General features: G+C 41.1%; 5 protein-coding genes and 1 long non-coding RNA gene across 7 annotated transcripts; 3 read left to right on the top strand and 3 right to left on the bottom strand.

Moving 5' to 3' along the window:
- The first annotated feature begins 388 nt into the window (after positions 1-388).
- LOC134804417 (uncharacterized) lies at positions 389-18,897 on the top strand. 2 transcript variants are annotated; one of them, XM_063777454.1, is made up of 9 exons: positions 389-794; positions 2,158-2,304; positions 2,762-2,857; positions 3,428-3,544; positions 6,909-6,984; positions 7,352-7,415; positions 8,076-8,186; positions 14,232-14,290; positions 15,468-18,897. In XM_063777454.1, exons 1-9 carry the CDS (start codon positions 511-513, stop codon positions 18,636-18,638), a joined length of 4,125 nt encoding a protein of 1,374 aa, XP_063633524.1. In that variant the 5' UTR covers positions 389-510; the 3' UTR covers positions 18,639-18,897. The 2 variants fall into 2 exon arrangements, with proteins under 2 accessions (XP_063633524.1, XP_063633523.1); XM_063777453.1 differs by lacking the exons at positions 389-794; positions 2,158-2,304; positions 2,762-2,857; ... (2 more) ...; positions 7,352-7,415; positions 8,076-8,186 and adding an exon at positions 13,756-13,857 and having other exon boundaries at positions 14,226-14,290.
- A 15-nt stretch (positions 18,898-18,912) lies between these two features.
- LOC134804438 (uncharacterized) lies at positions 18,913-26,122 on the top strand. The gene is made up of 2 exons (XR_010146126.1): positions 18,913-19,442; positions 19,913-26,122. It is a non-coding gene; the product is annotated as an uncharacterized LOC134804438 (long non-coding RNA).
- On the bottom strand, positions 25,875-29,065 carry LOC134804429 (decapping and exoribonuclease protein-like). Its single transcript, XM_063777469.1, has 4 exons — positions 28,342-29,065; positions 27,952-28,216; positions 27,530-27,668; positions 25,875-26,550 (listed from the first exon to the last, which is right to left on the bottom strand). The coding sequence occupies exons 1-4, from the start codon at positions 28,829-28,831 to the stop codon at positions 26,287-26,289; spliced, it is 1,158 nt and encodes a 385-aa protein (XP_063633539.1). The 5' UTR covers positions 28,832-29,065; the 3' UTR covers positions 25,875-26,286.
- A 1,323-nt stretch (positions 29,066-30,388) lies between these two features.
- Positions 30,389-35,049, top strand: LOC134804421 (uncharacterized). Its single transcript, XM_063777462.1, has 8 exons — positions 30,389-30,544; positions 30,754-30,874; positions 31,197-31,929; positions 32,454-32,656; positions 32,740-32,849; positions 33,393-33,599; positions 34,300-34,526; positions 34,801-35,049. Exons 1-8 carry the CDS (start codon positions 30,425-30,427, stop codon positions 35,030-35,032), a joined length of 1,953 nt encoding a protein of 650 aa, XP_063633532.1. The 5' UTR covers positions 30,389-30,424; the 3' UTR covers positions 35,033-35,049.
- An 11,051-nt stretch (positions 35,050-46,100) lies between these two features.
- LOC134804676 (zinc finger CCHC domain-containing protein 24-like) lies at positions 46,101-48,257 on the bottom strand. Its single transcript, XM_063777794.1, has 3 exons — positions 47,945-48,257; positions 47,243-47,482; positions 46,101-46,239 (listed from the first exon to the last, which is right to left on the bottom strand). Exons 1-3 carry the CDS (start codon positions 47,963-47,965, stop codon positions 46,111-46,113), a joined length of 390 nt encoding a protein of 129 aa, XP_063633864.1. The 5' UTR covers positions 47,966-48,257; the 3' UTR covers positions 46,101-46,110.
- Positions 48,258-48,888: 631 nt separating this feature from the next.
- Positions 48,889-55,468, bottom strand: LOC134804320 (protein O-mannosyl-transferase TMTC4). The gene is made up of 11 exons (XM_063777328.1): positions 55,065-55,468; positions 54,588-54,969; positions 54,258-54,506; positions 53,769-53,971; positions 53,397-53,574; positions 52,835-53,052; positions 51,859-51,966; positions 51,188-51,329; positions 50,183-50,297; positions 49,505-49,693; positions 48,889-49,069 (listed from the first exon to the last, which is right to left on the bottom strand). Exons 1-11 carry the CDS (start codon positions 55,334-55,336, stop codon positions 48,936-48,938), a joined length of 2,190 nt encoding a protein of 729 aa, XP_063633398.1. The 5' UTR covers positions 55,337-55,468; the 3' UTR covers positions 48,889-48,935.
- Between the last annotated feature and the right edge of the window lie 15,788 nt (positions 55,469-71,256).

Raw genomic sequence — 71,256 nt, forward strand, 5'->3', positions numbered from 1 at the left:
TGTCCAGACGGGGTCAATTTTTCGCCAATGTGATTAAATTGTCCGATTAAATCAGGCCGTGCGGCAATTTTGGTGGTAACTACTGGGAAAAAAAATCCCACCTTTTACCAGTGGTAACTATTGGGAACAAAAATTCCCAGTTGTTACCACCAAACCGAGTTGGTGGTAACTACTGGGAATTATTTTTACCAGTAGTTACCAATGGCAAAGGGTGGGAAAAAATTCCCAGTAGTTACCACTGGTAAGAACTTGATGGTAACTAGTGGGAATAAGCCATAAAAACGAACCAAAAATACGTTCCGGGCAATATGGTTATCAGTCAAAATTTTTGACTGATAACCATATTGCCTTTGTTACCAAATATTTAAAAAAATCTATAGTCCCCCTTCGCTCCACCTCACCGCACAGCTGATCAAATGTCAAGATGGAGTTTTGTTACGCATTTATCAGATAAGAAAATGTACAATATGAAAACTAGTAATATTATTTTTATATCCTACGTGGGTTAAAATGGATAGCTCAGCTCCATTTCAACCTTGGGCTAAAGATGGTGTGAAAAATGTTAAATCCGAAAGAGAACTAGTGGATGACGCGAAACTTCATCAAGAAAATGTCAATCATCCAAAACATACGCAAACTGCGTCTTACGATAAAGCTAGTATTTCCGCTTCAAACGAAGATACGGGACCATCGATTGCCACGGATCCTACTGCCGGGCCCTCCAGGAGCAAAGAGCCTAGAATGGACTCTGAAAAAATAGCTTCCATGCAACAATTTATCGAGAACACCCTCAGGTGATCTAACTTTACCATAACATCATTCTTCGTTCTTAGGCGTTGGGCTCAACTGTCTAGTGGCCAATGTTTCATTATCTCACAATGCAAACCATTATTTTTAACACAATAACATAATAATTGCTATCAGTTTTGGAAGAACAATGTTTTCTTTAAATTCTGTCAGATATGTATATTCATAAAATAAATAGTGGTGTTAGTAATTTAGTAATTTATGATAAAAACCACAACAACTCAAGGAATTGAAGAGAAATTATGTTTTTAAACTTGATTTTAATATTAAACCGGAGTTTTATATGGTTCTAGCCTAAACATGCCATATTGCTATCATTTACTTTCAGGATTATATATGAAAATCTTTTATGAAATAGTTTATTGTCTTTAATTATGGTTTTAAAATGTTGCCACGCCCTAGTAGGGTCCATGTCTGTACTGACTAAAATAAAAGAACATCTTGTAATACTATGGTTGCAGCAAATAAATGGTACTTCTTCTTTGTCGTTATCCTCACAGCTGACGGTCGTGACCATCATAAGTAGCTCTATCTATAAGAAGTCTCCAGGCTGCTCTGTTTTGAGCCTGATGAAGTGCGGACTGTGTGCCACTATTAATTGCCTCAAAGAGCGGATCCGTCCAGCGAGTTGGAGCTCTGCCTCTACTTCTTGTTCGCTCGACACGGCCAATCATTATGATTTTCTCGAGGTTGTGTGATTCTCGTCTCGCCACGTGTCCAAAGAAAGAAAGAGCTCTCCGCAAGCAGACTACAGCGAGAGGAGTGAGGACTTTTAGTTGGCTTCGGAATGAAGCATTGGTGCGGCGTTCAGTCCACGACACTCCCAGCATTTTACGCCAGCACCACATCTCGAATGCGTCAAACCTATCCCTTAGCCTAGCTTTCAACGTCCATGTTTCGGAGGCGTATAGGAAGATAGAGAATATGAGTGTACGCATTAGTTTAACTTTTGTACTGCGTAAATAAATGGTTATGATGCGTGAACTTGAGATGCCTTGAAGATTTTGTAATTATGGGATATGAAAGAATGAAAAAAGTTGCATACTATTTTGTTACAAAAATTATTTTCTTTGTTGTGTACCCATGTTTCACTTTCACAACCTTACTTTTACAAAATTTCTGTAATATATATTGTTTTACTGTGCTTGATTAAGTTGATAACTTTAACACATTCAACACCAAGAACCCGACTGTCGGGTACACTGTTCGTAGCGACTACGCGCTACATACGACGAAACCGTGGCTACGCGCTACGAGCGTAACCCGTAGCACTTAGTGGTATTGAATGTGTTAATTACTTTATATGTTTTTGATGTTAGAGCATTTACAAATGTAATGTTTGTTTTGCAGCCATGAAGGAAGACAGCGAGTAGCCCAGCTGTTAGAGGAAGTGGAATCTCTGAGTGGTGCAGAGAGGCTCCTCTTGTACTTGCGGCTGCCCACTGGTATACCGCCACATGATCCACTAAAGCAGCCAATAAACCCGTTAGGCTCCAGGTGATTCTGCTCACTGTTTCATTTATTTGTAAATAGAGTGATTTCTTATTCATATTTTAATATGCTTTAATAAATTCATAGTAGTCAATGCCAAACCAACAATGTAGTCTCATTAGTCTAACACCTCCTTGAACTGGTGTGGTTTTTAGAAAACATGGGCCTTTATATAGACAAAGCTAAAGAAGACCCCTACAAGAAGGGCTGAAGATCCTGTTAAAATTGCAGGAACTTATTGGATGAGGGTAGCTCACATGAGTATAGGCAGGTAGGAGGAGCTCAAATTTGACATAAAATGTATGCCCCTCTGCAACCTCTGCCCCCCTCCGGCAAACTCAACTGCCCCCCTCCCCCTTCCCCAGTGCACAGGCTGGCAACGCCCTTGGTCAGGCCAGCTCATATCCAGTCCCCAGTCAATAATTTATTTTGTTTATTATTCATTTAATCAATGATTTGACAGGGCCGAACTCCAGCAGACTGTAACATGGATACAAACGCATTTGGAAGTTGATCCCGATGTTTCATTGCCCAAGCAGGATGTGTATGATGAATACATGTAAGTATCTTCCACAACCACTAACACCGTAACACTGCTTTTTAAGGGTCTGCTTTTATTAATAGTACCAAAGAAATTTGAAATAGAGGGATATTGTCAAAGTAAATTATGTAGTCAGTACATTTACTGCCATCTTTCGACACAAACGATTAACACTTTTAGAACGCCATTTGACTTTGATCCTTATGTTTTCACTCATGTCTGGTAAATTTGTTAAATGTCAAAAAGTATCACCATCTATATTATCAAACTACACAACGGGACTTAATCGCGTATTTAAGTTTTAAGATTTACCTCTGACGTTTCGGGGTTGTGTAGTTTGATAATGTTTAATAATCGTGAAAGTTTAAATCAGTGTATCTCCATCTAGTCGAGGATAGGCCAGACCAGAGGAAAGTCAGACCAAGATGACAAAGTATGGCTATGTCATCATTAATGTCAAATATCTCTATACTAACAAAAAGTTGTTAGTAAAACAAAATATTAAAAGAAGGTATATAAAATTATCTTTTATTTAGAATTGCTAATGTAGGTATTGTCAATAAACACGTTTTTATTTTATTTTTACAGAGCGCATTGCATGAGCAGCAACATGAAGCCACTATCTACAGCTGATTTTGGTAAAGTGATGAAGCAAGTGTATCCCAGCGTGCGCCCCAGACGACTAGGAACGCGCGGAAATTCAAGGTAATGAAAAAATAACATAGATTTATAAAACAATTTTATTGCTGAATGTACGTCCTGTCTTTTGCACGACTATTATCGCCTCATTCGCCTCCTTAAGACCTTTCTAATGAGCTAAATCACCGTTTATTTCGTTGAGGAGTTAATTTGACCATACTCCGACTATCATCAGATCAGCTCCACGCTTTCTTTATTTGCATTGCCATTGAATTTGCGGAATAATAACAAATTTCGGCTAGTCCAACATCGGAAAGTAGTTTTAGTTTACAAATGTTTGTAGAAATGAAAGGTATGCAAGTGTACACTTGTATGTTGTGTACGTAACTCACAAGTCCGTTAACATGACCCTGCCTGTTCTTAGCAGCAAATACTATTATTTTCTATGAATTTGTTAAATATTTATGTTTTAAGTACTTAAAATAAACTCTTACTAATCCAAGAATTCCCTTAATTTGACTAAATAACCAGACAAATATTAAAAGTAATTGAAACACTTGAAGAATCTAACTAATTTATTTATATACTTACATTATTTTTTATTTTAAAAGTTCGTTAGTAATCAGGGATATATGTATATCATCAGATTCGATGATAATAATATTTTATTCGATTGACAGTTTATTCATAATTTTCACCAAAATAGACTCAGTAGCTTCGACGCTAGTAGTAGTAGGACACAACATAACATAGGTACCCACCCACATACAGAAGACTGCTAAATTCATAACATAACCTTTTCTATTGGCTTTTCCGTAATCGGCTGAAAATGTATTACCTATATCGTCGTGTATCGTTCTGACGTCGTTTGTTTTTTTAGCCATTGCACTGTTATTTATTAATGCGACGGATGAGGTACTTATTGATTGCTTTTTATTTAGTAGAATTATTTGTATTAAAATGATTTTATATAGTATGATTTATTGTGACAAAAGTAATAACAGGGCTATAACCGCGAAAATCGAAGTTCGCAAATTGCGGGCATCTCACTCTGTCACTCTAATTATGCCTTCATTGGAGTAAAAGAGAAAGATCCCCGCAATTTGCGAGTTTCGGTTTACGCGGTAGCCTCCCCGAGCACAGCGAGCCGGTCGATTGCAGGTCAAGGAGTATAACAATAAACTCTGGACTGGAAACTAAAATAAAAAAAAAAACGGGTTGCACTAATGGGAGTGCCGACAGAAGTGAAAACTCAATGACTAGTCCAAAATGTCTGCAGCACTATGTATAATTGACCCATCCTCCTTTCTATTGAAAAACTTTAGTTCCGAAATTGCTGGCCAGCAGTGAGCTTAAATTTGTAGCGTAAGGGTCTCCCCAGATATATCGACGCGCAATCGGCAAAAACTGATAGGAAAGAGCTTTATGTCTGCGCAATAAGAGCGAAAAAGTCGTCGTTCGGCTCGGCTCGCATCGGCCGGCGCCTGCCGACGCGTCGACGGATTTTTCGCTCTTATTGCGCGGACATAAAGCTTTTTCCTATCGGCTTTTAACGATTGCGCGACGACATATCTGGGGAGACCCTTAATTGTTTAAAATTCGAATAGAAATTGTAAAGTTACCTCGCATCTAAATATATTTGGTCATGATATTTTGAGTTTTATTGACCAGTACTAGAGTTCACTTTTATTAGCGATTTCATCAAGATGTAGCTTTATTGAATTATATTTGAGTGATATAAAGTTAGAATGTAACTGTGAGATCCTCGTATTTCAGCCCGTACAAGATTAGAACATTGAGCTTTATTGCTTAATATAAAAGTCCAGTTTTAAATAATTGACCTGATTATGCTACGTTATGACTAAAGTTCTTTGATGAATAACATTGTCCGTGACACATGACGTCAGCGTTACGTTACGTTACGTTACGCGTATCGTAACGGAGTTTATCATTTTTTCCCCACCTCAAAAAGTGCTCAGCGCCGCTAAAGAAGTTTTCACTTCAATAAAACGTCCCAAACGCGAATACTAGCGTCACAAATTGGTACCTATTCTTGCGTCCACCCCTCCATTTTATCGATAATATCATAATAGGAGGTCGAAATCGGCGAACCAAGTTGGCGTTTGCGTCTACACCACATGATTTGATCAGACAATTTAATCAGATTGACGTAAATTTTGTTCCCGCTTGGACTGGCCTTAAACTGGCATTGAACTCTAGCTCTTGCGAACTGATTCATCATTATACCGTATACATATAATTTGGTACCAACTGATTGATGCTGCATGCAGCAAAGCGAATAAAATAATGTATTATAGTAAAATTGTCCGTAAACTTACATTACTGCGAGCAATGCATTCTCATGTTTATGTTATAAGGTTTTATCATCTCAACAACTTGCTCAGCGATTTCTTAGTTAGTTCATGAGTTGCATGAGTCATTAATTATATTTGCATATTATTGTCAAGTATTGTAAACGCTTACGCTGTGTCATCATCTATTATTTATACTAGAATATGCATTTATGTGCATTTTAAGAGCGAGATTTTAATTTTATGTTATTTATAAACACAAACGTCCTCCAAATTTTCAACGAATAGTTAAATTACCATATTTTGTCTTTGGTCTTTATGTGTAACATTAAATTAAACGTTATGTTTCTTAGATAGAGACAAGGCTTATTTTAACTGAAAGAGGCGAGTATGCTAAGTTTTATGAATGGTCACTAGAAAGTAACTGAAGTGTTTTGATTTGTTCATTCAGTTGAATAACATTATGCATTCTGAGCCAGAATGCATAAATGAGTCTGGCTGCACTGTATTGATAGGTTGGTAGTACATATAATTATAACAATACATCATCATCTTTCCGATGTCCTGAATAATGTACTGTATAATAAACAGACTTTTGACAGAGTCACATTCGTAACCCTACTCAGTTATAGGTGCCATAAATACTTCATGGTTCGTTACGGGTTTCACTCTCGGAATATTAAACCCATAGATAAATACATATATGTGTTATGCTGTAACATACCTATGTTTAATACAAACAAAGACGTTATGCGAATACCATGGTAAAATAAAAATACGTACTTTACTTTACCCAAAAACGAAATCCAAATGCGCCACGCAGAAAGTGTTATGCTGTTTGCTGCATTGTTTTCATTGTTTCATTTTTTTGACGGGAATTAATAATAGTAACATTTTTGTCGATAAAATATTTTGCTACTTCACTCTAGTATTCATGCCCTAAGTTAGCACACGTATGAGAATAAATAATACAGTAGGTACCATTAAAAGTAAAGAGCGTTGTTATGATTGAACTTCTAATGCTTGTTTAAGTTGGTGCACGGTAGATCTATGTTAATAAAAGTTACGGAGCTGCCAATAATTATTTGTTTGAGTGATGTTTAACGTATGAATTGCAGGTATTGCTATGCTGGCCTTAGAAAAAAGATTAAATTGGAAGTTCCTCAGTTACCAGATTTGGGTGAATCGTCAAAGGTATGGTATTTCTGAACTGTTATACCCTTATTTGAATACAAAGCCCATTGAGACCTCACATTGTCTCACCTCTCCAACTAACATGAACTAGCAGACTACTAGCAGAGCTTAGCCACGATTGCAACTGCAAGTGAGTTACAATTTAGGCCTTCAACAATATAAGGTATAAGTTGAGTTTAAGCCTAAAAAAAATTCAAATAAATCTCAAACGAGACCAATCAAATCTCAATCAATCACTCACACATCACCATAAAATCAGGTCAAAGAGAAGATAGAGAGAGAGAATCAAATCTTCTAAAACTAATATAATATGTTTATTACAACTGTTTGTGTTCTAAAAATGTAAATAAAATAAAATCTGTTCCAGGGGTTGCGTGATACATCGAGGGATGCTGAGCGGACTGTGCTTGACTGGGCGGAAAGTAAATTAGGTAAGAGTTATGAATTTCCTGTAATTAATGGGCAAACTTACATTAATTACAGGAAATTCATTCATTCTAGCCGCCTAATTGCACAAATTGACAAATATGTTGTTGGGGCGTTGATGGTTAGAAGCGCCGCGGTTTGCAGGGAATTGTAGAAATCGTTGATCGTAAAGTAGTAATGCTCAACCTAAGTATTATTCAGAATTTCACGCACGGACCATCCATTGATAAGATTGTTTGCTAATCAATAAATAAAGCAGAAATAGCTAAGCTAGTAATGTTTTAAAAAATGACTTTCATGCGGACTTATTCTATCTATAGTTCGTTTTTTTTAGCATTAGAAATAAGGTAAACAATGTTGATGTGTCTTTTAATTGAAAAACACATTTTAAAAATAAGTTACGGTAAATATGTAACAATTTATGAATCTAATGCGTTCATTTATATTCTTTTGCTTTCATAAGTAAAAGTTATTGATTTTTAAAAAGCGTTTTTCAATTAAAAGACATGCCAAGATTGCTTACCTTCTTTCAAGTTCTTTGTAATGCTAAAAAAAACGAACTATACTATAGAGATGTGTTTAGTTAATTTTGAACATTTTGCCCGCTTAGCAACTTCTGTTGCTGAAATGTACATAACATAACCATGTGTATGTTGCACGAACAGGCATAAAGTTGTCGAGCATGTTGGAGCTGTCTCGGCATGTAACGTCGGCGGGAGCGTCGCGTGCGCCAGCGCCGCCCAGCCACACCCCGCCGCCCCTCGCCCCGTCGCATGGTACGTCTCCACAACCCTAATATAGCACCGTGTATGTTACTCGGACAGTAAAGTTGTCGAGCATGTTGGAGCTGTCTCGGCATGTGACGTCGGCGGGAGCGTCGCGTGCGCCAGCGCCGCCCAGCCACACCCCGCCGCCCCTCGCCCCGTCGCATGGTACGTCACCACAACCCTAATATAGCACCGTGTATGTTGCTCGGACAGTAAAGTTGTCGAGCATGTTGGAGCTGTCTCGGCATGTGACGTCGGCGGGAGCGTCGCGTGCGCCAGCGCCGCCCAGCCACACCCCGCCGCCCCTCGCCCCGTCGCATGGTACGTCACCACAACCCTAATATAGCACCGTGTATGTTGCTCGGACAGTAAAGTTGTCGAGCATGTTGGAGCTGTCTCGGCATGTGACGTCGGCGGGAGCGTCGCGTGCGCCAGCGCCGCCCAGCCACACCCCGCCGCCCCTCGCCCCGTCGCATGGTACGTCACCACAACCCTAATATAGCACCGTGTATGTTGCTCGGACAGTAAAGTTGTCGAGCATGTTGGAGCTGTCTCGGCATGTGACGTCGGCGGGAGCGTCGCGTGCGCCAGCGCCGCCCAGCCACACCCCGCCGCCCCTCCCCCGTCGCACCTCGCCCCGTCGCAAGGTACGTCACCACAACCCTAATATAGCACCGTGTATGTTGCTCGGACAGTAAAGTTGTCGAGCATGTTGGAGCTGTCTCGGCATGTGACGTCGGCGGGAGCGTCGCGTGCGCCAGCGCCGCCCAGCCACACCCCGCCGCCCCTCGCCCCGTCGCATGGTACGTCACCACAACCCTAATATAGCACCGTGTATGTTGCTCGGACAGTAAAGTTGTCGAGTATGTTGGAGCTGTCTCGGCATGTGACGTCGGCGGGAGCGTCGCGTGCGCCAGCGCCGCCCAGCCACACCCCGCCGCCCCTCCCCCGTCGCACCTCGCCCCGTCGCACGGTACGTCACCACAACCCTAATATAGCACCGTGTATGTTGCTCGGACAGTAAAGTTGTCGAGCATGTTGGAGCTGTCTCGGCATGTGACGTCGGCGGGAGCGTCGCGTGCGCCAGCGCCGCCCAGCCACACCCCGCCGCCCCTCGCCCCGTCGCATGGTACGTCACCACAACCCTAATATAGCACCGTGTATGTTGCTCGGACCGTAAAGTTGTCGAGCATGTTGGAGCTGTCTCGGCATGTGACGTCGGCGGGAGCGTCGCGTGCGCCAGCGCCGCCCAGCCACACCCCGCCGCCCCTCGCCCCGTCGCATGGTACGTCACCACAACCCTAATATAGCACCGTGTATGTTGCTCGGACAGTAAAGTTGTCGAGCATGTTGGAGCTGTCTCGGCATGTAACGTCGGCGGGAGCGTCGCGTGCGCCAGCGCCGCCCAGCCACACCCCGCCGCCCCTCGCCCCGTCGCATGGTACGTCACCACAACCCTAATATAGCACCGTGTATGTTGCTCGGACAGTAAAGTTGTCGAGCATGTTGGAGCTGTCTCGGCATGTGACGTCGGCGGGAGCGTCGCGTGCGCCAGCGCCGCCCAGCCACACCCCGCCGCCCCTCGCCCCGTCGCATGGTAGATCACCACAACCCTAATATAGCACCGTGTATGTTGCTCGGACAGTAAAGTTGTCGAGCATGTTGGAGCTGTCTCGGCATGTGACGTCAGCGGGAGCGTCGCGTGCGCCAGCGCCGCCCAGCCACACCCCGCCGCCCCTCGCCCCGTCGCATGGTACGTCACCACAACCCTAATATAGCACCGTGTATGTTGCTCGGACAGTAAAGTTGTCGAGCATGTTGGAGCTGTCTCGGCATGTGACGTCGGCGGGAGCGTCGCGTGCGCCAGCGCCGCCCAGCCACACCCCGCCGCCCCTCGCCCCGTCGCATGGTACGTCACCACAACCCTAATATAGCACCGTGTATGTTGCTCGGACAGTAAAGTTGTCGAGCATGTTGGAGCTGTCTCGGCATGTGACGTCGGCGGGAGCGTCGCGTGCGCCAGCGCCGCCCAGCCACACCCCGCCGCCCCTCGCCCCGTCGCATGGTACGTCACCACAACCCTAATATAGCACCGTGTATGTTGCTCGGACAGTAAAGTTGTCGAGCATGTTGGAGCTGTCTCGGCATGTGACGTCGGCGGGAGCGTCGCGTGCGCCAGCGCCGCCCAGCCACACCCCGCCGCCCCTCCCCCGTCGCACCTCGCCCCGTCGCACGGTACGTCACCACAACCCTAATATAGCACCGTGTATGTTGCTCGGACAGTAAAGTTGTCGAGCATGTTGGAGCTGTCTCGGCATGTGACGTCGGCGGGAGCGTCGCGTGCGCCAGCGCCGCCCAGCCACACCCCGCCGCCCCTCGCCCCGTCGCATGGTACGTCACCACAACCCTAATATAGCACCGTGTATGTTGCTCGGACCGTAAAGTTGTCGAGCATGTTGGAGCTGTCTCGGCATGTGACGTCGGCGGGAGCGTCGCGTGCGCCAGCGCCGCCCAGCCACACCCCGCCGCCCCTCGCCCCGTCGCATGGTACGTCACCACAACCCTAATATAGCACCGTGTATGTTGCTCGGACAGTAAAGTTGTCGAGCATGTTGGAGCTGTCTCGGCATGTGACGTCGGCGGGAGCGTCGCGTGCGCCAGCGCCGCCCAGCCACACCCCGCCGCCCCTCGCCCCGTCGCATGGTACGTCACCACAACCCTAATATAGCACCGTGTATGTTGCTCGGACAGTAAAGTTGTCGAGCATGTTGGAGCTGTCTCGGCATGTGACGTCGGCAGGAGCGTCGCGTGCGCCAGCGCCGCCCAGCCACACCCCGCCGCCCCTCGCCCCGTCGCATGGTACGTCACCACAACCCTAATATAGCACCGTGTATGTTGCTCGGACAGTAAAGTTGTCGAGCATGTTGGAGCTGTCTCGGCATGTGACGTCGGCGGGAGCGTCGCGTGCTCCAGCGCCGCCCAGCCACACCCCGCCGCCCCTCGCCCCGTCGCATGGTACGTCACCACAACCCTAATATAGCACCGTGTATGTTGCTCGGACAGTAAAGTTGTCGAGCATGTTGGAGCTGTCTCGGCATGTGACGTCGGCGGGAGCGTCGCGTGCGCCAGCGCCGCCCAGCCACACCCCGCCGCCCCTCGCCCCGTCGCATGGTACGTCACCACAACCCTAATATAGCACCGTGTATGTTGCTCGGACAGTAAAGTTGTCGAGCATGTTGGAGCTGTCTCGGCATGTGACGTCGGCGGGAGCGTCGCGTGCGCCAGCGCCGCCCAGCCACACCCCGCCGCCCCTCGCCCCGTCGCATGGTACGTCACCACAACCCTAATATAGCACCGTGTATGTTGCTCGGACAGTAAAGTTGTCGAGCATGTTGGAGCTGTCTCGGCATGTGACGTCGGCGGGAGCGTCGCGTGCGCCAGCGCCGCCCAGCCACACCCCGCCGCCCCTCGCCCCGTCGCATGGTACGTCACCACAACCGTAATATAGCACCGTGTATGTTGCTCGGACAGTAAAGTTGTCGAGCATGTTGGAGCTGTCTCGGCATGTGACGTCGGCGGGAGCGTCGCGTGCGCCAGCGCCGCCCAGCCACACCCCGCCGCCCCTCGCCCCGTCGCATGGTACGTCACCACAACCCTAATATAGCACCGTGTATGTTGCTCGGACAGTAAAGTTGTCGAGCATGTTGGAGCTGTCTCGGCATGTGACGTCGGCGGGAGCGTCGCGTACGCCAGCGCCGCCCAGCCACACCCCGCCGCCCCTCGCCCCGTCGCATGGTAGATCACCACAACCCTAATATAGCACCGTGTATGTTGCTCGGACAGTAAAGTTGTCGAGCATGTTGGAGCTGTCTCGGCATGTGACGTCGGCGGGAGCGTCGCGTGCGCCAGCGCCGCCCAGCCACACCCAGCCGCCCCTCGCCCCGTCGCATGGTACGTCACCACAACCCTAATATAGCACCGTGTATGTTGCTCGGACAGTAAAGTTGTCGAGCATGTTGGAGCTGTCTCGGCATGTGACGTCGGCGGGAGCGTCGCGTGCGCCAGCGCCGCCCAGCCACACCCCGCCGCCCCTCGCCCCGTCGCATGGTACGTCACCACAACCCTAATATAGCACCGTGTATGTTGCTCGGACAGTAAAGTTGTCGAGCATGTTGGAGCTGTCTCGGCATGTGACGTCGGCGGGAGCGTCGCGTGCGCCAGCGCCGCCCAGCCACACCCCGCCGCCCCTCGCCCCGTCGCATGGTACGTCACCACAACCCTAATATAGCACCGTGTATGTTGCTCGGACAGTAAAGTTGTCGAGCATGTTGGAGCTGTCTCGGCATGTGACGTCGGCGGGAGCGTCGCGTGCGCCAGCGCCGCCCAGCCACACCCCGCCGCCCCTCGCCCCGTCGCATGGTACGTCACCACAACCCTAATATAGCACCGTGTATGTTGCTCGGACAGTAAAGTTGTCGAGCATGTTGGAGCTGTCTCGGCATGTGACGTCGGCGGGAGCGTCGCGTGCGCCAGCGCCGCCCAGCCACACCCCGCCGCCCCTCGCCCCGTCGCACGGTACGTCACCACAACCCTAATATAGCACCGTATATGTTGCTCGGACAGTAAAGTTGTCGAGCATGTTGGAGCTGTCTCGGCATGTGACGTCGGCGGGAGCGTCGCGTGCGCCAGCGCCGCCCAGCCACACCCCGCCGCCCCTCGCCCCGTCGCACGGTACGTCACCACAACCCTAATATAGCACCGTGTATGTTGCTCGGACAGTAAAGTTGTCGAGCATGTTGGAGCGTCACGGCATGTGACGTCGGCGGGAGCGTCGCGTGCGCCAGCGCCGCCCAGCCACACCCAGCCGCCCCTCGCCCCGTCGCATGGTACGTCACCACAACCCTAATATAGCACCGTGTATGTTGCTCGGACAGTAAAGTTGTCGAGCATGTTGGAGCTGTCTCGGCATGTGACGTCGGCGGGAGCGTCGCGTGCGCCAGCGCCGCCCAGCCACACCCCGCCGCCCCTCGCCCCGTCGCATGGTACGTCACCACAACCCTAATATAGCACCGTGTATGTTGCTCGGTCAGTAAAGTTGTCGAGCATGTTGGAGCTGTCTCGGCATGTGACGTCGGCGGGAGCGTCGCGTGCGCCAGCGCCGCCCAGCCACACCCCGCCGCCCCTCGCCCCGTCGCATGGTACGTCACCACAACCCTAATATAGCACCGTGTATGTTGCTCGGACAGTAAAGTTGTCGAGCATGTTGGAGCTGTCTCGGCATGTGACGTCGGCGGGAGCGTCGCGTGCGCCAGCGCCGCCCAGCCACACCCCGCCGCCCCTCGCCCCGTCGCATGGTACGTCACCACAACCCTAATATAGCACCGTGTATGTTGCTCGGACAGTAAAGTTGTCGAGCATGTTGGAGCTGTCTCGGCATGTGACGTCGGCGGGAGCGTCGCGTGCGCCAGCGCCGCCCAGCCACACCCCGCCGCCCCTCCCCCGTCGCACCTCGCCCCGTCGCACGGTACGTCACCACAACCCTAATATAGCACCGTGTATGTTGCTCGGACAGTAAAGTTGTCGAGCATGTTGGAGCTGTCTCGGCATGTGACGTCGGCGGGAGCGTCGCGTGCGCCAGCGCCGCCCAGCCACACCCCGCCGCCCCTCGCCCCGTCGCACGGTACGTCACCACAACCCTAATATAGCACCGTGTATGTTGCTCGGACAGTAAAGTTGTCGAGCATGTTGGAGCGTCACGGCACGTACGGAGGATATTAAAAATATTAATCTTGATTAATTTACTGTTATATTCTGTTTTCTAATACCATTGATTCAAGTTTTACATGACAATTTGTTTTGTATAGTGGGTTGGTGGGCCGCTAGAGGTTAAATAAATGATAGACAGGAATCCGTCAGAAGATAAGTACAGTCGGCGAAAGAAGTTTGTATCCAAAATAAACGTTTTGGATTAGCCTTATTGCGAATTTAACTACTTATGAAATTTAACTATAATTATTCGGTATATAAATATTTTTAATTTTTTTCCAGTGCCAGGATCTTCGGAGGATCCAACAAACAGACAATTGATGAAACAGCTAAAACGGAAACTGCAGGTTAGTATTATTTTTACTATATCTACATTCCGAGATAGAAATGTAAGTAGCACAAGCATATTGATGCAAATGTTATGGACCGCGACCGATGCAAATGTTAGCGACAATTTTTTATGAATCTTCTCTATAAGGCGATTGCTAATAAAATACATGAAACCTCGTAAATGCCAGCTGTATAAGTAAGATCTGCGGAAGTGGTAATTTTTATGTTTGTGTAGTAATTAATTTAAATTACTATAGAACTCTTCGAGCAACACCGGCTTCCGACACGTCGGAAGGGAGGAGCCCAAGCGATATCTTACCGTACAAATCTTTCTGCCATTTTTTGCGGGGGAAAGGTGCACACAGTCGCACTTCTCACACACTTACATACAAAATCCAATGACGACACAAATACATAGAAAATGACACACGTCAAAGACAAATCTTGCAAACCTCGATCTCTTTTCGTGTACGGACGAGTCACAAGTGTCACAACACGCACACTAACACATTTTCATCGAAAATTTTATTGTATTCTGAAAGATGAGAAGACGGATTTGTCGCTCGACCAATTTGTACTGGGCGAGCAAAATCGATAAATCCAACAATTACATGAGACTAAAATATAATAATTGTGTTTAATTGTAATTAAACGTATGATATGCAAAAAAATATTAAATGTGAAATGTAACACCTTCTTTTTGTAAATTTGATGTCCCCGACCTCTTTATACAACAAAAAAACCGAGCAATTAGGAATTTTTTCTGCTGCTGTGTTCACGCGCGCGTCTGGATTCGGTCTAGTGTAAAATCCGAGCGCAACTAGTTTTATTACCCGCGCTAGATCAGTTGATCTTGTACCTCGGCAGAGGGGAAATAGTGCGAATGCCGCCTCAGTGCCCTTCCGTGTTGCTCGAAGATAGAACAGAGTGAGTAATGCAGAGATATAAGTAATTAGGCGAACTAATATGATTATGATTCAATATCAATTTTGTACATCTCACACTTTCAGTTCTGGAACAAATATTCATACCTATCAATTCACGAGTTATCGCTCAGGAGAAATTAACTTGCCTCTTGAAACTTGTATGCGTTTATCCAGCATCTGTCCGAAAATAATTTATGAGACATAATTAAAGAAAATAATTAACAGAGTAGTTTGGTACGTAAATAAACAGTTGCATTTTCATTTGTAGACGCAAGGTACACCAGGTCGACCGAAGAAGAACAAAGGTGTGGAAATATCGAGCGAGTCGCCACCGTCCACATCATACACGACGCACGGCGCGCGCGGCGGGCACGCGCCGCCCGGGCACGCTGCGCACGCGCCCGTCAAGCACGAGAGCGAGCCCACCGCCGAGCCCCCCTACCACTACCAGCCCGCCTACGTGTACGAGGCGCGCCCCCCATCCTTCCCGCCGTACGCCGCCCCGCCGCGGGCGCACCCGCCGCCCGCGCCGCATCCCGCCATCCCCGGCCACGACTACCGCCCCGACGCCTACGTGTTCGAGCCTCCCTACGCCCCGCGCGACCTCACTCTACCGGCGGACGCGACCCACAACCTCCCGATCAACCTCAGCAGCGATGCTTCTCTTGACTTGTCCACCGAGCGCACGGATTGGCAGCGCCGACGGCCGCCCGAGCCGCCGCCGGCACCCGTGCGCCTTCACCTGCCGGGCAAAAAGCTGATACTGGAGACGTACCAGAGTGAGACGCGGGCGGGTTCGCCTCGGCCTTCGCCGGCAGACAGCCGAGCGCCGCTCGCAGTGCCCCCCGCGCACGCTCCGGAGGATTTTCCCAGGACCGAATACCTGCCAAAAAAAATGCGAGCTGCCGAGATTCTGGGCGGCAAGCTAAGTGCCGCACGGCAGGCGCTAGCCGCCTCCACCTCCGCTTCCGGGACCGGAGCGGAATCGTCAAGTCGTTCAGAGGTTGCTTTTTTAGAGGATCCAAAAAACGTATCGAGCCGGTCCAAAAGCACCGCCGCGGCGCTGGCCCGGGAGCAACAGGAGGCGGCGAGTCCGACACGGTCGGTGAAGGCTCCGACGCCTAAGTGTGAGCGCAGCAAAATACGGAAACCTGCACTGGAACGGATCACTAGAACGAAAAGGACCTCTACGGATGGGACCGATTCGCCGGAGCGGTCTGCCACTCCCGACTCGTGCTGCGGCTTGGACGGGATCAACATCAAGACAGGCATGATATGCGAAGAGAAACACTCTGAAATACTGAACAGAGAACGCGTGATCAGCATTTGCAACATCGACAAGCACGCGCTCGACGACTACCTCAACGAAGGCAACAGCCAGGAGCACGAGGAGGAGCTGCTGCAGTACTTCCACCAGCGCGACGGCGAGCCGCCCCCGCCGCCGCCACCGCCGCCACCCCCCGCGCCCGTTTGTGGTGACGCTGCTGCTTTTTTAGACACAGGCCTGGACCCGCAAGACGATCATAGCCAAGGTAAAAATGAAAAAATATCTCAGCTGCGGGAGTTACTTGCGAAAAATCTTAAGAATCAAAGCGGGTCCAGTTCTCAGAGCCTTCCATTGAATAAGGAAATTCAGCTGCCTCGAGAAAACGTACGCGATCCCGTCGTTAACATTGCCAAGTCCGTGGTCACGGAAGGGGCTTTCAAACCAGTCATAAATACCGGTATTGCGACCATTAACGGATCGACTTCGACCGGCCAAATGGAATCGAAGAGTCACAAACATCGTGCGACTATCACTAACGGCAACGGAACCGCTATGCCCTACACAAATCCTGGCGGTCCAGGTCAGGTATCGACGGCGGCGGGAACTCATCTCTACAACGGAAACAGTCACAATGTACCTCAAAGTCCAACCACAAGAACGCAACAGTATGACTTCGTTCCCATCTCGGACGGCTGCCACTCTCCCGGAAATTTTCATACTAAATCTCCGGTCGGGTTCGTCCAGAGAGGTCATAGCCCGTCAAAGATGAGCAAGCCCGCGATGATGGGCGGGTCGCTGCAGACATCGCCCATCTCGCACAGCACGGCCGCCAGCCCCTTCGTGAGCCCGCGCAACACGCCGGTGCCGCGCTCGCGACTCTGTCCCCGACCCATACCCAAGCTCAACGGGAGGAAGAGAAGAAACCCGTTGTCGTTGGGTGTTGGAGACCCCAACTCTAAGCCGTTTGCTATTCCGAACGATCAAAAGTTTTTTCATAAAACATCTTTATGCGGGCCCAACGTCAAATATTGCCAACCCATGTCGGCGCCTCCTTCGCCCAACATATTGACATCACAATATAAGAGTCACATGTTCCACTGTAACGCGGGCGTGTCGAATGGCTCCAGCAATCTTCATTTAAATTTTCTTCCGAATGTACAGTTTCGAGACGGTATAAACGGAGACATGTCTCAGCCGCTGTCAGCGGACCCTCTGTCGAGTGAGGTGAGTCAGTTCTTCCAGGAGTCCCTGGGGAGCTACCGGGCAGACCACGAGGCCTGTTTCCGCTCGCAGTCGGTGCCGCTGAAGCAGGGCGTGGGCGGGCCGCTCGCGTCCTATATGCACACGCCCGTTGGCTCCGTGCCGCCCACTCCCGTGCCCAACGAGTTCTGCGACTTTGGCTCTCTAGCCGATACTTGTGACATATCTAAAGCAGGTCTCAACCCGGAGACGTTGGATAAAATTTATGACGCCATAGACAGTAGTAACAATGTACTTAATTCGACAGCCGCTCAAAACCTTCTAAGCTCCAGCAATCCTTTGAGCAACGGTTGCGATCCGTTGCCGGAGCAGCAGATTCTGTCGGACGAGCAGTTGAACTCACTCATCCCCGGCGACGAGGAACTACTCGACCAGTCTCCCGGCCAATTAGCTAACCATTTTAACCATTCTTACCCGGGAGACACCTCGGCTGCACCCGACAACGTCGAGGATTTTTTGAAACGCGCGCACAGCATCGAATTCGATCTGTCAGAGTTGGTAACGGACAAAAATAAATACTATACATCACGTTCAGTTCCAAGCACTCCGTTACCTTTCAAACGAGCGGCGCCAAATTTGCAAATAGATTCACGTCGCCCTCGCGAATTGTTCGGGCCGAGTGAGTACTCCACCGCGTCGAACGGAATTTCGTCCAAGTCGGTGCCGTCGACGCCGCAGCTGGCAGAGGAGCGCAGCGTGTTCAGCTACAGCAACCGCGACTTCCTCATCAACGGCAATTCGGTGGAGGTGTGCGGCGCGCTGGGCGGCGCGAGTGCGGCCGGCGGCGCGCTGGAAGGCGAGGCGCTGGGCTCGCCGCTGCACGAGATGGACATGCTGGAACCGCTCACGCCCGCCGCCGAGCTGCTGGCCGACCTCGACAAGATCGACGGCCCGCCCTACGTCGACCTCTAGTCACCCTTCACCGCCGCGCAGATTGTACCTATATAAATCTAGGCCCGCTTTATATTTGTACAGATATTGAAGAGTTCCGTATCTCTACTGTGTACAATGACCTCGTATGCCTTCAGTGAAGGTTAACCGCTAATAAGTTTTCTTATCGTTGGATCGCACGGTACGCTCCCAAAATGTTGAGTCAATAAATTTACAGTGAGATTGTGATAAACGAGCATTAGTTGCTAACCGAGCTATCGGTGTTGACGCTAATCTAATTGATACCTTTGTGGGTATCAACCCCCACCCCCACTTTTCATTGCGTGAAAATATTGTGTAATATTTTACATTCGTGGTGGTCGGCTTTATGAACCAAGTAGATGAGTCAATCCCCATTATACCGCGTGTATTATAACAAAATATTGTACAGTTTAGCTACTACGTACAGTAGTACTAGCTGCTCAAATCAAATAATTATTTAACAGAGGCACTACTTTATTATTAAGTGTATTATTATAAACTTATGTAAATTGTGCTGACAACACAAACAATTTAAGGGTTAGTGCCCCGCGGGTTTCACAATATGAATGTGTACCGGTTCACATAGAAATAGAATGCTCTCTCCCGTTAAATAAAAAAAAAAACAGTTTTTAGGTTCCACAGTGGCCTCTTGTAAGTGACCTGAAGATTAAAAAAAAAACGGTTACTTTACTATCATACGTACAGTTTCCTACCTTCCACACTTTCACGTCATCACAAATGCTCGATTTTAGTAATAGAAACAACGAAATATGTATATATATACACTTATACACGAACGGTGTTGTTGAGTAAGGCCCCCGCATACGAAGCGTACAGGCGTAAGCGTGAGCGTGGCGTGAGCGTGGCGTGTTACGTACGAGATGCGTAGAGTTCTGTACGTCTACCATCAGTTTTTACATTGACATATACGCTCACGTCTACGTATCTTACTTTCTATGCATCTCGCTCGTACTCGCATATTAGTGCAAGCGAGATGTACAGAAAGTAAATTACGTAGACGTGAGCGTTATGTCAATCTCAAAACTGATGGTAGAGGCTCTGGGCATCAAGCGTCACGTAAGTGTGATAGTTCAGTTTACATACAAATTCTTCACGCTTCTTCTGTCGTCATGACGGCAGAGACCTCACGCTACGCCACGACTACGCTTCGTGTGCGGACTTGTTTGAACTTGTACGTGCTCGTTGCGCTCTCGTTCTACGCGACGCTCGCGCCAAGCTGACGCGTCGCTCACGCCTGCGCCTCGTGTGCTGAGGGCCTAACAAAAAGCGTTCGACGACCGAATTCACGTTTGCTATCCTTCGTTTGTGTAACTAGCAAGTATGTATCTATATACACAGACCAATGCGTGCTGAGCGCGCTTAGGAAATTATAACCAATTGGTTTATTGATACTATGAATAGTATATAGTTTATAAAAAATGAATTTATTGTAAGTTAGCACAAAGATTTAATATATTTTATTATCACATAGGAATTTTACTTGATATACTAAATAAATACGTATACTTACATACAATTAACTGCATAAAATGCAGTTTTTTTTTATTCTGCCATAATGGCTGCATTGAGCTTAAAAAGTGACCAATATTATGCATTAGTTGCAGATAAATGCCGGCCAGAAATGACATTTTGTTTTGAGTCTTGTTTTTGGTGCAATATGTATTTGGTAGGTATGAGTTGCGACAAAGGGTAATATGAATTACAAAATACTGTACAGTCTTCATCAAATGTAGCGTATCTGAGTATGCGCGAAAGTATCAACCATTTATACTGTGGCATATACTTTTGAGCGCAAACTGTAGAGATTTTGGCACGTTGTTGCATTCGCTACTATGGATGCTAAGTTAGACTTGTATTGCTGAATAGTTAGCATTGCTAGCTATGCAGCAATACAAGTCGCGTAGTACGAGTAGGTATAGGTAGATATTGATGACATGCATTGCGAGACATGCTTAATGGTGACATGTAAGTTTTAGTAGCATATTGTAAATATTTGTTCTGGCCGGCTCGAAATTTGTGGTCTATATCAATTAATTTATGTTATGCGGCCTATTTATACATAGTACATGTTTTGTGTGGGTGCTACGAATTTCTTTGCATTAGGCACACATGCAAAATAACATTTAAACAAAAATATGCCCTCAATCTGTGCCTGATATAACCGTATAAAATATGTACTTTTTGAAAGCTTTGTCGTTTGTTGAATAAAACTTAGTACAAAATGTGACACACTGATTCGACAGGGATGTATAATGTAAGTGAAACCGAAGACTGTTTAAAGCTTGTAGATATTTTGAACCCGAAGTAATTAACTTTGTCTCGAGGAGGGGCCCGTGCCGGAGAATCATAGTGTCAGTGTTGTTATTCCAATTTGGTATAACCCTTACCAAATTCAGCTAGTACCTAATATTTTAAGCTAAGATGTAGGTATATTTTATTAAGGTAACATTTAGATATCATGTTATCACACAACATTGTTGAACATTTTGTCTTATGTAAAAGTGTCACCTATATTCCAAGACTTGAAACTTTAAAGCTGACAATTAGCGACAATGGTTACGTCACACGTACCGCAGCCGAAAATATGTATATTAGAGATTTTACTTAGAATACAGGTAATTACTGTTATATAAGACATACTAAGTGTTGACATGTAAATATAAGTGTTTAAACGTTCATCGACATTACTGTTATAATCTGGGGAATTCACACACATCCAAAGTTGTAGGAATGTCCATCATACGCCTAATTCTTTTATAATAATAAAGCCACTTTCTTCCCTTTATCGTGATTAAGTATCATCCTATGGTATGGTGTCCTGTAGAAAACAGCCCTTCATACTTGTTTGTAATCAAAACCGTCCTATTTGACCACACTCTATATTAGCCTTGTAGTACATACATAGTGTACTAAGTATATATTTTTGTACGTCGCACTGAAAGTCACATGCAATCATATTACAAAGTATTCATTAATTCCATTTCACAATACATATAAGATCCATGTACGTATTTTTGAGTACAAATTTGAATGACCATAATTCATCTTCATTATGGATGTTAATAATTAGGAGTGCATTGCATATACCTACTCGTATGTAAGTGTGATTTGTCTATATGTTGTACACCATAGTTTTACATTTAAACATGTTTAATAAGTTTAAAGCATAATGTTTATCAATATTTTTCCTAGGATTGTGCAGTGTTTGTTGTTTTAGTGTCATACATTTGGATGTGATACTATTTATTTTATTTGACAATGGTTAGTTTGGCCTAGCCTGTGTCACCCTGTGTTTTTAATCAATATATATTTTTTAATTATCATTTTAAATCGATTAAGATTCAACTTAACACTGGCGCGGCAACCGGATGCGGCAACAGTGTGCGAGCGAGATAGCCCTACGCACGTCCATAACGCTGTTTCGCTCGCACGCCGTCACCGCACTCTGTTACGACGCCAGTGTGGTTGATAATAAAACGCTGTTCGACCAGTGAGGATAGGCGAGAAGCAAGAAGTGATGCGCGAATACAGATGTTCAAGTTTCGGAAAGTTTCCAAATAGTTTAAAAATTCTCGAAAATTTCAGGCAATATTTACAAAAAAAAAAAAAATAACGATCCGCATACAATAATATTTCGCAATTTTAGAAATATTTCAACGACACTTCAGTTTGCACGAATATTTCTTCATGTTAGAGGAAGTTCCCACTAGAAAGGTGTACATTTCATCTGTTATATCTACTCACATAGGATCTACATACAGGGTGGTTCATGAGACGTGAGCAGGACCAACACTCTGTAAATGTTAATGGATCGTTTTAGGTATATTTAAAATAACACTTTTTCCGTTTTTTTTTCCTTTTTGCAAAGTAACGGTTAAGTCGATAAAAGTGATAACTCCGAAGAAACCTCTTTTAATCGTTATGTTCGTGTCATTTTACACTTTCCACGAAGCAAAGTATCGGTACTCGTTAATTCAATTCAATTATTTATTTCAAAAGATAACAGTGATCCCATTGTGTTAGTAATACATATTATAAAATAAGGCTTAAAAACTATATTAATAATTAAAAGTTACGACTTAATTAATTTAATTAAACATATCATAATGGGACAACAAACGTGATCAGCAATCATCTTTAGAATGCTGTTTGTGCTATCCCTGGTTCTACGCAGTAATGAGGCCGCTTTCTTGCGTATAATTGCCGCAAAGCCGTCGGTTCGCGCCTCCGCAAACATGGCGGAAGCGCTGCAGAACCTAGGCATAGCTATAGCTGACCCAAAGGCTGCCTGTGTAAAAGGATGAACAAAGTGCCTTAAACAGAGTTATCTTAACCGTTTTTGAACATCTAGCAAACCTTCGGGCTAGCTAAGTCGCCCAAGTTCTCGGTAACAATATGCCCTAGGTATTTATACCTATTGACTCTCTCGAGAGCAGTCCCACAGTCGAACTGGAGGTACATGTGAGGGACATTAGTTACCGGCCTTAAACACCATTATTTCGCTGTTTTTACCGTTATAAATTAAACCGTGTGAGGAAGCATAGGACTCGCATATGGCTACAAGCTTGCGGAGAGCGCCGACCGAGGGCGCCAGCAGCACCATGTCGTCCGCGTAACTGATGTTTAAGCACACGCCATCAACATGGCAGCCGACATGAGTGCTGCTAATCTGCTCGATCAGCGCGTCCACGTACAGGTGAGCTTAGCCCACCTTGTCGTACGCCACACTCAAGCCTATATGACGCCTAGGCGTCACAAACCCGGTTTACCCGAAATCGAAAAAGCCGGAAAAACCGGGTTTACAGCCAATTGCAAAAACCGGGTTTTAACTTTGATAAAACCGGCTTTTTCGAGTTTTTCGATTTTACAGTTTTATATACAAAGTTTAATTATTTTGATGAGCAACAACAACACTTCAGAGATTACTATTATATTTAGAACAATACAACACATTATAAGTACGCACTAATTGTATAAATAAACAGCTTACTATTTTCACTAAATATCCCTTAATTTCCCTATTTCAACGTTGTAGTAGTAACGCTCATTGATCTCCAGTTAAAAATGTTAATTGTATTAATTATAACAAAAGTCAATCAGGCGGGGTAAATGCCGCGTTTTCTTCTTCTTTGTCGTATCATCATGACTGAGAGACGTGAAGAATGTGGACACGTTCACCAGTATATTTTATATTTGCCAAGTTTTGCACATAAATAGGCTGCTTAAGTGCTCCTTGAAGTTGAGGCTTCTATCCAGGATGCTACGGAGATATTTAGGAAGGAAGTTGTGGTGGAGAAGATTGCCCCTGAATTTTACTCTCAGCTCCTTAACTGTTTTGAATGATTCACGGTTATTTTTACTAGACATATATCGACCGTGACCGCCAGGTTACCCGTGAACAAGATGCATGTAACTGCGTCGAAATATCGGGAGCTCGAAAACAATGCAAAAGGTATAATCACGGTCCATATCCCGGTCGATATAAGTCTCAGCTCCTTGTTGGCCAGTTTGTTGCACAGGTGAAAGCAGGACACCTCGGTCTTGGACAACTGGGGCACAAACGCCACCGAGAGAAATAGTCATCTAATAGATATTAGGACCTGGGTCCTTTTCCAGAGTATTTTGTGCCATTTTCAAGCTGTCTTCTTGTGCATATCCTCGTTTCGCTGATTTGAATAATCGTGGTGGCGATGTTGTTGCCATCCATGTTATTTGAAATCACGTGGACCAGGGCAGTAAGAAATGACTGGGCGTATGTTGTAGTTCTGTATTGTTATTGGTGTAATGATTAATGCCGCTACCAAATCAAATCCTGGTATTTTACCTCGTTTAGCCAGTTGGGCATTATCAGCGGTGTGTTTCCAGAAGGAGGACTGTGTCAACACCATTGTCATGTAATATTTTGCTTAAGGCATGCCGTTTGAAAATTGCTTTAAAAACTTTTATTGATGGAATTTAATTTAGTAGGAAAAGGTAATATTAAAGCATTGATCTTAAAAATACTTGCTCATTTTACAAATTAATACGTAAACTCGAAATCACCGAAAAAACCGGAAACCCGGTTTTGCTGTTTCACAAAAACCGAAAAACCGGTTTTCTAAAATACGCACGGTTTTGTGACCCCTAATGACGCCGTAACCTCACCCGCCCACCTCACACGGCTCTCCTGATTGAGATACCAGTACCTGATAAGCTGAATAAACTCTGGTGGTAGCTTAGACTGCTCCAACTTATGCCATAAGATGTCGTATGAAACGAGATCGAAAGCTTGACAGCTCTAAAAAATTGGCCAAGTGCGAGTCGGACTCGCACACGAAGGGTTCCGTACCATTATCTATAAAAACGGTCACCCATCCAAGTACTGACCCCGCCCGACGTTGCTTAACTTCGGGCAAAAATCACGTTTGTTGTATGGGAGCCCCACTTAAATCTTTATTTTATTCTGTTTTTAGTATTTGTTGTTATAGCGGCAACAGAAATACATCATCTGTGAAAATTTCAACTGTGACAGACGGACGGACGGACAGCGGAGTCTTAGTAATAGGGTCCCTTTTTACCCTTTGGGTACGGAACCCTTAAAAACGGGCGTATATAGGCGTCTTTCTGTCTGTGTAGTAGTTGCAGTTTCTGTTGACAGCCCAGGAGGCCGATTTTTGAACTTCGACCGCTCGATTTCGTGTATTTCGTTCAATAATATCTCCACTACTAGGCATTTAAATTCTACTAATAGGATTGAAAACGAGTGGTGAATACCACTAGATTCCCAATTTCTATCGCTCGTATTTCAAAAATTAGCATTTCGCCGTTTTCCACCGATTTTTGAGTGACGAAATCGAACGATCGAAATTCAAAAATCGGCCCCCAGGGCGAAATCCGAACTGGTTGTCGTGCAGTTTGATATGAACAATTAATAATTTAATTTATAAATTAACGGCGATCTCACTAATACTGGTACGACACGATAGCTTATCACAGTCCTACTGAATGTGTAGGGTTGATCCTGCTCACGTCTCCTAAGCGGCGTACTTGTTCAGTGTTCTGAATTCACATATTTTATAGATTATTTTGTTTTCCAATGAATTTGTGCGATGTAAAAAGATTCCATAAATGCCGTCCCGCCGCGATGTTCACGGGTTGGCAGTAATATACCTTACAGTATATCTACAAGTTTCAGTCGTATGATGGAGATTTTGTTTTTAGAATAAGAGATGACTATGTAAATCTGAAATTAACATTATTTTGTAGATGTATTGATAGAATGCACTGTTTATTTCTATGTACTCTTATTATGTTGTTCTGTTAGTTATTGTTTTTATTTATAAGATAACAAGTGTTAGTGTAATTATTCAATTATAATTGAATGTTAAATTAAGTGAAGATATCCATGTTGTTAATTAGTCTCTATGGATGTTGACTTACACCATTTGCTATGCAGTGATAATAAATGATATGATAGTATTTATTATCAGTCTTTTTTATCAAAGTTTTGTATGAATATTAATCTTGCTGAGTAATAATGACAAATCCTTGTTATATATTATTTATTCAAAATTACCAATACAAAACATCAAAAATATTTACAAAAAAAAAACATTTTCTTACTGCTTACAACTACTATAAACAGCAATTAGCACTTGCTTTTGTCGATTTTTCCAAATTTGCCGGTGAACCATTCATGTAATATGGGGTCATCTTCATGGCAGTAGTCACCAGCTAGTTGCACGGGCATACCAGGTCTCCACTCCAGAAGAATACTGATGAGTGGCAATGCTTGTAAATTGTTTAAGGCATTATCACCATGTCTTTGTCTGATTACACTTGCCAAACATCTCTTTACATATGACAGAAAGGCATCCAAGAAGTTAAAACATACATTTGGATTCCAGTATCTCTGAAAATAGTAATGTCCCTTATAAATATTAAAATGAATGTATTATCTCACAACATAAAGCTTCAGTTATATATGGTCTGCGAAGACAGCACCTGGGCGACCTTCTCGGAAAAAAGCTCAAGAAAAAACGAGATAACTCAAAAATGCGCGTTTTCCCAGAGATACAACCTAGCTAGATCGATTTTTCGCTCCCGAAAACCCCCATATAGCAACTTTAATCAAAATCGTTAGAGCCATTTCCAAGATCCCCGAAATATATACAATATATTGCAATTATAAATTATACTTAATATTACATGTTTTCGCTGTACAGTGGAACCTTGATAACTGCAAGGGACATACTAAGTACTTTTGTATTAATAATTTTGGATAAATATTTTGTAGAATAATAAATACTTGATAAGTGATAACATAACATAATATAGGGTAATTCACCAGTATCTGGCCGCCCTAAACTATACTCTAAATCATAATTAGGTTCCAAAAAAAGTAAGACAATGTTGCCACTGCAATAATTTGTTTGTAAAATAGTAAATTCCTTTTTATAAATAAACACTCTAAGATAATTTATTTATTGGTAATTTTACTTCTACGATTTAAAAAAGTACTTTTACTTACTTATTTTTACATAAATACAAGACGCGCTAGTAAAAAGTGGCAACATTGTCATACTTTTTTTGGAATCTAATTATGATTTAGAGTTTAAAAATTAATTCTATTCACCTATAAACAGAATTCATTTTAGTTTAAGGTTTAAATAACTGGCCAGCTCTCAATAACTGGCTACCTTATACTAAAATGAATTCTATTTATAGGTGAATAGAATTCATTTTTGGTTTGGGGTGGCCAGTTACTGGCAAATTACTCTACCTATGAAAACAAGACAAGGTACACTTAGTGGACACGCCCATAGGATTTGATGGATTTTGTTATAAAATATAGCAAAGTAGTTAAGTATGAATCCATGGTGGAAATATACCTGTGACATCCTGGTTAAATCTCTCATTCTGTATGTTTTAAGTTCCTTTACAATGCCAACATCATCCCGAAATCCACAAAGCACAGTATCTATGCCCACAAGGAATGATTGGCACCACCACTTCTTTGTCTTAAATCGCCTGGTAGATAAAAACAAGCTTGTTAAGTGAAAGCCAAAAATTATACTTCTTGTGTCCAATGACAGTTCATTTTTATATGGAGCAGCTGTTATGTTGGTAGACATGTTTTGGAAGCACATCAATTTATTTAGATATGGAATATTGAAGTAATAAAAGTACAGTAAAAACATATTTAAGTATTTAACATTTTTTTTAATTAAGTTGAACTAAAAGAGACTTGAAGGAACTGTCAGAGGCACCATCATTCGCCATGAGAGGTATAGTGTTTACAAAACATTCAAACCTGAAGCTGGCTTCTTGGCGCGGATGCTCCATTTGCTTGCTTGTTTTAAGCTCTACAAATTCCTTGGTAGAGAGATACTGCACAATTGCATCAGCTCCAAATTCTGTTGTCGGTGGTGGTGCAATTTGTCCACTATTACAACAAATCCCATCCATTTCAGCACCATATACTATGCTATGTTGATTTAAATGTGTTTTAAATACTAACGAAAATTCTTCAGTCTCATCAACAGGTATATTTGGATTAGGTTCAGTATCCGGAGTATCTGAAAATATTTATAAAACTTCATAAAAAAACATACTAATTAATCAGTTCACCAACTAAAACCTATAAAGCCCTATATAATTAGTTAAAACTCTGAGAAATAATTAAAAAATTAAAATGACTAACCTGATAACATATACTGCTCGAACTTATACCCCCATGATGTAAATTTCTTTTCTTCCGGGGTCATATTACTTACTCTCTTAATTTTTTCTTCCGTGTCCCTAGCACATAAAAATATATTGCCTTTAAACAGCATTGCAACAATTTTCCATGGTTCTTTATTTTCATAGGGTGTGCAAGCTACACAAGTCATAAGTCCGCGGTAGCAGTAGAATCTTGCATTTTGTAAATTGTTGTCTCTGGGTATATTTAATCTTGCTTCATGTTCCAGGAGAAATTGCAACAAATCGTTCAATTTCACATCTAGACCTTCTGGTTTGTGAATGGCATTTTCTAACTGAACATTTAGATCGAAATTAACTTTTGTATTATGAATTTTTCGAGCATAATATTTCAGGTTTTCTAAACCAATGTAACCAATTACAGTTGGTCGCCCAAAATTAGGAAAATTTCCACCGAATATTTCCGCAGTCACAGGTAGTTCAGGTTGCATAGTTCTCAATTACTGCTTTATTTTTATCGCAATCAATATGAGTGCTTAAATACTACAAAACTCATTAACGTATGCAGTGAAAACTTAGAATTGAATGTTCGTTGTTACGAAAGTGGCAGGAGTACAAGAATATACGTCACTATTTTCTTCGTTAAATTACTTTCATTACAAAATGCATTGTGTTATTTAGTATTTAAATTACATCACAGAATTAAATTTAAGGTTGTTATTTGTTTTCTTGTTTACAAAATGTATGTGAAGCTGTCGCTGTCGCGATAACCATTAAATATTGACAATGACATTGACATTTTGGTCTGACATTTCTCAAGCCCCCTCCACACTCGCGTTCGCAGATTCGCGCACGAGTGTGGAGGGTCCTTGACAATTTCACGCTCACAATCTTAATAGGCGTTTACATTCGCGGCTCGTGGCTCGGCTCGCGGCGCGTCTCGTGGCTCGCCTCGAGCGCGTAAGCCCGTCGAGCTAATGATTACACTCTCGGCTCGTAAGCTCGTCGGGCTAATATATTTTAAATTACTAACTGTACAGCATAAGGTTTATAACCGAATGACAAGCCGAACCCGAGTGTAATGCAAGCGCGCGTCCTGCGCGAGCCCCTTTGCTGTCCTCAAAAAACCGCTCCTCTACGCGAGCCAGGCGAGCGCGAGACGAGCCACGAGCCCACCGCTTACAATCGCGTCTCATGGCGCGGCTCGCGGCTCAGCTCGTGGCTCACGCAAGAATGCAAAAGTGGTAACACACTATCGCACAGCAACGCGACCTTGGTGCGATAGTGTGTTATGGCCTTAATAGTCGTTTACATTCATGCGAGCCACGAGCCGAGACGCGAGTGTAAGCGGGGGGCTCGGCTCGCGTGTAGGAGCGGTTTTTTGGGCATGAATCATGAATCTAGTATATAACTGGATCTGGCATGAGGGGTGGGAAAGTGACCGAACAGGATCGTCTTATGCAAGTCTTATGTATCTTTCAGTAGGAGTAGCAGCGAAAGAGCTATTATTGTTTGTCCTTGTCAGAGTCCCACATTTTATTTGTCCCCCACCGTAAATTTAGTATGGATTATGGTGGGCAACAAATAAATTCGACCAATCATAGTGTCACATTGCTTATGTTTTATCCCTCACGATGGCACGCGTATAAGCGCTTCTATAGGATCTTCTATGATTTAAACGGACCATTAAGCCCTTGCTACACGGTCGCCGACAAGCCTTCTAACCGTCTGACCTTGGTCTGTCCTTGGTCAAATTTTGTTGGTAACAACTGTCTACACGGTCCGGGACGGACCAAGGCCACGCGGTCTAGGGGCTTGTCGGCGACCGTGTAGCAGGGGCTTTAACTTTTTGACATTATTTTGAAATAACGGATGTAAGTGTCGGAAGACTGAAGGGAAGACTATTGTCACTTGTGCTTTGGTGTACAGTAGTTTTTGTGAACTTGGGATTATATTAGCGGCTATTCAGTCGTTTTATGTACATAATGTGTAAAAAATAGAACGTGAAGTTCTCAACGTTGTAAGGTGATCATAAATTAACTTTGTGATGTGGAGATCAAGAAGAAACCGGCAAAACAATAAAAATGGATAAGCCTTTTCATAAGTGTAGGCTTTGCTTGAAACTTGGAGATTTCTGCTCCATATTTGAGCAAGATGAATCCATAAAATTATCAGAAATGGTTATGTCTTTTGCAAACATTCAGGTAAGAAACATAGGAATGAGACTTAATGCAAGTACAATTTTTTCTCATTCAATTTTACACACAGGAATTATTAGCACAGGTGTTGTACAAAAAGATAAACATTTTTGATGCCAATGTCACCGAAATTCTGGTCTTAGATTTAATATTACATAAAATACATTAAATTATGGAAAAGCGGTATAGTTTGGTAAACAGTATGCTTGTTGCAGATTTTTGAAGGAGATGGCTTTTCTGATCGTGTTTGCACAACTTGCATAGAAAACTTGAGCACTGCATACTTGTTTAAACTCCAGTGTGAAAGAATTCATGCACTGTTGCAAAAGCCACAGGGTATGTATTTAGCAAGAGTAGTAATTGGTGATTACAAGTGTAGTGTAAAATTGTTTTCCATCGTATTTCCTCAGAAGCATTTGTATTAGTCATGTTACTTCAGGCAACCTCAGTACTTTTTTTACCAAGACACTGAAATAGCAAGAAAAGTTCATACATTTCCATGAAAATATGATGGAAAATAAGTATGCACTACATCTGTAAAATGTTTTAATGCCTGTGACACACATGTTTTTTCTAATTTTCTGAAAATATTGAAAAGAGGCACCAAATGTAGATAACAATTGTTTGTAACATAAATTCTGTTAATTCTCATTTACAGAAGAAAACTTAGATAAGCCAGGAGTTTTTGAATACAATGACTTTTTGAACAAGGAGTTTCATATACATGCTAAATCCATGGAGGGTGAAAATGTCCAGAATGTCATCAAGGAAGAAACACATGTGGGTACAAGTTTGGATGTTAGTGATGAAACAGACAGTGATGTAGACTCCATCATATGCGTGTACTGTAACCAGTCTCACAGCAATCTGGGAGCACACTCATGCCGCGTAATATGTAGCATTGAGAACAATGAGCTGCAGCGTTCCAGTAGCAGTGAGACTCTGGTGGCAACAGATGTCACTCCGTCAGACACCGCAAGGTTGATTACCACCACTCCGGAAAAACCCTTGCCTCTATTAATCTCCTGTGTCCTCTGTGATGACAAGTTTGACAAATATGAGTCTTATGTCTTACACTTCAACAAGTGTACCCTCAATGTCAAATTGCATCACATAGTTTGCCCCATCTGTCATGAAATTCATACAGATAAGTTGGCATACTTAGAGCACCTGCGGGTTGCTCACTTCAAATGTGACCTTATAATGACTGACACAGACATAGATTGTGTGGACAGAGTCCCTCCAATGTTTGAAAAGACAAGGAAGCCAAAAGCTGTGCGCCGCCAGATAGGTTGGTCTATTGAAGACATATATCAAGAGATTGATTGCAAAAAGATTGAGGAAAATGAGACACCTAATTCAAGTCCCATTAAAGTACTCAATTTAAATGCGTGAGTGTAAACTCTCAAATGTTAGCATGGTGGGGTTCTTTACATGGCTTTTTGACTAACATTTGTATAACATGTAAGATTGAGCTTTTAAAGAATAAGTTTTTAACTTTACTGTTTATGGTGTTTTTCCTTATCTATTAATATGCCAGAACGTGGATCATCATTAGTATGTATTGAGTTCTAATGAATAAATATGTAATTCAAATTCAATACTTACTTTATTTCATTCTTGAGCTCTTACTGGTAAACTGTTCTACATTGTGATAATAAAAACAAGCATGTAGTAGCAAACTAGCCAAGCTAAGTGGGTGAAGTGTTCAAATTACCTCAATGATCTGTAAATGACTAGTTAAAGGAGCTACATTTACAAATCATTTTGAAAACCTTGCTTTGTAACTTTTAGTCCCGAAAAAACATTCAGAGTACTTCTGAAGTAATTCATGGTCCACAAAAAAGCTATGCCGTTACAATAGTACTAGATCTTACAAAAATAAAAGAAGCTAAGCAATTTTTGTTTTATACAGGACTTTTAGCAATCAGAGCACTCCGAAAAAAGTCAGCTTTCGTAAATTCTTTGAAACAAGCAAAGCTAAAACTTCAAATTATCTGCCTTGGCGAAAATATATCCAGAGTTACAGACTGAAGAAAAAAGTGAATAGCTACAGCCCAATCAAGGACAAACTGCAGGCCACTAGCCGCCTGAAGTGCTGGCATGATGAGGTGTCAGGTAAGCGTGGCCAAAGCTGTTTTAATTTGTTTCTTAATTCATATTCATGTAATGGTTTCATGAAAATAAATTACATTTTTCAGATACCGATTATAACTCACCCAGTGGAACTTCTGAGGATTCATGGAAACTGAAGCAGAATTTGATATGTACATGCAATAAAAATGTATTTATGTTGTCAGAATTTATACATGTAAGTATACATTACAGTCAACGTCAACTATATGTTTACATTTTTCGGAGTAAGGTGCAAAAAGTGTAAACGTACAGTAAGATGCAGAGATAACTGTCGATTGACGATGATGCGGGGGGAGGGGGGGGGGGGTCTGCATAGAAAATTGTTAGCAAGGCGGTCGTCACAGTCAGTTATCTCTGCAGCTTACCGTACACTGACAATGTCTACAACATAACATAGGTTAGGGGTCCCTAATTCATATAAAACAGCTATCCTCCGCCAATTCAGTGGTGTACTTAAAACCCCAAACCTTTATGATTATGCCTTTATGAGTTTTATTTCAGACCCAAACAGTACACACATCCTATGGCTACCTTTGGTCCGCATTAGATCAGCTTGATGGTACACATACCATGACGTTGCATTGTGACTAAAATTACATAAATATGATCCGAGCTCAATTGGAAACCGGGAAATGCACCAAATTTAATTTCTAAGATTTAGTTACACTGACAAACAACAGGACAAGTAAATTTAACTAAAAAGTTAAAATTATTGCAGGACCGCGATCGGATCGTCGCCATGATAAACGAGCTCGGCGGGGTGGTGGCCGAGAACACCAAGATGGAGATGCTGGCGACGCACTTCATAGCCGTACTGCCGAACGACACGTTCACGGGGATGATGGTGTGCGCCCTGTCCACGGGGAAATGGCTGCTACACATCAACTTCATATACGATAGCTTCCGATCCAAGAGGTTTTTGAACGTATGTATACTTGTACAATACTGGGGTACTGATTCCAGGGGCGTATTTTGAAATTTGGCGCCCCAGGCCAATACGTTTCGCCGCCCCAGAAGTCAAGGAAGAAGAACAAAATGCAATCAATGTATCCTTTAATCTTTTGCAAAAGCCTTGAGGCTTGCCCTATTTATCTCTTACCCGGATGTTACCCGGACTCTTGCAGTACTGTCTTGACCATAAGGGCACACGGGGCCCGTGCCCAGGGCCCCCATCCTCAGGGGGCCCCGAAGGACAGACAGTAACTGTATATTTGATTACCCATAATAAATAGAAGATCATAGTAGAAAAATGTTAGTTTAATTCGCTTTCTTTACTTTCCAAAAGGGCCCCAAATTCTTATATGCCCATGGGCCCCAGCATCTGTGGCTTAGAGTGTGGCTGCACTAGAATAATCAGGGGAAAAGTGATTAAACCGAATAAAATTATATGGCAGAGGTCAGGGGTTAAAACCACTAAGTACTCGCAATCTTTATGTTTATATTCAGTTGTGAAAAATATTTTGTTGTGGTGACGCTATCTATTGCAATGTAGTTTATTGTTTATTATATTTAGCTGCAGCTAGCTCTTCCTAAAATTGTTATCGAAAAGACAGCAAACGATAAATATGTAGCTAAAACTATTTCGCGTCTAATAAAGTTCTTGCATTGGTAATTGTGTTTTTCAGGAAAACATGTATGAATGGATGAAACATCCCAAAATTCTCGAGATCGACAACACAAGCGTCGAAGTGGCTAAGGCAGCTGTGTACTGGCACTTGGAGTTGCAGGCGCTAAGCGCCAAGTACCCGTTCGAGGGCAAGCAAATTGTACTAATCATGAAGAAGAAGTATAGACAATACTATCAGATGATATTCAAAACGTTGAAGGCAAAACCAATTACGTATGATCCGAGGTTAGTATGATGGTTATGATATGATACATATGTATTTACTTATACATATCAGCTTATATAAAAAAATGTACCGCAACGCGACATACTCTGCATTGAGAAACAAAGTTTGCCATCTTTTAACCCTTTAGAGATCGCAAGTTAAAAACGAAATATCGTACTGCGCATTCTCTGTTTGATGTATGACTCGCATATAATTTATCAACGACTTAGCGTCAAAAGCCCTATGGGGCTCCATAAACCCGCTTTCGTCAATGGAAACATCGGTAATTTGCAGAACTCCAGGCAGTTGCTGCACCGCCGACTATTGCTTCGTCGACATGAAGGTGATCCAGCGAGTGAAGCTCCGCTTCTTCGCGCGCCACAACGTTCCCGTCTTCCCCTACCAGTACATCCTGGTGTACTTGTTGAGCCGCGGCCACGTCGCCGACGAGCACAAGTACTTGCTCCAGGAGTATCAGAGGATCCAGTCGGAGGACACGGTCGACTTATTCAATAATACTTGCTAAGTTTTTTTGTTAATATACCTAAAGGTATCTGAAGACTTTGTTAGTCAATATAGTTTCTATTGTACGTATTTAGGTTTTAATTTGGCTGCTGTTGTCACTATTAATAGATAATGATAATATATGACGCGCGCATAGCCTACTACGAGTAGCATACGCCCTTGTGGGCTTCCATATTAGGTATATAAGAAATATTTTTTTGCCATTTATATTTACTTATTTAGAGGTTATTACTACTATGACATAAGAGAGGACATTTATATTCTTATATACTTTATTATGAAAAATATTAAATAGAAATGAAATAAAATGTAATATTGTTAGAAACGTGTTTAATTTAAAAAAAGGTTTTATTTACAACGCTTGTTGAATGCGGACGACGGGGTCTGTGTATCGCTCTGTTTGAGCGGGGCACCGACAGGTTGCTGCTTGCTGTCGTTCTCGCGGGCGGCAAGTGGTGGCGGATTCGGAGGACCCTTGCGCGTCCGTTTGATCTATAATGTGTTACTATGTATGCCTGGTAAAACCACTGGTGATTTTTTAATGAACTAAAGTCCATCTAAGCTAACTCTGCACGTATTTACCTGCGACAGTGTGAACAGGCCTCTGTTAATTTCATATTTGAACGGTGCAAGTGCAGAGTTAGTATAGATAGACGGCCTCAACCGAACAAGGAAGGCGGTAGATCGAATGGATTGTAGTTAGTACAAATGGAACTTAATGAAAATCTGTATCAGACAAAGCGAAACTATCTATTTTTAGGTTAGTCTATAGTTCGTTTTTTTAGCATTAGAAAAAAGGTAAACAATCTTGATGTGTCTTTTAATTGAAAAACACGTTTTAAAATAAGTCATGGCAAATATGTGACAATTATGAATCTAATACGATCAAGATCATTTATATTCTTCTGTTTTCATAAATAATAGTTGGTAATAGTTACTGATTTTTAAAAAAGCGTTTTTCATTTAATAAAAGTCGTCAAGATCGCTTACCTTCTTTCTAATGCTAAAAAAATGAACTACATATAAGTATATCGTACCTACCCTTGTGAATATTATCCAAACTGCTCCAATGGCCAGAATAGTGCCCACCATTCCCCAGATCTGGTCCGAGGTTGGGAAGGGCTGGGCCGCATCCATGCTCTCCACAGTACCATCGTCGTATTGCCGAAAATTTTCTACCTTGGAGTTATCATTATCACCACAACTGCAACCTAAAACGGAGAAAAACATTTTCCTGATAAAAATATTTGTATCTGAATAACCGTCAATTTTGACAAATGGCCTTTACACCAATATCAAAGACTTTATTATACGTAAGTCTAACTCTATGGTGTATATTTAGAGCAAGAGTATTGCTTCTGGAAGAGAAGTAAAGTTTAAGAAAAAGATGTGCCCCGAGCCACAGAATAAATAATAGTACTAGGTACAGAAGACTCACTCTCTAACAAAACGCGTCTGTTACGATCAGCACAGATATGGCCGCTAGGTGGCGACAGCGCCACGCGCGGCTTATGGCAAACCCCAAAATTGGGGCCGAACGGATGTACTTTTAGCTACCTGTAGCAAAGCGACGAAATCGCGGAGTGAGCCACGCTTGGCCGAGCCCCCGAGTTAGACAGCTAAACTAGATAGCGCATTACCGCGCCAGCGACATCTACTCCTGCAGTCAAAATCTAGGCACGAATTTTTCAAATACTACTATCCCAAACGGCTTATTAGTAAGTATCATAAGGGAGTACCTTTGCAGCGCTTTGTACTTACGTCTTTTTTAACCGACTTCAATTTCATAGAAGGAGGAGGTTCTGTATTCGGTTGTGGCTTTTTTTTTGAAGTGAAAACTTCTTTAGCGGCGCTGAGCACTTTTTGAGGTGGGGAAAAAATGATAAACTCGATTCAGACGCGTAACGTAACGGTGACGTCATGTGTCACGGATAATGTTATTCACAAAAGAACTTTAGTCATAACGTATCATAATCAGGTCAATTATTTAAAACTGGACTGTTATATTAAGCAATAAAGCTCAATGTTCTAATCTTGTACGGGCTGAAATACGAGGATCTCACAGTTACATAACTTTATATCACTCCAATATAATTCAATAAAGCTACATCTTGATGAAATCGCTAATAAAAGTGAACTCTAGTACTGGTGAATAAAAAACTAAAGTTTTTCAATAGAAAGGAGGATGGGTCAATTATACATAGTCCTGCAGTCATTTTGGACTAGTCATTGAGTTTTCACTTCTGTCGGCACTCCCGGAGTGCAACCCGTTGTTTTTTTTTCTATGTACGTTCACCGATTACTCCGACATCCGTAGTTCGATTTGAGTAATTCTTTTTTTGTTTGAAAGGAGCTACCCCCAAGTTGGTCCCATTTTAATTTGGTTCTGTTCTGATGATGGGATCCATGAGGAATTGAGGGAACTCCTCAATTTTTAAAGGCACGTGTTAAGTGATTTCGGGGTTTTCTAAAGTAACTTTGCGTCCGAAAACCACCAATTTGATGTACTGCAACTGTAGCCTTACCACGAGTTTGACATTGACATATTCGCTAACGTCTTATGCATCTAAATGTAACTTTTTATGCATCTCGCTCACACTAAGGTTAGTACGAGCGAGATGCATAGGAAGTAAGTTACACACATGCTAGCGAATATATCAATGTCAAACTCGTGGTAAGCTGGTAAGGCTACTGCTGATAGCCATAAAGCTGATTATTTTTGACTGGTATTGTTACTACTTGGCTTGGCACCGACTTCAAACATATCAGTTGGTAACGCATAGACATAAAAAAGGATAATATTTTATTTCATCCTTTTTGAAGTCGGTTTAATTTTTTTTGTAAAAAGTTTTTATTTTGCAATAACTCAAAAACGACTACACCGATCATGTTCGCTATAGTTTTCGTTGAAAGTATTTATTAAGCTCTTATTTCACGATTTTTTTTTCATATTTTTTGGACAAGTGGGTCAAAAGTTAGAGGGGGGGGACACATATTTTTTTTCTTTAACTGAAATATGAACTATATCAATATGGTTTTAGGAGACCCTTATTCGTTTTGAAAGACCTATCCAACGATACCCCACACTATTGGGAAAAAGCAAAAAATAATTTTCACTAAAAAAAATATTTATGGGATGTACCCTAAAAAAACTTTTTATACTTTTTATTTTACTGTTCTGTCGCAATGCATGATTTATGTATCCATGTCAAATTGCAGCTTTCTAGCACTAACGATCAAGGAGCAAAGCCTCGGACAGACAGACAGACATGGCGAAACTATAAGGGTTTTAGGTGACTACGAAACCTTAAAAAGCACATTACTAATATAATGGGGCTGATAATGTAAGTAAGAAATTACACTATCAGCCCCATTCCGACCCCCACCCAGCCCAAAAGTGCCAAAGATACTAGCAGCGGCTCTGTTAATTAGGTCAGTTATCAGTCCTCATTAACCCATTCAGCGTTAATCACGACATCGACACGTTGTGTCGTTTTGCCTCTACGAAGCATATTCGCTACATAGCGGGAAACCCATGCTATCGGCTACGATGTAGCGTTAAGACTAGCTAAGCGGTGAATGTGCGTTTCCTGTTTTCGTAGATCTATTCCCGTTATTTCTATTTATCTGCCCCAGTTGGGCCCTACACTCGTGTAGCTTGTATTTCACAGTATATAGCGACCAGGGGCCGATTGCATAACAAACTACAACGAATATTACAAGCGGAACTCCTTTTCTAATTTCACTTATTAAATAAGGAGTTCCGCTTGTAATATTAGTTGTAGTTTGTTATGCAATCGGCCCCAGTGCCCTGTTTATCAAAAGCTTGTAACTTGTAATACAAGTGGAAGTCCCTTTTTCTAACAAAAGCTGCCAAAAAGGGACTTCCACTTGTATTACAAGTTACAATCTTTTGATAAACAGGGCACTGGTCGACCAGCTGACCACTTTTGGTCCAGTTGGTCAGGGGCGTATTTACCCTAGGGCCATCCGGGCCATGGCCCGGGGCGCCAACCTCCAGGGGCGGCATATGCCAACCCCCAGGGGCGGCATATGCCGCACCTGGCGGATTGCATTTTGTTTTTCTTCCTTGACTTCTGGGCAGCGAAAAGTATTGGCCCGGGGCGCCAAATTTCAAAATACGCCCCTGGACTTGGTCCACTAGAACCTTAGTCGTTAATACCTACATATATTAACTATATTATTCTTGCAACTCACACAAAATATCGTAAACGCGTTTATTCTTCAAAAAGTAGGTTTCCACAGCTACGTTTTACCGTCACGACAAAATTAAATAGCTGCGATTGTAGGTATTCAGTTGCTTTTAAATTACCGTGGACGTTGAAGGGCCAAGATATGTGTTCATCCTCACCGTACTCCTCGATAGAAGTGAAATGTGCCGTAGCCGTGTACTCTGAAGTTTATTCAATATATGTATGTACGTGGCAATCCACACACATCCGTTTTTAATTATTTATAAAAACTTTTTACAAAAAAAAGAAAACCGACTTCAAAATGATGAAATAAAATATTATCCTTTTTTAAGTCTATGCGTTACCACCTGATATGTTTGAAATCGGTGGCAAGCCAAGTAGTAACAATACCAGTCAATAAGTTTTTGGCAAAAATTTCATTTTTGGTACAAGCTTTTATCGCTGACTACTTTTCCTTCCACAGGCAACTAATGCTCATCGAGACAATTCTAAAAACCCCAAACACAATTAGGTTTCGTTGTTTTATCACATAGTTCCTATGGCCACCTCCGGTCTCCATCATTAGTCATCAGATCAGCTCGATGACACCATAATATTGCATTGTCACCCGACTTACGTATGTATGCAAAATTTCAGCTCAATCGGAAACCGGGAAGTGGATCAAATTTAACTTGCAAGATTTGATTACAGACAACGGTCAGGTGGAAGTAAATAAAAGCTTTTAAAAATAATCAGCTTTATAGCTATAAATCCCATTAGAACTGTACTAATAACTATTATAAATGTGTAAGTAATTCTGTCTACCTTTTTGCACCTTACTCCTTTGTATAAGGCGAAAAGTGTAAATATATTTTTAACGTCGACTGTACCTACAGAAAGTAAGTTCATTGTCGTCGTGTAAGGCAATCCAACATATTAGGTACATCCTTATCGAATCGCACCAAAATCATGGTATGCTTCAAAATTTGGCTTGGCACCGACTTCAAACATATCAGTTGGTAACGCATAGACTTAAAAAAGGATAATATTTTATTTCATCCTTTTTGAAGCCGGTTTCATTTTTTTTGTAAAAAGTTTATATTTTTCCATTTTTAGTTTTAACGCATTGTTAAGAGCGCGACGCATGTATGAAAAACAAGATCATGTTTAACACTAAATTCGTGTACCTACTTTAATAAATATGTAATCAGGAATTTTCTCGAGTCCGTCTGGGAAATTATAATTCCTGTAACTACACTAAATCCATCCTCCGCCCCGCCAGTCCCGCCACTGACCCAATTCCTCAACCCCCCGATCACTCTACCTCACAGCGCATCAACCCCTGATCCACGAACCCCTCGACCCTGAACCAGCAACCCTTCGCCGCCGCCACCGCCATTCCCCGACCCCTTAACTCCTAACCCTAACCCTCGATCAGTAGCCTTACCAGCTTACCACGATTTTGACATTGATATATTCGCTAGCGTGTGTGTAACTTACTTTCTTTGCATCTCGCTCGTACTCATAGGCGTACCCACAGTGGGGCAAGGTGGGGTAGCTGCCCCACCTTGGTCTCTGACCATAAGCTAAGATTTTCTGTTTCAACCGTACTGTTACAACGTACCTACTTCTCCCCCACCCCTTAAAAAATGCTGCGTACGCCTATGCTGGTACTGGCATATTAATGCGAGCGAGATGCATAAAAAGTAAGTTACGAAGACGTTAGCTAATATGTCAATGTCAAACTCGTGGTAAGGCTAGAGTTGCACTACATCAAATTGGTGGTTTTTGGAAGCAAATGCTCGAGTCACTTTAGAAAACACCGAAATCACTTTACACGTGCCTTTAAAAATTGAGGAGTTCCCTCAATTCCCCATGGATTCCATCACCAGACCAGAACAAAAAATAATACGGAAACACCTTGGAGGTAACTCCTTCCAAACAATAAAAGAATTACCTAAATCGGATCACAGGTGCCGGAGCAATCGCTGAAAATACTACATTTAAAAAATCATCATCATTATTATCAAAACAATCATCATCATCAGGTTTACTTTATCAAATTGGTGGTTTTCGGGAGAAAATGCTCGAGTTGCTTAAGAAAACACCCAAATCACCATGCATGTGCCTTTAAAAATTGAGGAGTTCCCTTAATCCTCATGGATCCCATCATCAGAACAGAACCAAATTAATATGGGACCAACTTGGAGGTAGCTCCTTTCAAACAAAAAAAGAATTACTCAAATCGGACTACGGATGTCGGTCGGAGTAATCGGTGAACTTACATAAAAGAAAAAAAAATAGCCACAACCGAATACAGAACCTCCTCCTTCTATGAAATTGAAGTCGGTTAAAAATAGTACAGTCACCTGCAATAGTATGTTACACAACGAAGGCCGCAAAAATATCTGACACGATCTTGTTTGTAGCGCCATAGGAGCGCGTCACATATTTTTGCGGCCTTCGCAGAGTAACACATTATTGCAGGTGACTGTACATAGTTATGAATTCGGTGTATTCCCATTTGTCCCTGTCAGGCAGAAATGGAAAGAGGCGCATGTAGAGATGGGTAACTACCCGCGGGTAAATACGCAGGTATTTTCGTTTTTCTTCTAAATTTGATGTGTTTAATGGTATGTGAGTATAAATAAGATTATTTATGTATTTTGTTTATAATGTTACATAAAATATATGATCAAACTAATTACGAAAAGATTGCTATGTGGTGAAGTTCGATTTTAACATATCACTTATCAGTCTAATTATGAAAATCGTGTAAAATCATTCCCTGGCTTCCGGAAATGTTTTAAAACGCTTTTAATATACATTAGAAAGATGAAAATAAAGACTACTTTTGAATGATAATAAAAAAAAAATTGTGCAGTATCACAACTTGGGAAGCTCGTAAGTCAAATACAGTGTTTTAGGACAAACATGTATATAACCTTTTTTGTAAGAAATTCTGTCTACTTTTGTTTGTACATACAACAATTTTCGATATTAATGACAAATTCCAAGAAATATGATTAAGTTCACTTTTACCCCCCTCCTCCCAACCACACTTCCCGCCGACCGGAGTTCGAATATGTATTATCAACGTATAAGTACGATAATTTACTCAAATCTAAAAAAATACTCTTATGACAGCCTTTTTTTTATATTTTCAAAATTATACAAAGAATTCCTTAGTTACAACTGCAGGTTTCGCTAAACCATTTCATTTTAAATGACACACATTAATTACAACCATTAACTCGGTTTATATCTCCAATTTAACACAAATCGACATGTGCAACAAGAAATGAATCTACCCGTCCATTTGGGTAGATACGGGTAAATACCGGGTAGATGGGTATTTACCTGGGTGGGTAAATTGGGTAAATACTAGGGCTTCCAAATACCGGACTTCTTTTAATACCGGTATTAATACGGAACTGTCTTCATCAATACCGGGATCCCGGTATTGACTATGAATCGCTTAAATTTTTTGAGTTTTATTTTAAAAAGGCTCACTATAACACCAGATATATGTATGTCCTTAGCTTAGGATATCAAACAATAATCGCCATCTGCAATAATTATCATTTTACCCTCCCGGTTGGCAATCATTTTATCCGCCTTGTTGACTTCACCAGTCACATTTTTAGTTTAACCTAATAAACCAGCCAACTATATTCAAATTTGCCACCTAAAACTCGTTTGCCATAACCCCCCATTTGCTATATGGGGGCTTGAAAAACCCCCATATAGCAAATTTCATAGAAATCGTTAGAGCCGTTTCCGAGTTCCCCTAATATATATTTTATTTATTTATATGAGCCTAGAGTGTCCCACTGCTGGGCAAAGGCCTCCCACCTCCCTTTCCACGTATCCCGGTTTTGACCCGTCTCCCACCAGTTCCTATCAAAGGCGTCAAGGTCATCTTGTCAACGCCGTCGAGGTTTGCCGCGACCCCGGGTTTGATGTGGGACCCAATTGGTTGTTGTTTTAGCCCAAATATATACAAGAATTGCTCGTTTAAAAGTATAAGATAAGTAATTTAAGTCTAGTTTCATTCATACCTCGTAGTTGCCAGGAATCTTCCAAATAAAGCCAATTCCTTGCTCATTTCTTTCTACTTTTTGATATAATTTTAAGAACTAATTATATTAATATCATATCCTGAGCATCAGAATTCATCACCAAATATTTATCTAACGCATATGCACAGATCTTGTTTCAATTAAATGATCTTCTTTAATTAAATTGGCAAGTAATCTTCTTGATACAGCCAAATTTAATCATTTTAATGGATTTTAAACGGTATAATCGGCACATTTTCCTTGTTTTTGAAAATACCGGGATCCCGGTATTGCATTAAAAAATACCGGTATTGAAAAATGCATTTAAACAGACGGGATCCCGGTATTTCGGGATCCCGGGATCCCGGTATTGGAAGCCCTAGTAAATACCCACGCCCCATCTCTAGGCGCATGCATATGAATCATTCTCACCTCTCCTGCCTCGTATATGATTATGGCGGCGGTCACGTGGGGCGGGGACAAATGAGAATATAATTAATAAAATTAAATTTATGATTATAAATTTAAGCACCGGTGTTTTAATCAAAGACAAATCTTATAATGCATCTTATTTATTATTAGATATAACAAAATAATTAACGATGATTCAAATCACTTTTTCTATTTATTATGAACTTGTTTTCTTACCTAATGACTCTAATGAGGCTGGGTTTTTTTCAGGCTGTTATCACCTTTGTTTAACCGGTACGTATACCTACGTAGGATTTCCCAGTAGATGTGCATATCTACTTCTTAACGGACTTCAAGAATGACACCCTATAGGTACCTACCTACTGACTAAATGCTATTATAACTACTTAGCGGTATACCTATCTAGGAATGTTATGCTTAAATAAGGGGAGAAAATAAAAAAGACACTTCTATTTAAGGCTTTGTCTAGCAATGAACAAAATAGGTACTTATTTAATTTAGCACGAGCGTCTATTTCCTTCAACTTCTATTTTGAAGAAGACTGACCGAATACCGAATTTAAAACTGAGGAATGCAGGATGACTGTTTGCTTCTTTATAAGATGGTCAAGCAAATCATGTCAGTAGAAAAAGGCGCGAAATTCAAATGTTCTATGAGACGCTATCCCTTCGCGCCTACATTTTTCAAATTTGTCGCCTTTTTCTACTGACAAGATCTGCTTGACCATCAATACAATATATTGAAGTAGAATTTCAGAAAAAAAACAAAGTTTATTGCCTCCGCGAGAAAACTCTGTATATATTTTTAATTCTGGATTACACTACGCAATCTACATAATGTAGGCGCGAAGGGATATTATCGTCTCATAAAAAATTTGAATTTCGCGCCTTTTTCTTCTGACAAGGTTTGCTTGACCATCTACGAAACCGGAATTTGGGGGTTGGGTTAGTAAAAGGCGTCCAGTACCTATTCATTACCTATAAATTTTAAGTTATTAATTACCATATAGGTACCTGCATGATGTCACGGATGAGACATAGGTCGTTCTTGAAAAGAAATAAAATATTATTTTATATACATCATAAATAACCCTATCTACATCGGTGCATATTGCAAAACTACTGTGTACTTACCTAACTTAACCAAACAGTTTACAACGAAGACAAATAAGTTCAACACTTGACAAGACGGCCAATCGCGAACAAGTTGCATCGAGGAGCAAACCTGGTTTACTCGTAATACAGTACATTTCGGCAGATTCATTCAAGATCTGTGAAATGAATGTAAAAAATTTAAATTCGTGCAATAACTTGCTCGGAGAGCTTTTATTATATTTTATAACCTTAAACAAACAAAAACACCCTGTAATAAAAACTTAAAATTATAAAAGCCACTTTACGCACCGCACAATAAATTAAGTTGTTCAGCAAAAAAATATATGAAATATTATAAACAAATATATCGAAGGAAGTTTATATCGAAGTGAAGTCTATGAACAAAACCATAAACAATTTGCTAAATTCAACATAGGTATCTATCTACTCACACTTACAAACTTTGTAGGTATACTTGGTCAAGCAAATCTTGTCAGTAGAAAAAAGCGCGAAATTAAAATTTTCTATGGGACGATAACCCTTCGCGCCTACATTTTTAAAATTATCGCCTTTTTCTACTGAAAAGATTTGCTTGACCTTATATACCATACTTAATAATTTTAATCGGTTCTAAGAAAATTAACTTTGAAAATAAAGAAAAGTGCCCAAGCCGGGCTCTTTGCTTAAAAAACTATCCCTGCCTTGATACATAAAGTCCGGCAAGCCATTTCCGTCAGTAGAATCAGGCGGCAAATTTGAAAAATTTAGGCGCGTAGAGTTGGTCTACTGACATTTTTCTACTGACAAAATTGGTTTTCCGGACTATACTTAACCTAACTACTAAGTTTAAGACATCTTGTATTTAAATAATCGAATTAACTTCAGACTCCTTTATTGGTTTATCTAATGATTAACTAATAATATTTAGTCTTAATACGCACATTGGTTCTTTGTGCTCCTAACTTAAATGAAGAATATAAAAAAGATGAAAGATGGTAATAATTTTAGTAAATAATCAGTACTTAATTCGCTTTTAGATTGATCTTAAAATAAAAAGAACACCGAAAAATTCGCTTGGCGCTGACGCTTGTAGCGAAGACTGCTCTACGTCTGGTTTGTACTGTCGCCATCAGATGTATCAGAGGCGTGTTCAGATATTCGTGAGCACCTTGGCCGCTTCAATATATCTGATGACGACTGAACAAATCAAATAAACCACAACTCTAAGTCCCTATGGCGTGGCGCTTGGCCCTGACAGTAGGTACTACAAGATGTTTTTTTCAAGCGCAGAACGGTTTCTTAGAGTTTGCCATAGAGCCTAGCGTAGTCTCCACAGTAGTAGCCAACCTCCAGGCACTTCTGGCAGTATTCTCTCTGGTGGTCCTTAGCCGTGGCTTCTCGTCTTATTTCCGCTGCTGTAAGATCGCGCTAGAAAGAAAAAACATTTATTAGTCTTAAATTTTCAATAATGAGGATAGCGACATCATTCTTGGAGACCAAGTTCCTCGCCATATGCATGACGTGTACGTATAGTTGTAATTCCAATGGTGCACTAAGTTCAGCGATCCATCTAGCGGGGTCTTTCGGCTATTAACCTCGTAAGACCCCGCGTACTCGTACAAGTACAAATTAAATTTGAGCTATGAACTCTTAAAGAAATAAAAGATAGTTCCAAATTCAAAAGCGCAAAAATTGGTTTGGGTCTTACGAGGCTATGCTTTTATTTCATTAAATTAGGTACATACATTTACGAACAGCAACACTCCTAACTAATATCCTAGTCCTTATTCCTTTTGTAATACGGTCCACCGATGTACAGTTAACAGTGTGGGCGATGATACCTACTATTGCGTTAATTTTTTAATGCTTTCAAACGATGGTTGAAAATTTAAAAGTGGTTGAGAAACTATTGTAATGTTTTCTAATTTTTATATGGGACGTTCCACGGCAAAAGGTACCTTATGGCGGCTGGCGCTTACGTCCCATAGCGCCGCAATACTATTGGAGCGGCGTTAATAATAGCGTAAGCGCCAACCACCATAAAGGTACCTTTACCCGTGGGACGTCACATATAGGTACCTATATATCAAGAAACAAAAGCAGATCTAAATGTTGTTATTTAAAAGAAGGTAGGTATATTAAAATAAACTTTTTATTATTTAACACGCATTGCAACTCACTCGTCACTGATGGTACAGTAAAAGGTAATAAAATACGACTCGGACAAAGTGCCAAAAATATGTAACTATAGTAACCTACCTACCTTACCTATTGTAATGGGCAGTCAGGTCGTGTATGTTTTTGACACTTTGACCATGTCGTTTAATACCTTGACTGTGCCTAATAGACGTTATCTAGCTGCTAATAAGGTTTCATTGATGGTAGTTACGAAGGCTAGTAAGCGTTCAAAATGAGTTGCATTGAAATATACCCAGCTGTGAGGGTAGACGAGCTGGTGGCAGCGCTTGCAGGCCTGGTAGTGGCAGGGCCAGCACAGGCGGCTGGTCCACACAATCTCGCAGGTGACGCAGAGGTACTCGCCGAACAGCGGCTTGTCGCTGCCGCGCGCCGGCGGCTCCATCCTCTTGTCCGCCGCCGCGCACAGGCAGCACGTCCGCTCGAACAACTTCACATTACGGTCGCAGTGACGGCAGCGCCGCCAGGTACTGTTCTGAATAACGGATAAAAAAACGTTAAAGAAGAAAAACATTCAGAAAAGTACCGCAAGGGTGACATTGGCCTTGAAATTTTCTACCTTAATGTACACCACAATTTTTTTATATGAGTATTTACTTATTTTTAAGGCTTGATACTCTATTCAATTAATTTTCTTTCATATAAAGCCGCATAGATTTCTTTTTTTTGATTTTGCGTTTTTCGCATACCTAGCCGTCTTGCACTACCTATAGGTACCTATATCGGGTCGACTGTAGGCTGTAGGTCACTTCAGTGTTCCTCATTCCTTATCGTTAATGTAATTAACCGGTAGGCTTATGACTTATGAATCAATAAGATAAAATATACAGACCCATCACAACAACGCTCAATTCAGCGCAAGTATTCAAGTTTTCACCACTCAACATGGAGCAAAATTCACTTCAAAAACAGCGTAAAACTAAAAACAAAACACTACCTTAGAAAACAAGGACCCCATTGTTAACAACCACACAATTCACCCAAAAAAACCCGTCCGTAACTCCACCACCGGCCAATTTATATGATGCAAGTGTAAACAACTTGGGCGATTTGCTGACTTGATTGATAGTTGTGGATCATGTATTCATATTAAATTACCAAAGTACTCCGTCGATTCTCAAGCTTTCGCCTTGAAGGTAACTCGGACTATAATGTCAGCATGTTTGATAAATAAAATGTCGAGGTACCCACCTATGTTTACTTTTGTGACCGGACAATCATCATCTCGCAAGTTAGTTGCCTATTCACCGAACTGTAAATACGTAATACAAATTGCGTTCGTCATCCAGGCATAAGTTATTTTTTTTACAAGGGCTACTAAGTCATAATACATAATTGTGGGACCTCAGGCTGTAAAATATTTCTCAATACCTAAGTATTCGTACCTTTGCTAGGTGGGCCACTTATACTCGTATAGGCCGGATGCGGCCTGCGTTGGGTTGATTGTCATCTAAAGTAAAGGTTAATAATAATATAAGTATGAGTGGACGAGAAAACCCAAAGGAAAAAACTTGATTACGTTGGCTATCCACATACCTATACCTATGTACCTAATTAAATACCTACGTTACATGTACCTCAAAAATATATATTCGGTAGCTTTTCAATTATTCGTCAGCCTTAATTTGCTTCACTCAACGCTAACTAAAAATGCTATATAGATAGCCGAAAGAGGTTTACTACACACAGTTAAGTTTCGGCTGAATCTGAAACTAATTATGCGTCATTTAATTTTTTTTACTCATTTATAAAACTTTTGAATAAATGTAATGTGCACGCTAAAGTCCCTAAATTGAAACAAAGACTAAAAGAAGAAAATAACAATTTTAGTAAGTACAATATTTATTAAATAAGTTACCTTGTTCGCAAAATTTACATATCATGATACCGACGATCAATTAAGCTAGGCGATATAACATATTAAAAGTTTATGTTATTAAATTCAACCGTTTCAGGGTTTGAAGATTTTTCTGAGCACTTTTAAAATTAGATTGTATCTTCAATGCACGTTTATACATTCGTTCGGCATCACTGTACTTCTTCCATCGATGATATAGTACGCCTGTAAAAAAGTAGACTATTTTTACGATTGTATTTATTGACCGAGCGAAAGCGAGTTTGTGTCAGCTTGGAAAAAAATGCGTTCCATTGTATTTCCGGATGTTCTCCTTTACAGATGGCATTCTCAACTGATTGTCGTGAAATCTGGTGGGCAGGATAGATAATAGTATAGATTTTTATGTCGTTTTAATGTCGTAGCCATGGGGATTCGCCAGGTCTGTAGTTCACAGAGGCGCTAAGTTCATAAAATAATATTTAAAAGGATTGCAACATTCTAATTTACTTCCTGTTTAAACAAATTACCATTTCGTTTTTGAATCGGATCCTACCAAATAATCTGTAATATCTGTATAAAAAGGTACGAACAGTAACACTCCGAACTGTACAACGGTGGACCTTATTACAAAAGGCATAAGTATTAGACAAAAGCACTTACCTAGGTTAGCATAATGTATTGCCTGCACTCTTCGCCCAAACAGTTCGATGGCTTTGAGAAAGTGTTTTTCGGCCACTTCGTACCGTCCCATCTTGCCGAAGATGTTCGCGACAGCGAACTGGACCGAAGGTGCTTCAGGAACGGACGAGAGAGCGAGGGGTATTATTTGGAGTGCTCTGTCAAATTGGCCTGGAAATAATACAAGAAAGACCACTTTTCGCAAATCCCAACATCATCATGCTTTTCTTTTATTTTCAGATACTAATGAAAAGCTAAAAAAACACCTGAAGTAGTGCAGAATATTATACCTAATCACAAATATCAGTGTCATAGATGGCTCTGTAGGGCTCCTGTGCCGTAATTAGGTTGTCAAGCTGGCTAATAGTAGACAATAGGGCTACCTCAAAACCAAAGAGTTCTTAATAATAGAAAAAGTGTAGTCTAAAGTTTATGCCCCAACTTTGACGCGCCTGCACAGTCTATTGACGACGACGGTTGGTTGACGTTTGACAATTCAGTAGTCATAAAACATGGCACCGTGTACCGTCAAAAACGTTACAATGTCATTGAGTTTTCACTTCTGCCGGCACTCCCGGAGTGCAACTCGTTTTTTATTTACACATTTTTTTTTAAATCACATCTCAGTATAATGTTACCTATTACTACAAATATAAATACCTGTGTTATCCAAGAGCGCAAGTATGTTAGTCCATGCAAGTCTATGTCCAGGTTTCAGTTTTATTGCATGCAGCCAACTTTCAAGTGCGTGAGCAGATTTGTTTGTGTCGAGATACTAAAACAAAGTAGGTAAATTATTTATAAACACTTACCAACGTATTAAAAAAAATATATGTTTACATGAAACAAAATTTTTTTGTAAAATCCGATATAGGCCAATATTTTAAATTATTTTATGCTCTTTACGTAGGACTGAATCATGTATTTAGTTAACAACTTCGTATTATTAGATTGTCCTATTAATAATTAAATAATAAACCAAAGAACGAAAAAGAACGTAATAATACCGGTATTTTTTGTATGAAGAAAAAACCGGTTGCGGGCCTTGTTTTCAACCGTACCTACGTACTTTTCTTTCGACAGGCAACTAATACTCATCGAGACAATTGTAACAAACGCAAACACTAGGGTATTGTTTATCACAGAGTTAGTATGGTCACCCCCTAGTGTGTCCCATAATATAATATTGCATTGTCACCCAACCCAACTTACATACATATGTAATGTGGAAGTGGGTCTAATATAGTTATAAGTCTGTAATTATAATTATATGGGTGACCAAATCTTTATGTAGATTCTTTAAAACTTTTTATATGTACCTACATATTTGTACGGAACCCTCGATGGGAGAGTCCGACTCTCACTTGTCCGGCCCGGCTTTTTTATCAAGTTAAACTTTTATTATAAGTAAAGAGCGAAATAAATCAAACGAATCGGCATAGTTGTGGTTAATATACCTACATAAATATGTGTAAAAAATATTTCGTAGTATGTTAATATCCACAGAGGAATATGGGCCCTACGAATGTATGGAGAAGCGGTCGTCTACTTTCCTCTATAAGGCAGAGGGAATATATTTCCCACTTGATTTAGAACTTTATTTCAAAGTCATAGGATTCAATTTTAACGCTAACAATAAGAAGTATCATGTAGCCCGTCACGTACCAGATTCCCCAAGTTGTAGAAGCAATCCGGGTAGTTGATGCGGTGCCTCAAGGCATTCGCGTAGGCCTCCTGCGCCTCATCGTACCTCCCGGTGCTCGCGAGCACTATGCCCAGGTTCATCCACGCTGCCGGGAAGCTGTGTCTGAATTTCAACACAATTAGAATGAGATAATTGAACACAGTCGTGTCAATATAATTTCAACCATTTGTAACAAGTGTTATACTTCGAAGGTAAAATTTTATTGGACGCGTTTGCTAAAAGGTGACTCCAAAATGTAGAATATCTTTTCAATTTTTTGTGAGGTCATTGTAATAGGTTGGTGCCGCCTAGAAACGGGTTAATATAAATGTTAACTTCCATACAAAGCCGCGTGCCTTTTCAATGTTACCGTACTGCTAGGTACTTATAACTTAGAAACGTTATAGTTAGCTTGACCGTGACCAAAGACCGAAATTTCAGTACCGCATCATCTCGTGAGCCCTCTGAGACGATTAACAAAAGATGCCATTGTATTATAATTTCTTTTCCCACATCGCCTTTATTACTTTCGTAGTGGTTAGGCAAGCCCCACTTTACAAAATACACAATTGAGCCACCAACGCACTTCACTGTACATTCGGGCATAATGTGCGTCGCAGTGGGGGTTCATAGAATCATAGATTGTACTCACTTGTGCTCAATAGCTTTTCGTAGATAGAATTCAGCTTCTGAGTACATCTTTTGGTTTTTGAGTAAATTGGCTAGATTGTTCATGGCTTGGTAATACTCCGGATACAACCTTTAAGTAAATATGTAAACTTGAAACAAACAAGATGTTAAACATGAATATGTATCCCCGAAGCAGAATGATAGAACGCGTTCATCGTTCTGCTTTAGGAATACATATCGCATAACTGTAATCAATAATCATAGTATGGTCAAGGAATTTAATTTCAGTACCATTTCATACCTTGTCACAGTGACAATAGCATAAGGTACCTAGCGACTTTCATATTGTTTGTTAACTGGAAGAGATCCCTTAAAGAGATAAGTTCGCTTTTGTACTAATGACTAATGTTATTTTTCCTGTATTGTCACAGAATAAATAATAGTACTAGGTACAGAAAACTCACTCTCTAACAAAACGCATCTGTTACGATCAGGACAGATATGGCCGCTAGTTGGCGACAGCGCTACGCGCGGCTTATGACTAGCCACCATAATTGATGTGAAACGGATGTACTTTTAGCTACCTGTAGCAAAGCGACGAAATCGCGGAGTGAGCCACACCTGGTATTGTTTTGATTTTTGTACAATAAAGTTTTTTACTACTTCTACTACAAGGTACAAAATGGTACTGAAATTAAATTTTTAGCTGCTAGTTTCATAGTTATGTTATGACAATGTCAGTTATGAAACGTGCATGACTGTCATCACAAGACTACAAATGTAAAAGTTACACAATAATTGAAGGCAGTTTCAAATATATTTTTAAAAATTCAGTGTTTCTAATTATGCAAAGATTCCTTTTGCATAATACATAATAATAATAAAAACATACTTTTTTTATATTTTACTTTTATATTCATATTATAACAAACCTAACTTAAGACGAAAAATAAATAAAGAGAAATAAAAACATACAAATAGTAATAAGATGATTATACCTGATTGCTTCTTTATACTCCATCAAAGCAAAGTCATATTGGTGTTTAGCGTCAGCTGCTTTAGCAACATTATAATGGACTTTAGCATTCAAAGGGCACACTTCTGCACCACTCAGAAATAATGCATGCTCGTTTTGCCAGTCATAAGACCTTTCATAACTCTTTAAAGCAAAAATGCATATGAGAAAAGTTACTGCATAATAAGGAATGGATGTCATCTGAAAGAAGTAATAAAAATTATCAAAAGTAAATCCTTTTTACTTAACTTTGTTTTTTTTTTAACATTAGTAAAATGGTACACAGTCTTGTCGTGTATTTTGATTGAAAAACAGTAATGAAAAATAAATCAACGCAAATATATGATCATTTACATTCTTGTTTTCATAAGTAATAGTTACTATTTGTTAAAAAGCGTTTTTCTATAAAAAGACACCTCAAGGTTGTTAACCTTTTCTAATGCTAAAAAAACGAAGTAAGTATAGGCTCTACTTTATTTCAATCATTTAATACATATGTTGTTTTTCATATTTCTTCAAAAACATTACATTGTTATGTTACCCACCTTTTTGGCAAATAGTTTGGTATGGCATAATTTATTCAATCCAAACACCATGTAGAAGCAATATCCAGCTGAAGGTATGTACAGGACTCGTTCAGCTATTACAAATCCAACAGGGTAGAATACATTGGCGGCAGGCAAGAATGGCAGTCCCAGTAACAGCAGAGCCATTACTTTAATCCTGTAATAACAAAGTTGGTTCAGTATTTCATAATTAAGGATGTCCTTAGTACAATCTTTTAAGTATTGCATATGTCATTCAGGCAAAAGAGACCACTTATGTCAATAAGGTGTTATGAACCTAAGGACTCCATGGATCATCAGTAAAAGTACCATATACTTGACAACATCATTTAAATCTAATAGACAACCAACCATGAATCTCGTTTTATTCTTGCTTTGAAGAATTTGATCACTACAACTGCCCCATAAAAATACATTGTTAATACAAAAACAAGTCTGAAATCTAAGATGTCTTCTACAAGAGGCACACATCCCATTGACCAGTCGTAGCAGAGCCACTGTGGCCAAATCAGCAGAAGGATATTAAGCACATACAGGTAACTGAAGGTGAATATCTGGAAGCAGATTAGTAAATGTTAATACAGTGAATAATTAAAAAAAACAGTTAATTGTATCCAATTCATAATAGCGGTCAAGGTACTGAATTTAAATATTTCAGTACCATTTTGTACCTTGTCACAGTAGGCAATACTATGAGGTCTCTAGTAACCTATTACTATATTTATTGTCATTTTGACAAGGTTTGAAATGGTACTGAAATTAAATTTATTAACTGTACTTTTGAAAATTTGTAGGTCAAGGAACTCCAAAAGTAAAATGTAAAACAAGTAAAAAAAATACCTTTGTAATTTTGTTGTCACTGAAGTATGCCGGATTGTCTATTGGTTTAAAATGTGGCGGTGATCCTCCCATTATAATCCATCTGCCATACAATAGCAGCATTATGGCTAATACTATTACTGTGATTCTGATGATTACCTCTGCACTAGGTAACAATTGAATGTCATCATAAAACTGCTTTCTCTTCCTTGATCTTGAACTATTGTCTTCTTTGCATATGATTATAAAATCATAACAAAGGCAGACACCCTAAGAACAAAAGATTTAATACCAACAATAGATTGTGCTTACTTTTGTGTCTATTAGCCAAATTTTAGTGAACATACTTACCAAAACTGTGATGCCATTTTCTTTAAAAAGCATGGACATTGTAGCCAGTAAAATTGTGGCTGTCAAATAAAAATAATGCAGTCTTGTCTTGTAAATAGCTTGGTTGTAAAATAGGAATGCTAGGAAGAAGGCTACGGCGGCGAGCACGTCCGCCCGGCCCACGGCGCCGCTGACTGCCTCCACATGCACTGGGTGCACTGCATACACCAGTGTTGTTATCCAACCAACATCTATGCATTTTTTGCATTTGTGTTTTTTTAATCTTCCTAAAATACTCCTTAACGTCAACCAAAGAAGTAGACAGCTAATAACGTGGCAGACAAGATTAGTTGCCTTGAATTCCACTGCAGAAAGTTTGTGCTGGCCCAATAGATAGTTCAGCCTGGAAAATTGTACATGGATAAAAAATATTGACTACCTCTACCTATAACCACATTTAACAAAGGATGTTAGCCAAGTGTTTTACTTTAAACTTACCTGAAAGACCACACCGTGAGAGGCCGGTAAGATTTATGACTTAGATTACTTGTGATGTTTGTGCCCCAAAAGTCGGTGTAAAACGACTCGAGCCAGGATTCAGATGTCACGGCTTCATTTTTGATAATAGCTTCAGAATCGTCGAAAACGAAATCACCATTTAAAGTGAAGATAAACGGTAAACTAGATGCGCAAAGTACGCTTATTAACTTTAAGATTTTTCTAGCGTTTGGATCTTTTAAATTCCTGTTAAGGTTCCTTAATATACACATAATAACAGTTACAATCCGATCAATGCTATTAAAACATTATCCGGTGTAATTTTCAGTGATAGTTTTGTATTTTTATAGTTTTACCGGGCCGCCATCCAAACGTATTTATTTATTACCGAGAAAGCCGTTCGCCATGCAAACCCAACTGTCAAACATTTGTTTTTTTGTTTTTGTTTTATGGCAATCGTCATCTAGACATTTTTGCCAGCTGATTGATTAATAGTAGAATAGCAGTAGTAGATTAGTGATCAAAGAATATAATACTCACTAGGAGTTAGTGATTCTAATTGTTAGTAATTTAGACATTCAATTACAAAGATTAGTCTGTGAGTCCAAGTTAAAAGTTGAAAGACATAAATTAAAGTAGTAGTTAGGCTAGGTATATATTAAATTTTAAGTTTATTGACCTCTAGAAAAATCGCTAAAAATCGAAATACTGCTGGGTTAAACGAAAGAAGGGAGTAGACAGAATGTGTCGGCAATGGAATTTTTTGTTTAATTAATCCACGATATAATTGTGAATGATTTAGTCGGGGGCAAGATAAAAGAATGTGATTTAATGTTCCCTCTTCAAGTCCGCACTCACAGATCGAGGTGTCGCGTATTCTTAGTTTTTTTTTAAATACTGGGGAGCTGCAGTGACCAAGCCTCATGCGAATTATTGAAGATGTCGCTAATTTATTTAAGGATAATTTGGAAAACCAAGTCTTCCTAGGGATATCTGTTGTATTTTATAATAATGGAGTGTCTTTGTTCTAGTACCCGACCTCCACCGTGACTTCCAGGAGTTGTATAAATGTAATCTGGGAAGAGATAAAAGATCATAACAGTAATTTTTAAATGGAAATTTATCTCCACACACCACTGCCTCTTTAGCTATTTGATCTACCCTTTCATTACCCGCAATACCTGAATGGCTTGGAATCCAAGCTAATACCACCTCCTGCCCTCTTGTGTTACAAAGTACTATAGCTTCTTTAATTAGAAAAATCAGGGGGCTGTGTAATTTAGAGGAAAAAGGGTTAGTCAATAATGCCTCCAAGGCACTACGGGAATCGGAAAAGATAATAGAACGAATTAGTCTACCCAGTAAGATATATTCCAGACACTTAAGAATACCTAGACATTCTCCAGTAAAGACCGAAGACTCCGGTGGACATTTTATCTTCTGGACAATACCATATTGAGTGTGATAGGTTCCAACCCCAACGCAACCCTGGGCTGATAGTTTGGAGGCATCTGAGTATAGTGTATGCCATCCCGACCACTCTTCCCCCAAAATAGAAGAAGTGCGAATATTCGCTAACGGATCACCTTTTAGGATATTAAAATCTAGGATCACTTGAGGACAAAATGTAATGGTTTCATACGGGTGTTCGAATATTGGAAGTTTCAGAGAGTGATGCGCCGAATCACGAATATTATTAAATTTACGGAAGCTGTTGACGAGACATGGACATAATTTATTTCTCCAATATTTCGATCTACGAGCATATTCCTCTAAAAGCTTAATTTTGTAGTACATAGGATGGGCCGAAAATTGCAAAACTCGGAACAAATATCGATCAGACAGGTATTGTCGACGAAGATCAAGGGGAGGCTCTAAACACTCCACTTGCATGCCATTAATGGGGATAGACCTCATAGAAGAGCCTTAGCTTGGACACGATCTAGATAACCCATGCCTTGACTACTAGCCGGTTCCAATAAGTATGTTCCATAGTCTAAAACACTTCTAATAATAGCGTTATAAAGAAGCTTTAGAGAATGCGGGTGTGCTCCCCACCACACTCCGGATAAGCATCTAAGAATGTTTATATTACGTTCACATTTAGTAGCCACATACTCACAATGTGGTAGTCCCGTAAGCTTTGAGTCTAGTACCAGCCCCAGAAACTTGATTTTGGATTTTATCGGAATGGGGTTACCCTTTACTGTTACAGAAACGTTAGGAATCTTACGTTTCCTAGTAAAAACTACAACATTACTTTTCTCTGCGGACAAGACTAAACCGTGTTCCTCTAACCACTCATTAAGAGTCCCCAATGATGTTGAAACTGATTCAGCTGCTCTTTCTATTTTCGAGTCGATGGAGAAAAGGAGAATATCATCGGCGTATTGTAAGATATTCGATTGTCCAATATTCCGTTCTAAATCATAGGTATAAATATTAACCCCTGGAGCGCCCCTGAATTACCGTAGTATGGAACTCCTATACTAGTTACCAGCACACGTGTCTGTTTAGGGCGCTCCACGGGTTAAATAATAGAGGGCTAAGCACAGACCCTTGAGGAAGGCCCTTCCAGACACGCCTACATGGCGTAATTGTTTTACAGTTACCTCGAAATGTGATGTGTCGTTCAGACAGCATTAACATAATCAAACTGCTCAGTCTCGCCGGGACTCTCAGCTCATGAAGCTTTTTCCTGAGAGAGGGAAGCCGAACGTTATCATATGCTGCTGTTATATCAAGGAATGCTGCAACCACTGATTCATTACGAGAAAAGGCCAATCGAATATCAGTAGTAAATATACCGAGGCTGTCATAGGTACTTTTGCCCTTCCTGAAACCGAACTGTGACTTGGCTAGTAAATCATTCCTCTCCACAAACCACTCTATTCGGTTTTTAATGAGGTGTTCCATAATCTTTAGCATGACCGATGACAGAGCAATAGGTCGATATGATCGTGGGTCCGCTGGGTCTTTGTTGGTCTTATGGATAGGCATTATTAATTGAGACCTCCACGATTGGGGTAAGTAACCAAAAACAAAAATAGCATTTACAAGATCTAAATAATAACGCAGAAATTGATCATTGGAATTACATATAAAAGAATAGGGAATACCATCCACCCCAGGAATGGAATCTCTCACAGAGCTTAAAACGTTTTTTAATTCTATAATAGAAAATGGGAAGTCAAGTGGATCTGAGGAATTCAAACAATATCCATAAAATCATCAGCCCACTCAGGGGAGGATGGATGAGTATAGGTAGTCGATTTTTTTGAGCCTCTGTATTTGCGAATATTCCTCCATACTATACCCGACGGGGTGGTAGGGGAAATCGATGAACAAAATGATTTCCACCCTTCTTTTTTTTTGGAACGGAGAAATAACTTGGTCTCAGCCGATATCTTGTTAAGAAAAACATAGTTATCCTGGGTCAGATTATATCGATATTGTTTTTCAGCTTTTTTCCTTTCTTTAACCTTATTGGTGCATTGATAATCCCACCAGGGTGGGGACGGGATTTTGCCAGATGCAGCGTTTTTAAGAGGAAAAACTGCCTCTGCACATTTATTAAGAGCATTTGTAAAAGACAAAGCACAGTCCTCAATTTTTGCAGGAGAAATAGGAATTAATAATGAGTAAAAATCAGCTTGTTTGTCTTTAAACTCTTTCCATCTGGCATTGAGAATATTATATCTGAGAAGGGGAACATTGGGGTCTTTACTTTTAAGTGCTAAAGGAGGAAAATCAATTATGATTGGAAAGTGATCACTTCCGAATGATGAGTCTAGTACTTCCCATGTCAATTGCGAGGCTAAATCGGTGGAACACAATGACAAATCGACAACACTAGTAGCTTCGTTGGGGCGTGTCCGTCTGGTGGCAGAACCGGAGTTAAGAATGCACAAGTTGCATTTATCCACTATTTTAAGTAACAGACTACCCTCAGGTTCAGTCTTGCCGCTGCTCCAAACCTGATTATGACAATTTAAATCCCCTAACACTAGTAAGGGGGAAGATAAGGATTGTAAAATCAATAATAATTTATCTAGTATACATTTCGAAGGGTGTGGAATATAGAGGGACACGAGAGTAAATTGTTTGATTTTAATTGCAACAATATGTATACCTTCAACAGGGGAAATTGGAATGACATTAAATGTGATATTGTCTCTAATAAGTAAAGCACAGCCGGCATATCCATCCTGTCTATCGTCACGAATGTTGACGAATCCGGGGATACGAAAGTTAGTATCCGGCTTAAGCCAAATTTCTGAAAGTGCGACGATTCTAGGTTTATGTTTGTTTAACAAATAAATTAAGTCGTGTTTCTTACTGAGGATGCTACGAATGTTCCACTGAAGGATCAACTGATCCATTATTAAAAGTTGAAATGAAGGAGGAGAGTAAAGGAAGGAAAGAGGCGACGTGCTGGGACATCAAATTGTTTGGTGGGGACCAATTGGATTTAGAAATGGTAGAGATTAATTGTGTGAGGAGGGCAATAATGGTTTCTGAAGGGGAAGAAGCATAAGGATTATTCAACGCGTTCCATTATTTGACGATTCTACTTCTTCATTGAATAGAGCCATATGGGCAGCTCTATCATACCCCTTGCGAGGAGGTGGAGATGTACGGGGTTTTAGAAAGACCGTTTTTTTATAAGAGGTTTTGTTAGAAGCCGAGGACGTGACCGCGTTAGAATACGATTTTCCTAATGTAGGGTGCATTTTATTAGCCTCTGCATAGGAAACGTTACTTTCTGCCATGGTCTTTTTGATGTTGCACTGTCGGTTGTATTCGGGGCAGGCCTTGCTAGTGGCAAAGTGTCCCGTCTCACCCTTACAGTTCACACATTTGGCAATATCGCTATCGTCTTCGCATTTGTCACCCGTATGGCTGCCGCCGCAACGGAAGCAGCGAGGGGCTGATCTGCATGTATTTTTTGTATGCCCTAACCTACAACACTGGTGGCATTGAGTCGTGGGAAAAGTGTACACCTCTACCTGAAAGGAGTTAAAGCCTGACAACAGTTTATTTAACCCTGAGATAGTATCGCTGCAAACAGCTTACGTATGGCAATAATGTGAAGATGATATGTTGACCTCCTTTAGAATCTTTACATACCTACTTGTTTGGTTTGATGATTTATTGGTAGTTGCTTAGCAATGGTGTTTACATGTCTTTTGTCAGTTGACTCGATATAGTAAAGTATTGTTATGAATTAAACAAGCTTTTAATTTACGTATTAAACAGTATTTCCATATACATGAAGAAGTCTCCTGCACCGCAGTGAAACAAACTTCACATGGTAGCAGAGTGAAAAAGGGAAATGTAAAATCTCCACGAAAAACGGAAATACGAAAAAGGGTATGTCAACTATACGTATTAAAGTGGGCTTAGAAGCTCTAGACAAAGAAAATTATGATACATGGCGCATACACGCCAAGGCGTACTTAATTAAAAATAAATTATGGAAGCATGTATCGGAAACTCTTAAAGCAGACGCTACACAAGCCGAACTCGACGCAGATGAACTGGCGAAGTCAGAATTAATGCTATTAATAGCACCATCGGAGCTTAGACAAGTAAAAAACTGCAAATTTGCTAAAGATGTCTGGACCACCCTCGAATCCATATATGCGAGTAAGGGTCCCGCCAGGAAGGCTACTCTCCTAAAACAATTAATACTAGCGAAACTTGAAGAAGGTGATGACGTACGAGAACACCTAAAGAAAATAATGAACACAGTTGATAAACTAAAAGATATGGATATTGACATCAACAGTGACTTACTTTCAATTATGATGCTGTACAGCCTTTCTTCCGATTACGAAAACTTCAGAACTGCTATAGAGTCTCAAGACTCATTGCCTACTCCTGAAAAGCTAAAAATTAAAATAATTGAAGAGAGTGAAGCTCGTCGACGTGATGTCCCCAGTACTAGTAATTCCAACAGCACTGAAGAAGCATTCTACGCATTTTGCAAGATCTGTAAAAAGAAAGGTCACGATACGTCAAAATGCTGGGCGAAAAATAAAAATAATACTAGCAAGAAAAATAAAAAACCTAAGAACAGTTCCTGCAAATCTAATAAAAGCGAAACGAACCTCTACAGTTGCTACTTCATTAATGAAAAAACAAAAACAAGTTGGATTCTAGACAGTGGATGCACATCACACATGACATATTCGGACAAGCCCTTTACCAATATTAAAAATACTTCAAAAACATTACGATTGGCGTCAAAAGACCAAACTGCAGAGATAAAAGGATCTGGGCCTGCTTTGATTGAAATTAAGGAAGGAAAAATTGCCTTAACTGATGCACTATATGTACCAAGCCTGTGCGCTAACCTCCTATCTGTTGGAAAAATGACTGATAAGGGATTAACTGTCTTATTTACAAAGACGAAAGCGATAATTAAAGATCACAAGCGAAGAGTACAAATGATGGCAATCAGAGACGATGATGGCCTGTACTATTTGAAAACTAAAAACAATGATGTTGCCAGAGCCAACAATGCTGCAGAATCTGATGATAATAATAATGATCGAAAACAAGATGAGTCTACAGATATCATGAAATGGCACTGCAAAATGGGACACATGAATGAAAAAGACCTGAAGCTAGCTTTAAAGAATGAAAGCCTGGTTGGATTACATTTTGACAGCAATAGCTCTTTGGATGAATGTGAAATATGCGTACAAGGAAAACTTACCAGAACTCCCAGCAAGCCAAGTGATAAAAAAATGTCACGTACGACTCAACGTCTTGAAATCGTCCATAGTGACGTTTGCGGTCCATTCAAACAACCTTCGCTGAACGGCAATAAATACATTGTAACCTTCATCGATGACTATAGTAGATATTGCCGAGTATATTTCATTAAAAATAAAAGCGAAGTGCTGCAGAAATTTGAAGAATATAAAGCAGAAGTCGAGAACTACACAGAAAACAAAATAAAATGCCTACAGAGCGATAATGGTACTGAATACCGGAACCAAAAATTCGACTCATTTTTGAAGAAACACGGTATAGCAAGAAGGTTATCCGCTCCATATACTGCTCACCAGAATGGAATTGCTGAAAGAAAAAATAGAACTCTAATCGAAAAAGCAAGATGCATGATGTTGGAATCTAAAGCGCCCATGTGTCTATGGGCAGAGGCAGTATATACAGCAAATTATTTGTCTAACCGGAGCATAAATCAAAGTATCGATAACCAAACACCATTTGAAAGATGGGTAGGAAGGAAACCCTGTGTACACCATCTATATATCTTTGGTGCTAAAGCTTTTGCCCTTAAGAAAGGGAAACGTGACAGCAAATTTTCTTCTAAGGCATTACCTGGAATGTTCGCAGGCTATTCTGAAGTTTCTAAAGCGTTCAGAATCTATGTTCCGTCAAAGAAGAGAACAATGATATCCAAAGATGTTCGTATTCTGAACAAAATGTTCTACGAAAATGGACAAGATTCTCCTAACCTCTCACCTTTACATGAACAAAACAAACACGAGTTATTCTATGACTTCGAAAATGATGTCCATAGTGATACTATAGAAAATCCTGATGACCTGAATGAAAATGAACCATTTTACGATACCGTTGAGATCGAAGAGAACGGAGCAAATGTAAATGGATTTGACAACGAGGCAGATGATATTGTAGTAAATCATGACTATCATGAGGCAGAACCAGAACTTGTTGTGGATGTCGATGCATCAGTCCATGCACCAGAGGAAGTAGAAGCACGAAGGACATACAATCTTCGTGATAGATCGCGCATAGAAACACCAAGAGTATTAGAGGATTATGTTTTGGCAGCTATGAATATCGATAACGAAACAGAACCTCAAACATTTAAAGATGCTATGATCAGCAAAGATAAAGCGAAATGGTTAGAGGCCATGCAAAGTGAAATGCAATCGCTGGATGAAATGCGAACTTGGGAACTCGTCGATCCGCCCAAAAATCGCAAACCACTTTCGTGCAAATGGGTCTACAAAATTAAAAACAATCCAGACGGCACTATTGAACGTTACAAGGCTAGGCTGGTAGTAAAAGGTTTTTTGCAGAAACCAGGCATAGATTACCAAAAGACCTTTAGTCCAGTCGCTCGCCTCAGTACCATAAGAGCTGTTTTAGGGATGGCAGCTCAAGAAAACCTGGTTCTTCAACAGTTTGATGTATCAACTGCATTCCTGAATGGTGATGTCAAAGAAGACATATTTATGAAGCAACCAGAAGGATTCACTGATGGTACAAATAAAGTCTGCAAACTTAAAAGAAGCTTGTACGGACTAAAACAGGCTCCACTATGCTGGAACGCTTGCATATCGGAATACCTCATAAACTCAGGTTTTACCCAGAGCAAGAAAGATCCCTGCCTGTACATGCGTGATAAAGTTTTGATTGCACTTTACGTAGATGACGGTTTAGTGGCTTCAGCCAATGAAACATCTGGAAGAAAATTTATTGAAGAGTTAAGAAATAGATTTAAAATAACTACTAAACCGGCGTCTTACTTTCTGGGGCTGGAGATTAACAAAACCAAAGAAGGTAATATCACGCTAAACCAGAGTAAATACACAGAAAAAATACTCCATAAATTCGGAATGGATAACTGCAAAGCAATGCCAACCCCGGCAGTAAAAATGAATAAAGACGAAGAAGAAGAAGAAGATAACAATATAGTTTTTCCTTACCGTCAAGCTGTGGGAGCTCTAGCGTATCTAATGGTCGCTACAAGGCCAGATATAAGCTATGCAGTTAGTGTTGCCTCGAGAAACTTGGAAAAACCTACTAGTCTCGACGTAATCAGAGTAAAACGGATTCTTAGGTACCTCAAAGGTACAGTAAATAAAGGATTGGTTTTTTCAACCAGCCGGGACAAGAAGTTGATATGCTTCAGCGATGCTGATTTCGGTGGCGACTCGTCTACGGGCCACTCAACATCAGGGATGGTTTTCCTATTCAACGGTCCAGTAATGTGGAAAAGCCAGAAGCAGCCGACCGTCGCTATCTCGTCAACAGAATCAGAACTGGTAGCATTAACGGAAACTGCGAGAGAAGCGTTATGGCTTAAAGAACTCCTAGAGGAGTTGACCGGATTTATTGAAAAACCAACCATTTATGTTGACAATGAATCAACTATCAAGCTTTCCGAGAATCCGCCTTATGAGTTCCACAAGAGGACAAAACATATAAGAATTAAACACTTCTTTATTAGAGAGTGCCTACAGAATGGCGACTTCGTTCTAAAGCAAGTCTCATCTGAACTTCAATTAGCGGACATGTTTACCAAGCCATTGTTTGGACCAAGACTGGCAACGTTAAGCAAAAGAATAGGACTTCAAGACTTGCCTCAATTCTAAAAGACAAAAAAAGTATTGTGGATGTGAAGATGATATGTTGACCTCCTTTAGAATCTTTACATACCTACTTGTTTGGTTTGATGATTTATTGGTAGTTGCTTAGCAATGGTGTTTACATGTCTTTTGTCAGTTGACTCGATATAGTAAAGTATTGTTATGAATTAAACAAGCTTTTAATTTACGTATTAAACAGTATTTCCATATACATGAAGAAGTCTCCTGCACCGCAGTGAAACAAACTTCATAAATAATGTGCGTACGTCATGTATAGTCGGGGTAGTGAGCATTGGCTTCATGTTGATACTCGAATAATGTCAAAACATTGCTTACAGAGAATTCGATTCTTTCAATTTACCTATTCGTCAAAATCTGATTCTAACTATTCAATATTTATATATTCTTCGTTTTCTGACTCTGACGAAGTCTGATTTTCATCAGATGTTGTGTCGCTTTCAGGACCACTAACCTCGATTATAAAACGTTCAGTCTCCAATTCGATTATAGGATTTTTATCATCGATCTACATAAACCTTAAATGAAATATTAAAGTTTAAACCAAACAACTAACCAGTTCAATAAAACCGCACTATAAAATGTCAATACCGGTCATGTCAACAACCAACTTTAAAACATTGTTTATTGGAATGCTATGTAATCCTTCGTCCTCTTTAAGCTGTAAGTATTTGATTGCATTCACTACAATTTTTTTCGCATCTTTGGTCATTTTTTTGGCATTTTTGTGATAAAACCGTTTATATTTGAATATATTCGTAGATATTTTCCGTTTGTTTACATCGGTGACATTCGATGACATCCAACGTTCGTTGTCAAAGAGTACTTGTTGCCAGTAAAAGAAATTAGTACCATTGAAAATCCGCAAAATGGCGAGGGTCAAATAAACTGTTGTCAGGCTTTAAAACAGGCAAAAATCCTGCTAGGTAAGACCTGTCCGTCAAATGTGAGCACCACTGTTTCCGATGGTACCCATTTATACGTACCATCCTGATAATTATTCTTCTTGAAATTTAGACGTCTAGATTTTATTATACGTCCACACCCCATAGGGACCTTGACAAAACTTTGTATGTCTTCTGGCGTACAATCAGTTGGAATCCCCCTAACAATCCCTACTCTTGTCACATTAAACGAAGGGATAAACGCTTTGTATTTTTTATTGACAATTGAGAGGAGAAAATTATTTGCATCCTCAGCAGAGTGAAAACTTACCGAAACCCTATTCCGCCCTATACCCTTAACGGATCCATCAATGACATTCGGAAATTCCCTGTGATGACTGTGAAGAAATTGCCCAAAAGTCACCGGATGCAGTGTCGCACCTGACGATTCACTGTCATATTGTACATGAATGGTAAATGGCCCAGGATCATTAAGATTGTACTGTTTCCTATCTGTGACAGCTAGCGATGGTGTTGCGGGTAAACTTTCACTTAGTGACACCGGAGGGGACGCCTGAAGAGTAGGGGTCTGTAGAGGGGTGGGGGGAGATGTAGTCTGCGATTGAATTGATTTTTGTCCAAGTTGGAGTACAGATTCTTGAGACTCAATCATTGGTAAACCCGAAAACGAATTTTTAGTATCTACTTGAGTATTTACTTCTCGGTCCGACTCGGACGGAATCGACCGGGACCTAGATCGTGAGTAAGGACCGCTTTGAGATTTTTTCGCTTTTCGAGCTTTACGTCTTTCTCTCCTACGTTCAGCCTTTTCATCCTTCATTTCCGCGTCTTTAATTTCATTAGCCTGGTTTACTGTAATAAAAGCTGCCGGAGACGGGGGCGCCGAAAGAAAATTCTCGTCCGACCCCCCCGGATCACCGGGGGGGTGATGCTATTATCGCTCATGGCGGGTACTACCCGCACAAAGTTTGAAAAAAATATCTACACTATCACGGCAAACTACAAACAGGACAAACACAAAACACCACACCACTTACCACCTTCACCCAACACCACACACACTACAAACCCTGATCTGAGCGCAAAAATAAGAGAAAACGTAATTTTTTACTTTAACTACTTTCAATACGTCAAACCGCGATTCACGCTCAAACCAAAGTCCTCAAACATTTGTCATTCATTAAACATATGACCGACACATAGAAGGTAGGATCGTAAAGATAGAAGTGGTAAGCCCTTGCTACAAGGTCGCCGACAAGCCTTCTAACACTCCGAGCTTCTAACCAAACTTCTAACCGTCTGCCCTTGGTCTGTCCTTGGTCAAATTTTGTTGGAAACAACTGTCTACACGGTCCGGGACGGACCAAGGCCACGCGGTCTGAAGGCTTGTCGGCGACCGTGTAGCAAGGGCTTTATACGCGTGCCTCCGTGAAGCCCCCTCCACACTCGTGCGCGAATCGCGGCGCGAAGTTTGGAGTGGGCTTGAGGGACAAAACATACGCAAATGCGACACTGTACTATTGGTCGAATTCATTTGTTGCCCAACAAAAAATATGTGAGACTGTGACAAGGACAAACAATAATAGCTCTTTCGCTGCTACTCCTACTGAAAGATACATAAGACTACCCTGTTCGGTCACTTCTCCCCACCCTCATGCCAGATCCAGTTTTGATACTAGATTCATGGACCGACATTATAAATTATTTCATCGTCGTGCATATTTTGCAGTGATGTTATATATAATTTAATAAAAAAAAAACAACGGGTTGCACTCCGGGAGTGCCGGCAGAAGTGAAAACTCAACGACATTGTAACTCAAAATATTAATAACAAGGATGGACCTGTTATTAATATTTTGAGTTACAATACTATAATAATAATAATTTCGTTCCAGCAGGCGTTCTACATGACATCAAATCTCTCCAAACGGCCTCTACGTGTTGGATCCATATCCCCACGCACGCCTTATAAATGACCGGGCTCGAAAGACCCGAGAGTTTTAAAACGGAGATACAAATAATAATAATAAGGATTCTCTGCCTCTGGCTTGCCTTAGCCGGCCGGCAAGAGTGGAGTCGTTAGAGCTATAAGCTCCAGTACGGTTACCATCAGTTTGTCACTGACATAAACGCCGTCGAGAACGTAATTTACTTTCTATACATCTCGCTCGCACTCGCATATTAGTGCGAACGGGATGTATAGAAAGTAAATTACGTTCTCGACGGCGTTTATGTCAGTGACAAACTGATGGTAACCGTACAGGGGTGGAAATTGAGATATGCATAAGACGCGAGTTGGCACAGTGGCTGTTAACAGCAACTGGGTAGAAAGCGGCGCACACCTCTCGACACCCCTTAGCCGCTCACACCGGTGTTGCCCTTGAGCCATCCTAGATGTCGCTTTTTGTGGGGGCCCATCTTGTGAGGGCGAGTCACCGTCTGCCGGAAATAAAATTGCATACCGTTTTATTAGGCAGGCGTCCGGTTTTTTACCCCATAGCTCAGTTCTTAGTCCATCGCTTTCACCCAATAACCTAGTTCATTTTAGATTCCATCAACTCTCAATAGTCCTTACACCCTGGCGGGTGCTGGCTCTGCGTGCGTCCCATGACACGGGCAAGGGCAGCCTCCACTCGGTGTACCCCTTACATTTCATTAAAGTGTCAAAAGGGCCTCTACGTGTTGGCTTCGGCTCCGCGCACGCCTCCCAAAGGTCCGGAACACCATTGTTCCGTGATGGGAAAGACATACAAATAATAATAATAACTCCTCGGCCGACTTCAGCCACGGCGACTGCTGTCAACTCCGTTGCTGTCGCTGGTGTGCTCGCAAGTGGCTGATGTAGCCGATCTTGTTAGTAAAAGTTCGCGAACATTGCAGCCATTGCAGGCATGTGAGCACACCGTTTACATAGTTATAGGGTATTGCCGCAGGTGGTCTGGCTTTTATTCTATCACGCTTGGCATCAAGCTCTAAGCGCCGCTGAGATTCAAAATCGGTTATCTTGGCATTTATTGCAGCTCGCCATGGTCTAAGATCCCACGATCCCGTTTCTATGGTCGACCTTCACCAATCTGTCTGACGGATGAAACTATGAAAATATGAAAGAAAATATGTTCCTGAACATAAAAAAATAGGGTTGCCTAAAGAAATCCGGTCAAGGCTATTTTTAATAAATTTTTGAAAAAAAATTTTTTTCTTCAAATTTCACCGATTTGTCTGACAAACGAAATAAGTTCCAATGGAAAGTATAGAACTTGTACAACATAAATCAACTAGGTTGCCTATCTTTTTCCGGTCACTATTATGTGGTTGCCATGTTTAAACAGGTGCGTTTTTATCGATAATTGCACTCATCTGTCTGACGCTTGAATTATACATCAAAATGTTGGTAATTTTATTGCGAATACAGTGGCATAGGGTTGCCTGCGAAAATCCGGTCACAAATAAGGGTTGCCAGGCTTTTAAGTAAAATAACAAGGGAAGACTTTTACCGATAACGCATAAACGGCTTAACCTATCAAGTTTGTTTTAATTTTGTTTGAATGAGTTTTTTAAGCACTATTTTTATGATTTTTTTCATATTTTTTGGATAAATGGTTCAAAAGTTAGAAGGAATACCCGTATTTTGTTCTTTCTAAATTTTTATTTCCAAAACGGTTAACTTTATCAAAAAATATTGTTTGCAGTCCCCTATTTATTTTTAAAGACCTATCCAACGACATCCCACACCTTAGGGTTGAAACGAAAAAAAAAAAGCCACACACTTAGTTTCTTTCGAAGCGTTTAATTCCGATCTTCACTTTATCAAAAAATGTTTATAGAAAACCCCCATTTATTTTCAAAGACCTATCCAACGACACCCCACATTATAGGGTTGAAACGATGTAAAAATATTCACACACGTTTTGTGTCTCTTAAAGCTATTATTTCCAAAAATATTCACTTTATCAAAAAATGTTAGGTAGTAGTTAGATAGGTATTTTAAAATAAATAGGGGTCTTAGAAAAACATTTTTTGATTAAGTGAATGTTTTCGGAAATAATCGCTTTGAAAGAATCAAAATGTACGTGATTTTTTTACCGTTTTAACCCTACAGTGTGGGGTGTCGTTGGATAGGTCTTTAAAAATAAATAGTGGTATGCAAACAATATTTTTTGATAAAGTTAACCGTTTTGGAAATAATAATTTGGAAAGAACAAAATAAGGGTATTCCTTCTAACTTTTGAACCATTGATCCAAAACATATGAAAAAAATCATAAAAATAGTGCTTAAAAAACTCATTCAAACAAAATTAAAACAAACTTGATAGGTTAAGCCGTTTATGAGTTATCGGTAAAAGTCTTCCCTTCTTATTTTACTTAAAAGCCTGGCAACCCTTATTTGTGACCGGATTTTCGCAGGCAACCCTATGCCACTGTATTCGCAATAAAATTACCAACATTTTGATGTATAATTCAAGCGTCAGACAGATGAGTGCAATTATCGATAAAAACGCACCTGTTTAAACATGGCAACCACATAATAGTGACCGGAAAAAAATAGGCAACCTAGTTGATTTATATTGTACAAGTTCTATACTTTCCATTGGAACTTATTTCGTTTGTCAGACAAATCGGTGTAATTTGAAGAAAAAAATTTTTATTCAAAAATTTATTAAAAATAGCCTTGACCGGATTTCTTTAGGCAACCCTAGTTTTTTATGTTCAGGAACATATTTTCTTTCATATTTTCATAGTTTTATCCGTCAGACAGATTGGTGAAGGTCCGATGTATGGGGGATCTCCTACTACCATTCCGTACGCACGGCTGCCTGCTGCTCCCATCGCGAGGGCTCTACGCCACACTTTTTCATGTGACGCTTAAGCACATCTTTGTACCTAAGGAATTGGCCGCCCTGTTTCCGCTTGCCCTCCTCAAGCTCAGAATAGAATATGTGCTTAGCCACACGCCGGTCGTTCATCCGCGAAACGTGACCGCACCACCGAAGCTGACGTCGCATGAGGTATACCTCGATTCCACCCACATTTGCTCTACGCAGCACTTCGGTGTTCCGAACACGATCAGACCATCGGATCTTCAGTATCTTACGTAGGCATCTGAGGTGGAATCGATCCAGCTTACGAATATGGCGGCGATAAATGGTCCACGTTTCAGCAGAGTAAAGGAGGTTAGGCAACACGACTGCTATGTACACGGAGATCTTAGTGGCCAATTTCAAGTCGTGTGAGCTGAGAATCTTGTGATCTAGCCTACCGAAAGCTGCTGCCGCAGCCCCGATTCTGCTGTTAACTTCAGCATCAAGATCGCACTTGGAGGTTATCGTGCTCCCCAGATAGCGGAACTTGTCAACCTGCTTCAGCTGGTCCTCGCCGAGTCTGACGACCAGTGTCTGTTGACTGAGCACGTCCAGCGACATCACTTCAGTCTTCTTGACACTGATCTTGAGCCCAAATCTGCGGCAAGACTCGTCGAAACTGGACATGAGCTGTTGCATGCCGTCTGGGGACTCAGTCACAAAGCACAAGTCGTCTGCATACATGATCTCTGTGATCACTGCGTATGAGAGTTTTGTGCGTGCTTTGAATCTGGCCAGGTTAAAAATGTTGCCGTCAGTGCGATAGCGGACGCGAACACCTTCGGAGCATGTCGATAAGACTTCTCGGACTACAACTGAAAAATACAGCGCGAACAGAGTGGGTGCTAGGACGCAACCTTGCTTCACCCCGCACGTAACGGGGAAGAAGTGCGATTATTCATCGTCGATAGCCACGCAGCACTCCATGTCGTCATGCAGGAGTCTAACTAGTCTTACAAACTTCTCCGTACATCCAAGCTTGCTCAGAACCACCCAGAGGGCTTCACGAGGCACGCTGTCAAATGCTTTCTCAAGG

The sequence above is a fragment of the Cydia splendana genome, chromosome Z (genome assembly GCF_910591565.1).
Source record: "Cydia splendana chromosome Z, ilCydSple1.2, whole genome shotgun sequence".
NCBI lineage: Eukaryota > Metazoa > Arthropoda > Insecta > Lepidoptera > Tortricidae > Cydia > Cydia splendana.

What these genes read in the sequence shown, in the direction of transcription:
- LOC134804676 (XM_063777794.1), bottom strand. Translation starts at nt 47,965, where the DNA reads ATGGGGTCCTTGTTTTCTAAG. An exon ending in TGGGGTCCTTGTTTTCTAAG is followed by an intron (nt 47,483 to 47,944) that starts GTAGTGTTTTGT and finishes TCCGTTATTCAG; the next exon opens with AACAGTACCTGGCGGCGCTG. An exon ending in TCGTCTACCCTCACAGCTGG is followed by an intron (nt 46,240 to 47,242) that starts GTATATTTCAAT and finishes TTTTCTTTCTAG; the next exon opens with CGCGATCTTACAGCAGCGGA.
- LOC134804417 (XM_063777454.1), top strand. Translation starts at nt 511, where the DNA reads ATGGATAGCTCAGCTCCATTTCAACCTTGGGCTAAAGATGGTGTGAAA. An exon ending in GGAACGCGCGGAAATTCAAG is followed by an intron (nt 3,545 to 6,908) that starts GTAATGAAAAAA and finishes TATGAATTGCAG; the next exon opens with GTATTGCTATGCTGGCCTTA. An exon ending in AGCTAAAACGGAAACTGCAG is followed by an intron (nt 14,291 to 15,467) that starts GTTAGTATTATT and finishes TTTCATTTGTAG; the next exon opens with ACGCAAGGTACACCAGGTCG.
- LOC134804429 (XM_063777469.1), bottom strand. Translation starts at nt 28,831, where the DNA reads ATGCAACCTGAACTACCTGTGACTGCGGAAATATTCGGTGGAAATTTT. An exon ending in CGAGCAGTATATGTTATCAG is followed by an intron (nt 28,217 to 28,341) that starts GTTAGTCATTTT and finishes AAATATTTTCAG; the next exon opens with ATACTCCGGATACTGAACCT. An exon ending in ATTTAACCAGGATGTCACAG is followed by an intron (nt 26,551 to 27,529) that starts GTATATTTCCAC and finishes TACTATTTTCAG; the next exon opens with AGATACTGGAATCCAAATGT.
- LOC134804421 (XM_063777462.1), top strand. Translation starts at nt 30,425, where the DNA reads ATGGATAAGCCTTTTCATAAGTGTAGGCTTTGCTTGAAACTTGGAGAT. An exon ending in CTGGCATGATGAGGTGTCAG is followed by an intron (nt 32,657 to 32,739) that starts GTAAGCGTGGCC and finishes TACATTTTTCAG; the next exon opens with ATACCGATTATAACTCACCC. An exon ending in GATCCAAGAGGTTTTTGAAC is followed by an intron (nt 33,600 to 34,299) that starts GTATGTATACTT and finishes TGTGTTTTTCAG; the next exon opens with GAAAACATGTATGAATGGAT.
- LOC134804320 (XM_063777328.1), bottom strand. Translation starts at nt 55,336, where the DNA reads ATGTGTATATTAAGGAACCTTAACAGGAATTTAAAAGATCCAAACGCT. An exon ending in GTGACAACAAAATTACAAAG is followed by an intron (nt 53,972 to 54,257) that starts GTATTTTTTTTA and finishes ATCTGCTTCCAG; the next exon opens with ATATTCACCTTCAGTTACCT. An exon ending in CGAAAAGCTATTGAGCACAA is followed by an intron (nt 51,330 to 51,858) that starts GTGAGTACAATC and finishes GTTGAAATTCAG; the next exon opens with ACACAGCTTCCCGGCAGCGT.